General features: G+C 45.5%; 1 protein-coding gene and 1 long non-coding RNA gene across 2 annotated transcripts in view; one reads left to right on the top strand and one right to left on the bottom strand.

Moving 5' to 3' along the window:
* LOC140219319 (uncharacterized) overlaps nt 1-12,042 on the top strand; it is a 12,667-nt gene extending 625 nt beyond the window's left edge. The window contains exon 2 of the long non-coding RNA XR_011895509.1: nt 11,801-12,042. This is a non-coding gene — a long non-coding RNA (uncharacterized lncRNA). The remainder of the gene's footprint in view (nt 1-11,800) is intronic.
* Nucleotides 12,043-20,483: 8,441 nt separating this feature from the next.
* On the bottom strand, nt 20,484-54,919 carry LOC129385650 (uncharacterized). The gene is made up of 11 exons (XM_072289506.1): nt 54,846-54,919; nt 54,269-54,366; nt 53,381-53,616; nt 52,045-52,216; nt 45,451-45,670; nt 44,146-44,305; nt 39,317-39,438; nt 35,925-36,042; nt 32,138-32,311; nt 25,845-25,955; nt 20,484-21,353 (listed from the first exon to the last, which is right to left on the bottom strand). The coding sequence occupies exons 1-11, from the start codon at nt 54,917-54,919 to the stop codon at nt 21,210-21,212; spliced, it is 1,629 nt and encodes a 542-aa protein (XP_072145607.1). The 3' UTR covers nt 20,484-21,209.
* Nucleotides 54,920-72,089: the final 17,170 nt, after the last annotated feature.

The following is a 72,089-nucleotide window of genomic DNA, read 5'->3' as shown; positions in this document are numbered from 1 at the left end:
GGTTGGGAAAGGCGTCTTAGACCTGCTGCAACTGATCCCTTCCCTCATTCAAATGGGAGCACTAGGAAATTGCAAACAAACTGGTCATTAACTCTTCTTCTAAAGAGTCGGTCATTCTAACCCCGTCCTATATTTTGCCTGTTTGACGTCTCCTGTCTACAGCTGAGGCGGCATATCAAAAGAGGATAAATATGCTGAACTTCTCAGTTTTCAGTTCCAAATGTAGCTTGTAGCGGAACAATCGTGGAAGCAATGGCTTCGTGAATATTTTCTCTCACTTGGAAGCGTTCATTCACGAAAAATATTAAAAAATCGGAGAAGAAGCAAAGGCGACGTTGTGATTATTAAAGAAGAATACGCTTCCAAAGAAAATAGAAAATTGGTGCGGTGAGCAACCGCACGAACTGTAGAGATATCATTGTACGTGCATGTAAAGTTATAATACCCAGTGGCTTAGAGCTGGCCCGTCCTTTGCAGAAAAAGTACCTTTTACAACCCTCCTCCTCCGGCACCGCGGAGTGTGTTAAATAACAGATGAGGAAGACAAGAACAGGGAGTAAGCAGTAGGCGCCAGCGGCCCGCTGGTGACTAGTTCTAACGGCCAGTGTGGATGCTTATGCAGTATTGTCTGGGCAATAAATTACGTTTTGCGCCCTTCTAACGCGAAGCTGTGTGAGGTTGTACGGACTTCAATTTTGAAGCAAATTGGGCCCGACGCAAAAATCAGGACATCTGGCGACTATTTCAGTGACGCTCTCTACCCGTGCGAATCTCTCGGCAATCAAGGTGGCGTTAGCTGACCATAAGCTGAGGCACTCTCTGCGCCTCTCTTCTAGGCGCTTCGTCGCTCAGAAAACGTGCTTTGCGCCATTTCTTTTCCGAAATCTATTTACGCTATACAACGGGGAGCTTACGCATGATGCAATTGCTTGTGGTACACAGTCAAAACATCATGCGCCCAGATGCAAGCGGGAAAACGCCGAATATCTAGCAGCTGGAGAAACGATCCAGAGAAGAGAAGCAAGAGTAAACGCTGCATTTTTATTCTTTAAAACAGAGAAAAGACACATGACGTAGATACAAGGTGGGTCACCGCTTTGAATACTTGACTAGATTCCCATCTGTGGCAATGACTTGCGCCACACGGAGTGGCATCGGTTCGTACAGTGCGTTTACGATCTATGGCCGTGCACAAAGCACTTACCACTCCTCACACACGGCTGATCACAGGGTGCCCTTTGTCACCCTTCCCAGGTTCCGAGACGCAAGTCGGCGTTTGGCGAAATCCCTGAAATTTATGATGCATATAAGGTCCCCTCCGACAGGTGGCTGCTCCGGCGTGCGAACTGCCTGGTCGTCAAGCTGGAACTTTAAACTGCGATCAGGATGAAAAGGGCTCCTGTTACGTTGAAACAGGTAGCATCCATCGTTGAACGGGCCATTATGAAGATATGGAAGCAATTCCTGCTCTATAATGCAACAGCATGCCGACGCCGTGAACTTCCCGTCGATAAGGACCAGCGGAACGAGTTCTCAGTTCATGGCGGCCCACCCAACGACGTGCGTCCTCCGCTGTCCCAGATCCTCTGCGTAATCAGTGGTGAAAACCTGACGAGGGAAGAAAGTGACAAAACGATCAAGGACAGCGTTTATAAAGGAACCGGTTCAAGAGGATGCTGCTTCACTTGAAGCTCGATATAGTAATGTTTGAGTGAAGCGAGGCCGCCACGGAGGTCCTGAAAAGTGCTAGATCTCTATAATACGTATTCTATTCAATATATAAGAAACCTAGCGAAATCAACTGTTATTCCTCTAGAGTAATGAAGTAGGATATACGAAAATAACATGAAAACAGGGGCTTGGGTGCTCAACCTTTCACGGGAGGCGCTCAAAATTTCACGTTGCACAAATATAAAGGAGGTACAGGTAATGCACGCCCTATAACAGTTAAAATAATTGAATTATCGTGTTTTACGCACCGACGGCCACGATACGATCAAGAGTCACACCGTAGTGGGCAAATCCGGATAAATTTTGAGTACCTGGAGTTCTTTAACGTGCACCTTAATCTACGTACACATTTAGAGCAAAAATTGCAATAATAATAGCATTCTATGAAAAGAAAGCTGGAAATTATCTTACCTATATTGTTAATTTGGCGCGAAACGCGTCGTTTTTGGTACCAGTGGCTTAAGCATGTAAACTCATCGCTGAACGCGACATCTTCTCATTCAGCTAAGGTTCATGTTTTCATAGCCTGCGCAAAATTTAGTCTCAGGGTACTCTTCCAATCCGCGTGGTGGTGCTTCTGGGCTGCGACGCAGTTCATAAGCCCTGCTTCCACCAATCTTCTCCGGATGATCAAACGTATATCTTCAGCTGCAGAATGACTCTCGTGCATCTTGCTGGTGTACATGGATGAACAACTACGGTGCCAATAATGCGTCTGTCGACCTTGTCTACCATACACTTAGGCCTTCCGCTAGGTTTTCTGCGATTCACCTTTCTGTTGGGTATGCTTGGATACCACGGCTCACCGCATTTCTTGACCTTTCTGAGAGCCCGCAGATGACCCTTTGCGAAACGCCTTGGATGCTTACATCAGCTATGAGCCTCCTTTCTTTTATTCGAACGCGTGGCAACATTCTTGAAGAAGACAACACGGCGTCTTCAAGCACTCATTCTTTTGCCGTTTCCACAAACGAGATCGTCCAATAGCTACAGCTAACCTGTGCAGGTGATAAGATCTGCCGTGGTCACATCGCTTCAGAGCGATCGCTTATCACTACTGCGCACAAAATACAACAAAACCAAGCAAATAATTGACCCAAATCAAGTGCAACTGTGCCTGCGTTGACAGCAGACGACCTTCTACCATTTGTCCGGTTCACCGGGAAGACTTCAATGCAATGCATCGTTTATTTGCAAGAATTAAGAGCCACCGTCCGACTCCGCTACCACGCTGTGCAACGCCAGACACGCTCTGTGCCGGAACACGGAAGGTCGCAGTGTATTGACTAGAACGAAGGAGTCCTAAACTGTATTTTCTTTCCCGTAGGACTTCAAATTGTTTAAACATTTTTAATTTAATTGGGTGTATACAGAATTCGGTAGACTATTTAAGATAACAACGTAGGCGAAAAACACCCTTATGCTCAGAAAGGTCTCTCAAGGGCCACTTTTCCAATTCAATGCGAGAAGGTAGGCCATTTCGTGTGGCTTAGGTAATTGCGGCAGGTGGGAATCTGATCAAGTATTGAAAAATTTCACCCGCATCTCATTTTCGTCATGTTTCTTCTTTTACGAAGAGAACATACATTGCGTTTATTATCCGTTCTCTCCTTGGCTCTTCACTCCAGCTACTCCGTAATCGGTGGTGTGACGCATTTGTTTGGGCGCATGATATTTGGATTGAGTACCACAAATAATTGCATGATGCGTGAGTTCTACACGTAGCATCCCATAATTCCATTTAAAAGAAAGTGACACAAAGCACGTTTTTCGCCCCGCAGAGCGTCGAGGAGCAAAGCGCGGAGAGCAGAGCCATCCGAGGCCTGCCAGTACACGTGAAGTCGTTTCGTCGCGAAATCCTCGCTCGGGCACTTTCACAGCGACTGCATAAGCGGCACCTCGCGCTCTCTCCCGCGTTCGGGTGCGCAGAAGCTTGAAGAGAGTGAATGAGAAGGCTGGCAGGTAAAACAGGACGCGCGTGCGCAGTACGCGCTCTCGAACTTCGACGCGCAGCCACCAGAAGGCGCGGCGATGCAGTTTAGTCGCCGCTGCCGTGGTCTCTATAATTTTGCACGCGACTGTGCTTTGAAACCAAATACATAAGTTATGCCATCACCGATGCGGCGAACCTTGTCTTTTGCTTTTCCACACATTCTTACAACGAGTACAGGGGGGAGGGTTTGTAAGCGTAATTTTTAAAGTGATCTCGCGAAGCCGCCATTTCTGTGAAAAAAAAAAAAAGAAACCACTACATCGCCTTAGAAACTCGTCAGAGTGCTGTTACTTCCACTGTTGCCAAGACTAATGTGCAGATATCACATTCAATTCAATTGTCCGGTTTAAGGCTAAGGTATAAATCATACGACATAAAATAGACTAATCGGTATTTCTCACACTGTACGGCCAGCGAGGAGTGATTCTTACTTACAGTACAGTCGTGCAACCAGATAAGGCAAATATTTCGGCTTGAATTTGTCACATTTGTGTTCCTAACGCAGGACAATATGAACATGTGTGAACGGAATGCCACGCACACGCGACACCCACTTGGGTCCAATCCTAGCCTTCCATCGAGTGATACAACCGAATGACTGAAATATGCAATGCAAACTCGTCACAACGGTATTCCTCGCGCAAGTGGCGTCTGACGATCCCAGATCATAAAATACGTCCAGGGTTGCAATTGCATGAGGTAAACAGAAAAACGTCAATTAATCTAAATGTTGCTCTTGGTATATTTTCCGTCCAATCAGGGCGATCAAAGTATCATTTGAAGCAGGAACGTCTCTTCAACGTCTATAATTGATCCAAACATCCACGTCTTAAAGTCACGTACATGTTACGTCTCCCGTACGTGGTGTTTTTATGAGAAAAGGCGTGGCTGTTTATTATCATCATCAGCATCATCATCATCCTGGCTACACCCACTGCAGGACAAAGGCCTCTCCCATGTTTCTCCAACTACCCCAGTCATGTGCTAATTGTGGCCAGGTTCTCCCTGCAAACTTCTTAATCTCATCCGTCCTCCCTAACTTTCTGCCGCCCCCTGCAACGCTTCCATTCTTTTGGAATCCAGTCCGTAACCCTTAACGACCACCGGTTATCTTCTCTCCTCATTGCATGCTCTGCCCATTACTTTTTCTTAATTTCAACTAAGATGTCATTACCTCGCGTTTGTTCCCTCAACCTCTCTTCTTATCCCCTTAAGGTTACACCCATAACTCTTCCTTCCAGAGCTCGTTGTGTCGTCCTCAATTTCAGAAGAAGCCTTTTCGTAAGCCTCCAGGTTTCCGCCCCGTAGGTGAGTACTGGCCAGACACAGCTGTTGCACACATTTCTCTTGAAGGATAATGTAAACCTGCTGTTCATGATCTGAGAATGCTTGCCAAACGCACCCCAGCATATTCTTATTATTTCAGTTTTATGATCAGGTTCCGCGGTCACTACCTTCCCTAAGCAGATGTACTATCTTCCCGCTTCCAGTGCCTCGCTACCTATCGTAAACAGCTGTTGTCTTCCGAGACTGCTAAACATTACCTTAGTTTTCTGCAGATTAATTTTTAGACCCCCCCCCCCTGATTTGCCTCTCCAGGTCAGTGACCATGCATTGCAATCGGTCCCCTGAGTTACTAAGCAAGGCAATATCATCAGCGAATCGCAAGTTACTAAGGTATTCTCCATCAACGCTTATCTCCAATTCTTCCCGCTCCAGGTCTCTGAATACCTCCTGTAAACACGCTGTGAATAGCATTGGAGAGATCGCATCTCCCTGCCTGACTGCCTTTCTTTTGGATTTTGCCGCTTTCTTTGTGGAGGACTACGGTGGCTGTGGAGCCGCTATAGATATCTTTCAGTATTTTTATGTACGGCTCGTCTACACCCTGATTCAGTAATGCCTGCATGCCTGCTGAGGTTTTGACTGAATTAAAGGCTTTCTCGTAATCAATGAAAGCTATATATAAGGGTTGGTTATATTTCGCAAATTTCTCTATCACCTAATTGATAGCCTGAATATCGTGTATTGTTGAGTAGCCTTTACGAAGTCCTGCCTGGTCCTTTTGTTGACAAAAGTCTAAGATGTTCCTGATGCTATCTGCGATTGCATTAGTAAATACTTTGTAGACAGCGGGCAGTAAGCTGATCGGTCTATAATTTTTGAAGAATTTTTTTTTATTCTACATGACATGGCTTTTTCATATTTTTTTTTCTTGTCGATCGTGGCTGTTTCTGCCAGGCATTGCTGGTATTAAAGACGCTGGTCAACTTGACCAGCGTCTGTCATCAAAAGTAAACTTTTAGTTGAGCTTGGGCTCGTGTGGGCTCCTACCTATTTCGTCGTTCGTCTTCCACCTCTGTTCGCGATGCTGTTTCGAGTACGCACGTATCACTTGGTTAGGCTGGTAAACATTCTCGCAAGCAAAAGGAAATACCTCCCCTCAAAAGGTAGCCCATACTTTACTACTAAACGCCAGAGCAAATCGAAAGTAAGCCTTCACAGCGTCCATGCGGCAGCTAGTACACCACAGAGCCGCACAATAAATAGTTAAAATCCCACTTGATGGAGAGTGCCAACAGAGATGCGAGCTTGCTAGTGAATCACTCACATATCAATGGGTGTCTCTTGCACGACGCCAAGCTGCTCTTGACGTAGAACACTTTAGCATCTGGGCATTTGCTGTATGCGTAACCTGCGAGAAGGGAATGCGGACAGAAAATGAGATTGCACGGATTCAGAACCTGCCACACACTGCACATAACTACGCACAATGTAGAAGCACACACTACAGGCAAGTAAAGATTTGAGACTCTTTACGAGTGCTGTCTAGAAAAGAAAGAAATGGGTTGCTACGGTAAATGTTAGCTAAGACACGCACAGCGATGTTTCACAGCGGGGAGAAATATTCCCGGCTCTCTCGCAGAACCAAAGATCACGCGACAGTGCATAGCCGATACAAAGCAGATATCGAATCTTTGGGTAGAAGTCCAGCAGCAGGAATGACCTAAAGATACGCCGAGAGCGATGCGAGCGTGAGCGTGCCTGTACGAGTGAGAACATGCACTGCTTCTTTGAAGCTAGCCGCTCTGGCGTGTCTCCGATCACACGTGATATGTGTGCAGAACGTCGCGTACACGCCCTTGCGCGTTTTACGCGGTAGCGTCTGCGCAGTGAGCTAGCTTCACGCACACGTCAATCTTCACGGCGCAAACGGTGCTCGAGGCGACAACGTGCCGAGTGGCGCTCCTTTCGCTTCTGCAAGCAACGCACATTCGGATCGGTCCAGCTCAAAGAGGCAGCAGAGAACGGGGGCATGTTTCGGTTATCGCCAATTAAAATTGTACAGTACGCCTTCAACGGAAACGCGCCGCGCTACATAAAGATGCTTACTGCGGTAGTTTTGGCGGTGATAGGCGATAAGGCGAGCCCGTCGGCGTCTGTGTTCTTTGGCGACGTCGTCACCACACCTCTGTTCATTTGCGCTGTGTATCCGTGTACAGTCACCGCGCGGAAGCTGCGACTTATCGGTTGGCCGTTCTCCGCAAATGCCAAAGAGGCGAAATATATTTTGCGGTGCGCCCCATCATTAGGCGCAACCTAAATCTAGGCGCGCTTAACCGCTACGGCACAAAAGGTGATCACACTAACCGTATGGTATCATGAAAAATAATCATGATGTCCTACGTGCGAAACCAACGATCTGATTATGAGGCAGGTCGTAGTTGGGGACTCCGTAATAATTTTGACTTCCTGAAAATTTTTACGTGCCTACAATGCACAATGGACGAGCGTTTTTGCATTCCGCTCCTGTGGAATGCGCCCGCTGCAGGGGTCGTATTCACGACCTCGAGGCCCAAACTGCCACGGCGGCCGCCATAGTTACGAAATGCGCAAGCGTGACGTGCAACGCCGCCTTCCGGTACGAGTGTGGTACAAAAGTAGCACAGCTGCACACCTGCTGCACAATTATTTGTCGCGGTTCTCATAAGCTCGTAGTGTCTGCCTAAATACCTTGAAAGGCAGCGCCCCTCTTACGTATCGGAACGCGATAACAAGCGCTTAGACGGCCCACGTGAGCCGCTATGAAAGATGGCGTGGCCACTGTACAAAATTATCACTGCTCAGAGAAGTTGATCCTTATGTTCCACATGTGTTCTCTCATACAAATTAAGGAAACGTCATTAGACAGGAACAAACGAAGCAATGCAATTTTACGCACGTGGGGCGCCGCTGCCTCTTCGCCTACCATTGTTTCAAACGAAGTGACGGCGGCAGCGGGCGTTAGTATCGCGCGCTTTCGCTCCGGGGAATGCGGTTTGCTTGAAGAAAGTGAACGGTGTGCTTGACATCTCACGCTTGTCAATGTCAAAATAGAAATAAAAGGCTACGTGCCCAAGAAACTGAGATTGCTTACCTATCTGCAGAAGTTCGGTTGCGACTGTTTCGGGTTGCCTTCTCTCCAACAGCCATAATGACCTCTGCCGCGCAACTCATCAAAACAGCCAGGCTCGCACATCAGTCGAAGACTAGTAGCTGGGTCAGCCAACGACTTCAATGGATAAACGTTCCACTTATCGTCGTTAAAGCATTTCACTAAAACGTGCGTCACAATGTCCGAAAAGAAAAAATACTTTCATCAAAAAACGTGAGGCGTGAACCACCGCACAACGGCAACCAACTGAGTCCGAAAGCCGTTCGCAGCTTCACTATCGTATGGAGTTATAAAAAGCTTTCAAACACAAAATAACCGCCCGGAAACACCACTAATTTATTAAGAATAATTTTTCATCCACTAACCTTCATACAGTTTTAAGAACAACCTAATTTGTAGCGTAAACAATAAATACTAGGACCAAAATATGCGACTACGAAACTAGCGGTAACGATGGGTACTGTTGCAAAAGTGTGCTGAAAACGAAGCTACAGCGGTTGCAACCGCGTGCGCACACACACACACACACACCCGAACGCTACCTTGACGTTGGTAGCACCACCTAGCAATAAAAATTACTACTAATTTTATTATTTTTACAAAAGTAACGCTACTAGAATAGTTTATAGCACCGTTGCAGATGACGAGGTGACAAGTAAGGTATGATAAGAGTCCGTTACCTGTATTTCTTTCATTTCCCTTTCATGTTCTTCTATTTAGCTGAACGTACGGGACCTGTCCTGCAGGCTTGGGAGACGAGAGGACGACAGTTCGGCGACGCACAAATAAATCGAATGCTTCTTGCAAGGCGAGAGTCGGGAGCAGCCGCAGATGCAGCGATTAGCTGCGATACTGTTGCGGCTGTTTCTGAATCAGAAGCTCTTTGAAGTCAATGGTTATGGGCGTCTTGCGCTGGAGTTTGAGGTATAGTAGCGGCGCCTGGTGGCGGCTCGGGAAACGACATCTGGGTCGTACCAGCTTGGGTCGTATTGAGCCCTGGCTGTGGCGAAGCACGTTTCTAGGCCGAGTTTTGCGTCCATTCACACTTTTTTCTGCCCTGTTGCGAGTGCGAAAAAGCTCGCCACTTCTCACAGACCATGCCGACCACGCTGCGAGCTCGCCGCAGCCTATAGTTTAACAAAAACGGACTCTCCGTGTGCCGTGGGACGTAATGCTGGGAGCAGAAGGAATCGGTGACGCCGATCCGGAGAGACCTAGCCCAGCCTCGAAAAGGCGTCACCGTCATTACTTCTGCGTCGTGGGCTGCCATGAACAAGAAGGCCTGAATCCCAACATCAGATTCTACCGTTTTCCTTCAAGGCCTCACGAAGTGGAGCGTCGGGCGCGCTGCATAGCTGCAGTTCGTCGCGCTGAGTAAGCGAAACTTCGCGCCATGCTGACTGCTTCGCCTGTCTTGAAGCTTGCTTGATTATCTGCGTTCTAAATTTCAGTCTTTTGCACCTACAGTCCCGGCAGCAGACCGACATAGCAGCAGGCATGGCTGGTAATTCACGATTCGAGACCCGGCCACAGCGACAATTAACAATTCGACCGATGCGAAGTGGTGAAGTGAGGTGTGTGCAAATGACCACAAATGGCCGGGCTGATTCGGGGACAATTCACTACCCCACTACGAGCAGCACAGGTTAGAGAGTTAAATGTGCTCATACTTGACCTCAAGCCAGCATGTTGAGGCAGCGCAGCAAGGTAGTATTGATTACAGCAGATCGGTGTTCGAGCGCTGTCATTAAAAGCTACATCAAGCGAGCAGCGCACGAGCTCGCGCTGCAGCTCGATTCGCACGTTCGTGCGAGCTCATATGCATTGCATCAGTTATTACCAGTTACTAAAAGGGACAGATGGCCGCTACGACAACGCAGGCATAACTACTTGTTTAGCGGCATGCAGTCAACAAAGATTGCGGGAGGCCTGCCGTTTCGCGGCATGTCGAAAGACCGCTGCCGTCGCGGCGCGTACGATCGTGCGCTCGAGCAGTTCGTACATTGCGGCGCGTACCGTCGTGTGCTCGAGCAGTTCCGTACACATGATATCTGCTTATCGCTGCTGTGAATTCATTTATAGCAAGCATTTCCTCGCGTTTGTGCGCCTGAATCTAGCAGCGTGCAAACCTTACCTGAAGTTCCACTTCGTACGCGACTCGCTTCACTTGCGATTGACACCGCGCTAAAACTTCGCCGCTTAATTCTTGAACGGCGTACAGGTATTCGGCACTGCATAATTTCTTGCCTTTATGCAGCGTGCCACCCCCGGCAAATATCTTCGGCGCCCGATATTCGCTGCAGGCCGTGATACAACACAACCGAAAGTGGCGGGTCCATATTGTAAACGTGCTTTCCGAAGCAGACGACCGAGCTTGGTACGACCCATTTTAGGACAGAGGGCGCTTTTTAGCACCTTTTTCGCAGCGCCCCCTGGGCAATGCAAGAGCCCCATAGCGGCTGCGCGCTGCGATCTCAAAGCGTGTTCGTTGTCTGATCTCTAGTACCACGGCCGTTGGATAAAAAAAGCTATATTTGCTTTCCGGACAGAGGGTGCGTCGCAGGAAATTCGAAGATCTCTCGCGTGAATATTTGCAGCGACTGCGCCGCTTGCATCCTACGGTTCCCACAGTGCGTCCGATGCTCGAAGGTAGCGTCGTCGCGTGTCGGCGCCTGTCTTATCGCCGGCCGCGTTGCCGCCGTGTCTACTTTTGGCGAACTCCACATGCGCATAGTCACCGTGCTTGCGAGTGAACTTGCATTCTTCTGCTCCCCGAAACGTGCTCATTTTGGATCGTACCAATTGCTATGTCATCTAGTGTATGTTAAAACGACGATGGCATTTGTACACCGGCGAAGAAATAAATCGTTATGAACTTGGGCGGTCATGAAGCTAGTCTAACGCTGCAGTATTTGCAGAGCGAAAACGGCTGCGAAAGTGGGGCGGTCCCGGAGATAGACACTTGAAAGCGCCAGCTGCAGCGACAGCACGAGGAAGTGGCACGCTGCGCACGCGCCAAACATTTCAGAACTTACTGGCTTTCGAACGAGAGAAGCACGCCCGCGTTCGTAGCTTAATGGTTAGAGCACCGGGCTCGACCGCCGACGTTCAATGCCACGCCATCGGTCACAGAATATTTTCTTTTTATGAAAACGAGGCGAAACAAGAACCTACCTGCCGCAGAGTGACAAGAATGAGGTTGGAACGCTTCGCATTAAATTTTTGGAATGTCTTCATATGCGAGTCCTAATTATTGTATACGGGACTTAACTGGTACCCAACAAAAAAGCAACTACAAAAATCAATACAAATTACCCAATATATTGTTTATTGAGAACTCTCAACGGTAATATTGCTGTGCAAGTATTGAGCGAACTCAATTGCTTTTGAAATTTGTTGAAGTCCGTTGTTTCAACAATTCCCCAACGATATATCAATGGTTAATCAACAGTCATTTTTGTACGGGCTATAGCTTGAGATATGTTTACCTTCAACATTTTATTGTTTTCTACATCTGACACAAATTAAAATATTCCTTAAACAAAAATACATTGCCAGTATCAACTGATAGGATTTTGAGACAACGTTTTCTTTAAATTGGTATTGTGCGTAATTTTCGCTGTCTTGTACGCTATTTGCAGACAGACATGGATATTCCCCAGACTTTGTGCTCCGGACGACGTTGTATCAGTTCAATCCTACAACTTCACCTTGCTTGCCGGTAATGCTACACAAAACCAAAGAAGTGGGAAAGAATATAACATATTGTGAAGAGGAATATCCAACAAGACATTGGACTCCCAATCCCGTTCCCCTGTGTAGTACCCTTACTGCGGGATCTTTAAGAAAGAAGAATGAAATGAAATTCTGTTATAGTCTTTTATCTCCGCAAAATATTTTGCGTGCTTGTCCTGACCCTGTTTGTTAATTACAGAAGATTACTTACTCAAGATTGATGACTGCATACGAAATATGAAAGCAGTTTAGTAACGTGGTATTAGACTAAAAAGAAACTCGAACAGTAATCAGCAAAGAAAGAAGTCCTCATGTTCTGTTGTTCAAATGCTAATTTTCTAAAAATCAGCCAAGAAACCATTTGGCCACACATGTTGCAGAAATAGTATCGGTTGGGCAAAGGAAAAGATATATTCCACAACCCACCAATATGAATGAAATACTTTATGGTGATTCCAGACCATGTATGGACAACCTTCTATATTATTCTGAGCATTCTAGGTGATCATACAAGTTTGTATACAGGCGATTTTCAAACACAAATAGTACGCTTAATACATTCAACAGCCCTTCGACTTGGCATCTAGTCTAGTCGAGTCATTGGTAGCAGAGGTGGCGCTAAAATGTAATCAATTACGTTAGTCTGCTCTTTTGTCCTGCTCTACCTGCAATATTTTTTCTTTACCAGTTACCATAAAACATCGTAGTGAGAACTCTCCGCCATCTGTGGCGTGCTTAATTAGAGTTCTTCGGTTGTTTATCCAGGTATTTCTTTATTATTTAACGATTAGAACAGTAAACCCGCTCCACGAACGCAGTAAACTCTGGAATCACTTCAGTCTTTTTTGTAGGTAAGGGCTTTAGAAATAGGTAAGGACTTTATGTAAGGACTTTAGAAATAGCGCACACAAAACAGGGCGAAGCAGCGTGTGTGTTTATGTGTATCGCTGTGTCCCCCTTTTATGCAGTGTACGTCAGGGTGCGCCTAGAACATTTAGCAGAAGAAATTGTGAAACAACGAAAATATTAAATATCTTTTTCCGTGACATGCAAACACAACACTTTTATCATATGCATCGGCTCTGATGCGTTGATGAACCATTTAATTTCTCCAATGCTTGATCTTTTCAGAGAACCTATCAACTCTCTGATGACTGCACAGTTACAGCCATAGTGTTGACGTAATATTTGCTATAGCTCCCGGTATCCTTTCCTGGGTAAAAGAGCATATTGACGACCATGATAGCCCACACCTAAACTCCGCAGTTCATTCAGTGTTTCTGAATTTGATATGATTTAGAGTATCAAGAGCATTATTTAGAATCGCATTAGCATCTATGCTTCTTTCTTTAATTGCGCATATATATATATATATATATATATGTGTGTGTGTGTGTGTGTGTGTGTGTGTGTGTGTGTGTGTGTGTGTGTGTGTGTGTGTGTGTGTGTCTGTGTTTGTGTGTGAAGGTTGTGGGTTCGGTTCCCACCTGCGGCAAGTTGTTTCTTCATCCACTTTAATGTCCATGAATTTACCGTTTCTTTATTTCATTTATTAAGCACAAGTAATTTCCCCTATGTTGTCCTTGGTGTCAGTGTTTGTTGGCTTCTTATGATATGACTAATAAAAATCGGGCCCGTCGGTTAACCCCCTTTCTTCTCGTTTATTACATAACGAGGGTCTCGAATCCGGCAACATTGATGCCTTCAGGTAGCATATGTGGGTTTATTGACCAGTTGCCTTCACCCTAAAAAGATCACGTTCTCGTGACGCCTGCGGCAAAAAAGACGTTCCACGTCCGCCGCCAAGGTTTGTGAGTGGTGGCGCTGGCTAACACTCCCAGGGTTCTACGAGGACACATAAATACCCAAGAAAGTGGGTGGGAAAACGACGCCGCGGTAGCTCAATTGGTAGAGCATCGCACGCGAAATGCGAAGGTTGTGGGTTCGGTTCCCACCTGCGGCAAGTTGTTTTTTCATCCACATTAATTTGCATGAATTTATCGTTTCTTTATTTCATTTATTGAGCACAAGTAATTTCCCCTATGTTGACCTTGGTGTCAGTGTTTGTTGGCGTCTTATGGTATCACTAATAAAAATCGCGCCCCTCGGTTAACCCCCTTTCTTCTCGTTTATATACATATATATATATATATATAAGGAATCCAGCGAACACAGACACCAGGACAGCATAGGAATAATTACTTCTACATATTAGTTGAATTAAAGAAATGCTAAATTAATGGAAATCACACTTGATGAAATGATAACTGGCCCCACGTGGGTTACGAACCCGCGTCTTCGCATTACGAGTGCGATGCTCTTACCGATTGAGCTACCACGGCAGTGTTTTGTAATCCATTTTCTGGGGTATTTATGCTTCACTACAACAAATAACCCTTAAAGTGTTAGCCAGCGCCACCACTCACTAGCTTTGGAGGCGGATGTGGACCTCCTTTCGCCGCATGCGTCACGTGTACTTGAACTTCTTCAGAAAAGGCAACTGGCCAACTAACCCGAAAATGCTAACTGAAGCGATCAATGCTACCGGGTTCGAGACCCTTGGTATGTAAGGAACAAGTTGGGAAATATATATATATATGTACTGATAGTACGCGTTCAGGGTTAGACGCGCTCCGCGCTTTATATGAATGCACAGCAGCAGGCAACGGCCAAGCGTAGAGAGCGCGATTGCAAGACATGCTTTCTCATTGACCGAACATTTCGTTTCCGTTTTGTTGAGAGTGCGGCTGGCGTAAGATACGACGTACTCTCTGTAGCCAGACTTACGGTGGGCAATGATAGCGCCGAGGCCTGCTCCACTAAAGCTGGTGTAGCTTTATTTAATAGCGTCCGAGCCCTGTGGCATAGAATAGTTGGGTGTATCAGAAGATGGCACAATGTGGCAAACGCGTCTTCGCTAGCGGTAGGTCATGCCTAGATGTCTTGGCTGTTGGCAAGCCGCTGCATTGAGCAGCTTCGTTAATTACGGAAACAAAATTACGCACGAATCAGCAAAAGTACCAGCGCAGGTCTATAAAGTTACGGAGTTCTTTCAGCGTAGACGGCCTGCGGAAGTCAGAGACGGTGTGAAACTTTGCAGAGCTGGGAATAACACCATCTGTGCAAGTAAAATGGCTTAAGATGGCAAACCGGCGCGCGGCAATGTGGGACTTTTTCAAATTGAGCTCCAGTCCAGCCTCTGAAAGGCAAGTCAGGACGCTTGTAAGGTAGCTCAGATAGGAGCGAAAGTCCTTGGAAAAGACTACGACCTAGTCCATGTAGCAAAGACACGTGCGCCATTTGAGTCCTCTACGAATGTTGTCCATGAGACATTCGAAGGTAGCAGGTGCGTTACAAAGGCCGAAAGGCATTACGTTAAACTCATATAGACCGTCTGGCGGGATAAACGTACTTAACCTTCCATTGCACGCAGCCGTAGCAGCACAGCAGAGGGAAGCAAGCCAATCGCCAGACGCCGGCACAATCCTCGTAATTCTACTTTACTACAATATCTGGGACCCACGGAAACCCTCTGAACTTCTGCATGTTCTCCGCCTCTAGTCAGCAAATTGGATAACAAGAACCTGTCGTGGTAGGTAATGCTATTCGCTTTGAAAGAAAACAAATGTACATGCAAAAAACAAGTACAGCGTTTGATTTGGCTGCAGAAACGAGGTTGTGACTCACCGCTCGATGCTTGCGTCGGCGGCTACGAAGATATGACGGCGGGAGGTTAAAATACAGTCATAATCTAATAGTTTTACCTTCGTTTACCCATGTGAACGAAAGTAAAACTATTATATTATTAGTTGTTGACAATGACATTCATGTTGCCTTCGACGTTTCTCGTATTCACGCTGTTCCTCGGGAGCCCTAACTATGCGTGGCCTAGCCATAGTACTGCTGCAGTGTCACCGTCTACGAAAGCTGCACTCGGGGCCGTTCAGCCAGCATGCAAATTATGGAATTTGCCTAAACATCATCCTTCTGGCTTCAAACGGTTTTGTGACTTTGTGAACTCTTCATTTTCAACAGAGTGCTGCGTAATACATAAATAAACATTATTGAAACTGTCTGATAGTAGGATTCGAGTACATGGCCTCTATTACAGAGGCCCGATATTGGAACCATTACGCCACGGACGCATGCATCGGGAAGCGGCACAGAACGCCGTTATGAATTTCTCGAGGGCTAGTCATCAAAAGAGTTAACAATAACTTTGGCATGCGCTAAGTAGGATGAAAGCAAAAGCCTGTTCGCTCACGCGACATTCTTTAAATTACTTGGCATCCTGAATCCAACGGGTTGTTACTTCATATTACTTTTCTCTCACTATAGGTCGAGGGTTCTGGTGCCCTAACCAACAATATATCCTAATTAACTATGCCTTAAGGCCAACTGCAGCGATTTTTTTATGTTCACTGATCTTCGTAAAATTTTGAACGTACGTTTTCTTTTGCACTCGGAATATCTGTGCCAAGCAACATGGTTGCAAGTCTGTTAGTTTCCCTGAAAATAAATTTTTAATATAGGTTGCATTCCCGACACATGAATTTTTACTGGCCCCCTTGTCGTTGTTACGTTTCACCGCAACTGTCGTAGAAATCGCAGTTGAACTCACCGCTGTCTAGTTCGAAAAACCTGTAAAAGCTCCCTCTTCCGTAATGAGCCATCACCAGCTTCACTTCTTTGGCGTTAGCGCAACTTGTGCTGCGTATTTAGCACGCGTTCTGCGTGTTCACGTTATGGTAGTGTAGGATCTGACGTTCTTGGCTCGTTGTGACGTCACACGAAGCAGCTAACCGTTTCTGTTTCGGTATCTCGTTTATTGGTTATTCTAAATTGTTGCTAAATTTCTAGGCAAATTGGACCACCCTAATAGTGACAGAACTGTCAATGCCATTTCAAGATGACAATAGACTAATTGTTAAAGAATCGCCAAAGTTACCCTTTCGATTCGCCTTAATTAACAACAAAGCTTGAGGCTTTGTCTCTAACCAATAGTCGAGAGTTCAACTCCCGCCAAAGGTCATGGCTTCGAGTGCCTTAAATAACAGCAAATGTCGTGGGTTCGACTCTCACCAATGGTCCCGGGTTCGACTCGTTCCAAAAGCCATGGGCTCGAGCGCCTTAATTAACACCAAAGGTCGTGGGTTCGACTCTCGCCAATGTTTGTGAACTCGACTACCACAAAAGGTCATGGGTTCGAGTGACTTAATTAACGCTAAGGTCAACAGCCTGACAATTTGAGTTGCACGAGTCCCGGCTCCAAGGCGGCACATGTACATCATATACTGCGTCTTATGAACTGGGTGCGACGCAGAGCAAACGATGGGCGATGTGAGCCATACAGACACTCAAAAGCGATCTCCTACATTCCTATCCTCCTATTGCCCTCCTAGCAGCACCGACTTGGAGCATCAGTGAAGGCATAGCACCGCACAATGGGGGAGAGCCCTCTTTGCGTTTATCAACGAGCCATTCGGCTAGTCCGTTGCTCATTGGCTGGTACGATGCCTAGCCTTCGCTGCAGCTGCACTTCGAGAGGACTTAGACGGAGTGTAAAGTGCATTCGCGGTGGCCTCGGACATGGCTTTAACGTCACCATTATCTCTCGGATCAGCTACTCACCGCGAAGTACTATAATCAAAAACTGGAGAGTGATTTTGCAGCATTTCAAATAAAGGTTTCAGGGGAACCACTTGCTACCTACCCATTCTTCTATTTTTTTGCATGCCCTTCGTAAACGCCATGAACGAAGTGGGGCCACCATTGGCGCCGATGTCTAGGCAGACGAGAACGCAAAATCAAGCACGTTGCGACAAAATACCCGGTCATGGCCCGCGTTCGGAATATCCCTTTACATCTTGACGCACGAGTCACACGCATAACGTGCTTAAGGCGCTATTACAAGAGGTTTGATTACGCAGTACGGCTAACAAGTATATATTGTCATTCCTAGCGGAACACCTTTCCGTGCAGTTGTATCAATTTTCTTCGACCGGCTGACAGTCATTGTAGCTTTACCATTGGCATGTGTCGAACAGTTGTGGTCGGTGGTCTGAAGGTATATCTTTTACCGCATGGCATGTGAATGCTTGCGTACTTGTGCCTGTGCGAGCTTGCGCACGAAGTGCTTTCTTCTAGTGAACACCATGATAGTCGACAACACTATTTCTCGTGAGTATTACATTCGACTCAACATGCACATTTTCTTAGTAGACGCGTAGGTGGAAGCGCCACCTCCGAAATATTGGAACATCGCTGACTTGTAATTCTCTCTTCAATATTATCACCCATTTTGTTCGCCGTTCCCAGTAGCCAGATAAATTTTGAGAGGCACTGGCAGCTAGCTCATCGCTCCGTTTTTATCTCCCTGCGAAGAAGGTGCCTGTCTCCTTCTTTTGGTAATTTTATTGCGTTTAATTTACATTCACACTTCAGAAAGTTCCAAGCAGCGCAAGAAGTCGCAGACAAAGGGCAGAGAACACAAATAGGACCACAGTTGCATTATCAACTCCAACAAACGTTAGCTTTATTTGTGAAGCTGTGTATATTGTACAAACAGGGATATTTGTTAATAGGAGAATGACGGAACACAAATGTTGGCGAGAATCCTCGTATGGCCATTTGCCATTATAGTGCAAAATACGTATGTGGTTGCACCACTGTTTTCTCTGATAGGAACCATTTATTTTATCATTGCAGTAAGCTGACTAGGGAAGCCATGAATGCTTGTCATATTGCCGCTCATGACAGCATGTGTATCAGACAGGCATCGGTTATAGCGCAAGGCAATGCAGTTTCTCAAGCAAGCTGGGTAATCTTTATGTATGATGCCGGGGTTTTATTGCCTTGTTTACGTAGTTCTTAATCTCTCGGCTTTCACGGAGTTTGCGCAGTGCACACTATGATTTGAACCCCTGCCCGTCTTATTTTATATTTATTACGTGTTGTTTCAATAAAATTCCTTTGATAGTGCAGTGGTTGTTCGATTTGCTTTTTCTGTCCTCTGTCTGCGCCTTTTCGAAATGCTTGAAGTTATCCTAAATCTGAACATATATAACTCGGCCCCAAGTTTCAGTATACGTACTGGTATCTGTTTTCTTTGGCCCACAGACACATTGGAAACGTGGTTCTAATGTTTATGGCACACTTCTTAAAACCTCACCACGTGGGTCGAAGGTAGGTTTTAGTGAAGGTTCATGTGGTAGATGTTAATTTGTTTTAGCGAAGGTACGTCCTAATTCTACTGCATTCTACTGTATTCTACTAATTCACGTACAGGACAGTTCTGGTCGTGTCTTTCCACAGTGGTCTTTATCGCATCCCTCTTTCCTGAACAGTGACCCACGCCAGATCACGCATTTCACAATTTCATTGGTTTAAGTGCCGATCAAATAATTCTGATATGGTCTAGCGGTACCAGCATGCTGGAGGAGTTAGTTCCGCACCATTTTTTTTATGCCAATATTATATATGAGTACAGACGATATTGGAGCAGAAGTCATACGTATGTTCTGTAATATTGCAGTAGCACTGAATACGCGGACTCAGTTCATTCACGTTATGTACCACATTCCCCAAGTGTCTCACGCGATAGAGCAACTACCGTGTATTCGGTAGCAGCAGGTCCAACACACAAACCACGATCTTTTAGAGCGCAGCTGTTGGGCGCCCGTTCCTTTGTTGAACGTCGGCGTGCCTGGGCGTCGCGCCTTGTAACTGAACAAACGAGCACAGCGAAAGATGAAAGCGAGCGCGGAACGTAACGAGAGCTGAAAAAAGTAACCTCTCGCTCCCGCGAGAGCGAAGGCAAAACGAGGAGGAAGGCGAAGGAGGAGGCTATGTTGAAAGCATGAGTCGGAAAGCGGAAGAGGCGCGGAGGAGAAGCAACCAGCGCATGCGCCGACTTACCGACGGCCACGGCATCCGCAGCTGCGTGGGCGTTCTCACCTGTTCTTCCGAGAGGGGACCACGGTGGCGTGAAGTGGGGAGAGCTACGGTCGTACGCGGCTTCAGCTGCAGAGGTTAGTCAGCGGTACTAGCATGTGTGACGAGCTAACTTCTGCAAGTGGCGATGACGAGCGGCTACGAGTAAGGCTCGATGTGACACTCCCTCGGGTGTTGTCCCCGCTCACACTGGTGGCACGATTTCCCCACGAGCAAGGGTTCCTCTCTCGTTGATGGAACGAACGCGTGAGAAGAAAAGCGTAGTGGTGTGCAAGACCCGCTGTGCGGCGACGATGGTTACGATACGACGCCAGAGTAGCGCGCGTCGTCTGTATGGGAACACAGCGCTGCATGAGCGGAGGTCTGTCGGCGGTAGCTGCTGTGAATCGCGACCACGCACCACCCACGGTCCGCCTTTCACGATCTCCTGATTAGCGAAGCACTCGCGGCCAACTTGGCTCCGTTTGCAATGTGCCGCACGAGACAGATTGTCCTTGCTAGCTACGCTATTGACAGTGTTCACTTCCTAATATTATCTCATTGTAGTCACCGTCAAGAACACAGTAGAAAAACTGTGAATGGCGAAGCTAACCTTTATTGGGCGAACTTCTGCCCACAAAAAAGAACAGGCTACACTCAAAGAAAACGGCAGCAGCGAACAGCGGCGAAGGAGACGTTCATATACCTCCGTGAAATTCCCTTGTCGGATATTTCTGTGCGCGCAATGCTGTCAGAATAAATTAAATAGTTAATTAATTATATAATTAATTAACTAATAATCGATTACATAGTTTTCAACTACGTCTTTTGCCATCACACATCTAATTAGAGCTCGCTTGTCGGCCTCTATAAATGTTTTTAATGTCCTAACGGTAAAGGGGTTACCGATGCGACAAGAAAACACCTTGAAGGGGGAAAACATTTTTAGTGTAGGTGGTGGGCAATCTTTATTTAGGCCGTTCGGAGAATTTGTTAAATAGAGGTAAGATTATCGCATACTTGCCGACGTAGCATTTTAACAGTCACAATATGGCGAGGAAATTTATATCACCAATGCGTATTTTGATATTTGTAAATTCAAATTTATAAAAATTAATCAGATGTCCTATAATGTGTCTCTTCCATCCAAGGAGTATTCCCCACTACTGTAAAAAATGCTGCTAAAATGCTGCCCTTGCATTCTGAATAGCAATGTAAGCAACAACGCTGCTGTGAATGATGCATCATCTGTCTTTTTGAAACGTCAGCTGCAGTGATGCTTGTAATCGCAGTAGAATCAGGCAGTTGCTACGAAATTGGTTTCCTTTGTTATTTACGCAAGGTTGTGCGTGCACTTGTGCAGCATGGATTGCCACAGTGGCATCAGGCAAACGTGGCCAGGTACTCTTGTAGCTTCTGCTCGCGTTCCCAGCTTGCGCTGCATTCCCAAGTGACGTCAGAGAGGTGCGTGTCGAACAGGAGCCAAGCAATCTTGTTGCGCACGGGGAGACTCAGCACTCGGTCCACCTGCCGCCAGAGGTTACGCAAACATTTGTTGGTCCGCATATTTACATGCAGTCCATTGCCATCGAACTCCTAGGTAAGCACCAAATCCACAAAAAAAAACGCTACAATTACGAAAATGTACGTAGACCTCATTGCACGATCACTGTCGACTGTAATGTGAATAGCCATCGAGCACTATTGTGACAGGCCATATTAATGAAGTTGCGCTTATTTAACACCTGTAGTGGGAATTCGGAGTCTCGTTGCTTCGATTATATGGCTCGTACTTCGATATTGTCTCGCTTTGCTGGGGCACTCACCTTTCAAGCTCGCCGATGAGCTTGAAGGCATGACGGCGACTTTATGATGCCGACGCAGTGACGATAGAACGACAACGTAAGAATGACGCTGATTGAACGACAAGCGCGTATAACGACGACGAAATGATCACAATTATATTTTTATTCCTAAATTAGGATGATGGCATAACAACGACGACATCAAAACAACGGGATGACGACCATACAACGACAATGAGGTGACGACTGCACGACAACGATGGTGCGACGATGACGGTATGATGAGAACTGAATAAAGAAGCGGGAATTCTGACGGTCGCAGGAGCGAGGTGGCACGAGGACGCAGACGCTATCATACATCCGCTGTCATACCGTCAGCGGATGTATGACAGTGTTGGCGTGAGGACGATGCAATGATATTGATAGCGTAATAACGGCGCCATAATCACGACTGAATGACCACAGCATGATTACGATAGAATGAAGAACAAGGAATAACGTCGACGACTTGATGAAGGTGGTATGACCATGATGGTATGACGATAATGGGAGGAGGATAGTGAATTGAGGGCCATGGCTAAAGGACAGATTCACGACGATGACATGACGACAACGGTTTGACAACGACCGCATGACGAGAGACGGATGCCGAAGTTGCAGTCACAATGATGGATCGACCGCAACGGAACCTCGACGACAGTATGACAGCGAATGCATGACGACGATGCAGAGAAGAGGATGGCATGGTAACGGCATGAAGCCAATGGGATGAAGAGTATGATTACAATGACTTGATGATTACCCGAACACGAAACCTGTATAATACAATGGCGTGACGACGGCTGCATGATGAGAATCTGATGAATCTGTAGTAACGATTACGGCAACACTACGAGAACATTACGACGGTGGTCTAACAGTGGAGACATGATGGCAACTGTCTGACGATGACCTATCACCTATCATTTTGTGACGACAACATGATGACAATACAATGAAAAAGAAAGACTGACGTCGATGGAACAAGACGGTGGCATGACGGGAATAGCATAACGTTACTGAAGGGATGACAATGATAAACGGACACCGTCACGATCATTTAGATCAATATAGGCAAAATGGGCCACTGGGTCAGCGTAAGAAGACAGAAAGACAGAAAGAAAGCAAGAAAGAAAGAAAGAAAGAGAGAAAGAGAGGATGAAAGAACTCTATTCGCTTTTAAATGCACCTAAGGTGAGATCAATATGAAAAAGGGGTATGTAAGTTGCAAAAAGCTGAAGAATGCTGATGTTATAACTCTGATGGAGAAATAACTTGACTTGGTCAAGCATCCAACTCGCATTTATTTCCACCTACCTCCTAAAATTCTACGCACCTGTACTGCAATGCACTGCAGTGCGAGTCCCCCCCACCCTCTTGCTATTGTGACCTGCCGGCCCTGCCCTCGTCTTCGCTGCCTTGCCTCACTCTGTACTGACCTTACGTATGTATTTTTGATGCTGTACATTTCATAAGCAAAAGCGGCCGGCAAATGGCAAACTGCACTTACGAAAGATGTGTTTGCAAATTTCGCGTCAGCGCTCACCTTCATGAAAACAAAAAGCTCTTCCACCAGAATTGTTCATAAGGGCAAACTGCAGCCAATCTTGATCACAGATATGTGTAAGCGAAGATGGTCGGAAGAAAACGCTTACCAATTCGGTCCCAGGGCCCATATTCATAGAAAACCCTTGCGCTAGAATTGTTCTGGAGAGCAAATACGGGCCGTCCTTATCCTGGACATAATATTAGCGAAGGACGCCAGCCAATTGCAAACAGCACTGACGCAAGAATCGTTTTCAGAATTCTGCCACAGGACATTCGTATTCAGAAAAAAACTTGTCATGCTAAAGTTATTCGTAAGATCGAATGCTAGCCAGTAATAATTTGGGACACTATTTTAGTGAATGAGGGTGACCAATTGCAATTAGCACACACGCACAAACAGTTTTGGGAATGCAACCGAATCCACAACGCTCTTCTTTCATAAATGCTGTTTGGTTTTGGCCAGCCACCTTCATTGATGCTATGTCTAGCATCAAGATCCATTCAATTTTCGCTTTCGAACCACACCAGCAGGAGAGGTTTTGTGGACACGGACCTACGGCATGTAACCACATAAAGCTCTAGTGCTATTTACGTTCGAGCCAGAAGGTTTTACGGGCCCATCAACGCAAGCTGTTGCAACCATGGCGCTCATCCATCTGCGATTTCTTTCTGTATGTTACGCATTTTTATAACAACAAAATGCACTGTCTTAAATATTTTACCGAAAAACAAAACCTTTTTCTCCAGCTCAGTCTCCGCCGGTGCTTTTTTCCTAGGACACAGAATCATATATTTCATAAAGTGTATTGCCAAATACTGTGTCTTTGTTCCGAAATAAAGACATTTCTCTCGAAAATGAAAACAGTATTTGCAAACAAACTTCCATGCACACATGTATATGGTTATTTCGTCTATCGTCATGGCCCGTTAAATATTGGTGAAATGACCCAAATTGGCATGTTTCAATTGACTTCTAAAATGACATAAATTTGATGTTAGATAAGTGCAGCAGCGCGTACAGGTGGGATAAATATGCAAAAAACTCACTTGTTACCTATGATTAGCCACCGATTCAACACGCAATGGGTCCAAGTAAAATAACGCGAAATCGCACATCTGAATTGCATATTGCGTTGCTTCTGATCAAAGAAAGCGGAGGGGAGCGGCTTTGCGAAACTATTTTTACTTTTAAGCGAGGAAAAAATGGTGTTGGCCTCTCTGGTCTCAAAATTTGCATCATGTTTTTTTCTTCGCCGCTGAGCCTCTTGGAGGCAGCTATGCAACACCTACGACAACGAGTTAAGGACCGCGCAAGCAGGGACGGAACGAAAAACGTTAAGCGTTACTTTAGGTGTCAGAAAAAGAGCGATGCGCGTAATAGAGCAATTGTTGATAGTTGATATTCTAGTTGACACTAAAAAAAATGAAATTGGGCAGGCCACCTAATGCGCAGGGTAGATAACTGGTGGACCATTAGAGTTACAGAATGGGTGTCAAGATAAAGTAAGCGCATTGCAAATTACGAAATCCTCAGGCGCACGTTGGAACCACCTAGCGCAAGGCACGGGTAATGGAGATCGCAGGGAGAGGCCTTCGTCCTGTAGTGGACCACAATTAGGCTGCTGCTGCTGCTGCTGCTGCTGATGATGATGATGATGATGATGATGACGACGATGATGATGATGATGATGGTCTGACGCATAGATAAAAGCGTTCAGGTGTCTATACAGAGACGTGCATAGGGGGCCTCCACTGCTTCTAAGTTGTTTTCAGCACCAATGCGAAAAGTTTCGCTGAAGCACAACTACAACCACGAGATCGCAGGGAGAGGCCTTCGTCCTGTAGTGGACCTAAAATTAGGCTGCTACTGCTGCTGCTGCTGCTGCTGCTGCTGCTGCTGCTGCTGCTGCTGCTGCTGCTGCTGCTGCTGCTGATGATGATGATGATGATGATGATGATGCTGATGATGATGATGATGGTCTGACGCATAGGTAAAAGCGTTCAGGCGTCTATACAGAGACGTGCATAGGGTGCCTCCACTGCTTCTAAGTTGTTTTCAGCACCAATGCGAAAAGTTTCGCTGAAGCACAACTACAACCACGAGATCGCAGGGAGAGGCCTTCGTCCTGTAGTGGACCTAAAATTAGGCTGCTAATGCTGCTGCTGCTGCTGCTGATGATGATGATGATGATGGTCTGACGCATATGTAAAAGCGTTCAGGTGTCTATACAGAGACGTGCATAGGGTGCCTCCACTGCTTCTAAGTTGTTTTCAGCACTACTGCGAAAAGTTTCGCTGAAGCACAACTACAACCACGTGTCGCTGTCTGTTGTCGACCTGCGCGGCGACTTCACACGGCACCTCAACTAAAGATGCATTATGTGCAGTAATGCGCTCAGTTGACAGGCCATCTTTGCTTCTTCGTCGTTTATACTGAGCTTTTGATTCCTCTTCCCTGCGATACGACGACGCAAATAAAGTGCGCTGTCGCTTTAGTTGCAATCTTAACGTAGCCTACGGACGTTTTAGCTTACAAATTGCTTACGAAGGGCGGAGCTTAGTGAGTTCTGTCCGATGTTCTTAGACGTAATGCGAAACAATAATAACTAATAATTCCAGGACTTACCTTTCTCTTCATTGTCTCCCAGCTATCGTAGAAGAAGACGGAGGTTGAAGTGGCTCCGAATTCCACGGGAAGGTCGTCCATTCTCGTGAGCTTCACGTGTGGGTCACACACCTGCGTCCAAAGGGAGTGGTCATGACAATTGAGGCAGCGCGGAACAGAAAAGCTTGGAGAAGGTGTTCCATCCGCAGGGCCTACACCACTTTTAAACATAAAACGCGGTGTGTATCCAAACGTCTCACTACGGAACAGTGCCCAGAAAACAACCACTATTTTACTAACTAGTAGCTGCCCCCACAATTCAATCTCGTGAAATAGGCACGGCCAGAAATGTCCTGACGGAGTGTGAACAGATAAATGGTTAAATTATGTTTAATTTATCAGCGTCCCGTCTGCAGGACCAAGTAGTAGGCTGGAAAAAACTTTGTTTTCTAGATTTGTTCTTCACGCGAATTATAGAAGTATCTTGGGGCCCTCAACCTTCGACACATGCACATTTTCTTTGAAATTTCAATTTTTAGTTGTTTTTACACCACTTATACTCCAGCCCTATTTGGCTAGCCTCCCCTGCAGATTCATTCATGAAGTGTGGACCCCATCAGTGGAGGAGATCAACACTGATGTGCTTGTGCTAAGGCATCTAGCGTTCTTCAGCTCTAGGCACTCATCTCGAAGGCTGTGTCATTATGCGGTTTGACTAAGTTCGCAAGTTGTGGGCACGGTAACGATGGCACCATCTCGCGTCGGTACAGCGCTGCAAGTTCTAACGCAGTAATACCATAATTCAATAATATCGCAACAATCAGATCGAGAAGGCTCTGAAGACGTTGCAAGGGCTGCGTTTGACCGCGGATAACTTAAACGAGGCTTTCTCAATGGTCTCATTATTGAAGCATTGTAATAAAATTTACTTGCGTACCTTTCGCAGAGGCGCAATACAAAAAGGTGCTATGTTTTGCCAATTTCAGTGCAGAAGACCATAACGGTATAGATTTCACTGGTCACGCGATGTGCATGTGATAGCTTTCGTATAAAAAGATATCACTTAGGTGCATTTTTCTGATAGTACCATTCCCATCACCCATCTTCGTAAAATATATTGCAGTGGTCCCTTTTTATACAACCCTAACATTGCCCATATCCGCCAGCATCTGCGAAAACTTTATGCTGTTTGTGGAGAACAACGTGAAATTTGGCTGTGTGACGCCTCCGCCGCCCACAGCTCTGGCGGAGAAATTTTTCATAGATTATACTGACCGCGGACGCGTTTGCTTGCATCGCGTGCTTCTAGCCGCTCTTTTCATGCGAAAACATTAAATGGAACCGATAATACGGCGTTGGCGGCGTGATCAAAACATGGTGCAAAAAGGCTACGAACCCACGGCCTTTAGTGGGAAACGAACCCATAAACATTGGCGTTACTGAAAGCGAAATTAATTCAGGTACAGTTAAGTAAGATAGAGCTAATTGCGGCACACAATCCCATGACCTATAGTGGGAGTCTAACCCATGACCTTGCGTTCCGCCCACCTTGCGACAAACACCGCTGGTCACGTCGCCGTGCTTCTGCTGACGTGGCCGCAATGCTTTCGCCTTCATCCGCGTAAGGATAACTAAGTGCCGCGTGAACTTTGTTTTTTCGTCTCACCAGCATGGCTCTTTTGTCACCGTTGAAAGCAGGCACACAGTTGCGCTGTGTCGTGTCACTACAGTGTCCAAGAAACTGAAGAGCTCAGAACCACTTACGAAAGTATATTGATTTCAGTGTAAGTGCCAGTAACAGTTGAGGTGTCAAAAGTGAACACAGCAGTTCGCAGAGAACTATAGATGCTGGTCACGCTATCTTTTCTATCCATTGCAATGCTATACGGAATCATAATAACCATTTTGAGGGCAATGGCTGCCCTTAGTTTTCCTGCGACAATGTGTAGCAAGGCAGGTATTCTATAAGAGTTCACTAGTGGACATGTTCATTTCGTCTACTACTGAAGTGCTGATTCGCTGTGCCGCCTGGTTGCTGCGGATACCCAGCCCAGCCCAGCCAATGAGAGCTTCAACAGCAGAGGAAATGGACCTGTCCACTAGGCGGACCACTAAGGAATACCTCCCCAAATGCGACCAGCAGAGCAGTACACAAATTGGATATTTGTGCCGATCTCACGGGTACACGTGTCATGGCGATCAGATAAGTGCAACGTCGAGTCTGTCGTCCAATCTCAGGGGCTATCTTGATAAACAAGTTCGGTTTGTCGAAGAGACCTTCCCTGACATACCCTAGGTTTTGTAAAGTGCTTCAAAAGTATTTATACAGCTTTCAAAAGCAAGCTCTATTATTTTAAATAATAACTTCACTTTTGTAAACCCAAAGCATCCTTTACATCTGACCTATTATTAAACTATGTTGCATACAAAATAGTAATTTCTAAGCACTATTGTTGCATATTGCGCCTCCGGGCAAATGTATTGCAGGAAGCACACAATGTCCATAAAAATAACATTTGACAAAATCTGCGCAATTCCAGGTTTTATGGTGAAGGTGTTTTCAAGATGTGCATGTATCTGTGAATTGCAGGGGAATATCCATGCGGTAAGAACACATTGTGCATGTCGTGGGATCTATAATTCTTATATGTACAACAGAAAAGTAAAAATGTAGTATGTTTTGTATTTTAAAGGCACAGTTCACATAAGGGGAGCGCTGACCGAAAAAAAAAGTTCTTTCTTCATTCCTCTAGATTCGCACATACAGGTTACACTGACGAAACGCTGCGCCATGAAAATTAGCGCGGTTTGTGCAATATATTCCGCTAGATGATACAACGTTATCATTTGATACGAATCGCGACGTCACTATGAATGCTGGCATAGAAGGCAACGCAGAGCTCAACACTGCGTTTTATGACGAGCAAATGCGGCCCGCAAATCAACAAACTGCGCAGCCGTGCATACGACGACAAATGAGAAATTCTTTGCCCTTATTTTCTTAGCCAAATTGCGGCTTATGCGAAGTCAACATATCCCTTCCTAGCACTGGACCTTCGTTGGACCAGCCCTGTAATATCTGCCGGTAGCTCCGCCTCACGGCGATGCTGTCAGTTGGTAAAGATGGTGGTTGTGCTTCACATGTCCACGGCGAAGTGTGATTTGTTTTTTTTAGAGCAGGGGCGAATGCTCATAGAAATCAACAGGAAAATGCAGCCCACGTATGGGGAAAGTGTCTCGCTTTGAGAAGTGTGACATGCTCGCGTTGCGAGTTTTCAAAAGGCCATGAAGTCTTGCATGACAAAGGTCGATCGAGGAGGCATGGGGGCATCGTTGACTGACAATATTTCACGCGTGAATAATGCAATGACGAAAGCGGATCGACATGTGCACTTCAAGGAGATTTCCCGGGAGCTTAGGATTTCGTATGGGAGTGTTTACAGCACCGTTCACGGACCCTTAGGGAACGGGAAGGTCTCTTTAGGTGGGAGCCTAAGCAGCTGGATGACATGATGAATGGCAAGCGAATGATTGCTTCACTAGAACATCTACTACGGTATCCCGAGGAACGTGAAAGTTTCCTGAACTGCATTATTACTGGCAATAAAACGCGGATACTGCATTTCATGCCGGAATGGAAGCCGCAGAGCGTGGCGTGGAAACATCTGGGTTCGCCTGTGACCAAACATCCGTACAGTGCCATTTGCTGAGAAGGGGATGTTAACGGTCTTTCTGGATCGCCGAGGACCGCTCCTGCTGGATTTCATGCCACGAGGTGCAACCATCAGTGTCGACAGTTATTGCTCCACACTCCCACGTCTGCCGGCTACCATAAGGCCAAAACTCCGAGGGATTCTTGATGTGCACAACGCGGTTATTTTCCACAGCAATGCGAGGCCACATCTGGCAATCAGAACCGCCGACATGCTCCAGTCATTTCACTGGGAGAGTCTGGACCACCCATAATACAGTCCCAGCCTCGCTCCTAGTGATTTTAATGTTTTGGGTACGCCAAAAAAGTACCGGGCAGGACAGCAGTTCACGCGCAACCATGAAGCCAAGACAGCAGTCCGACGGTGGTTCCACACTCAGCCGGCCGAATTCTACCACAGGGGCATCTCAAACTTAGTGCTGTGGTGGGACAAATGTCTGAACCAGTGTGGGGACAATGTGGAAAAAAAAGTGCAAGGAAAGTAGAATAGTACGTTATTTGTAAGTACCTGTATGTACCTTATTCTGACTAATAAAAATAGGGGCAAGGACTTTCTGATTCGCCCTGGTGTAAGCCCTAATCTCGACAACGTAAGGCATTAAAACTCTTGCAACAGAGAGATGAAGCAATATAAGAACAAGTTCTTGCGCTAAAGGCAAACAGCTATATCTAAGCGTGCTTTTTTCGCTACGACTACGATGAGACCTCACTCAGGCGACAAAGGTACGTTTACTCAATCAAATAAGTTCAACAGTCACGCACTGCGCGATTCAGGTCACACATAATGAGTAAATTACTTCTGATAAACACTTAGCTTTTATGTACACATCTGCGTCCAAAGCATTCTCAGCACAGAACATATTCAACCCCCCATTCTACAGAAGCTTGTCATCTCTCAAATGCTTTACAGCTGATGTTTATGTTCTTAAATCTACACTGTACGCCATAAAAAAATTGCTAGCTCTCCCCTAATCAAGAGTAGACGTAAGCATAAAATGGCAACCGGCAAAGCAGATTGGTTGTAGATGATACTAGCCACAATCTTAAAGTGGGCGCAGTGTATGTTTGCAACGGCACACCACACGACATCACACCGCAGAACGCCATACTGTGCATTGGTTTATATGGACGCTGCGCAGCTAGAAGAAAAACGCCGTCTGAAGGCCGCACGACCGACAGCGAAAGATGCCAGGGTGACAGAGCGTACTGCCCAGCTAGAAGAAAAAAAGCACCTCAAGGAGGAGTCACGATGCGTTGCGCCATCTCTCGAGGTGACGCGAAACCCGCGCCATGGAACTCATCGACCGCTGACGTTCAAAAAAGCACAGGCAACCCTGTATCAGCACCAAAAGATGAAGTAAAGCCTATGGTGCCTTGTATCTGCCTTTTCAACGTCGCTACTGGAAATCACAAATAAAATTTCAGCATACTAGAAACTACAGCTTGAGTGATAATGTGAACAACCATTAGGAAGAACTCAGAAGCAATATGGTTTGTAACTTGTTTGGACCGTAACTAGAAGTACGTAATGTGATGCTATGCAAAGGGTTGGCGGCCCGCGACACATCTCTTAAAGTTTGGTTGGTTGCCCAGGTGATCTCGTTTTGTTTTCGAAACTTTACTACAGCGTTAGATACATTTTCTGGTGCTTCCGCAACATTTCAGAATGATCTCCGCAGTCAAATAGAGCAATGTACCCCAGTATGCAAAAAGTACTGGTGAGAGTATGGGGTCATCTTGAAGAACAGTGGTTCAGACTCGGTGAAGCCGAGTTTCTTCGCCGCTGATTTACGCAGTACCTAACCGTCTCCCGAGGCAAAGTCTTTCTACAGCCACAATAATGAATGGCCCTGAATGGCGGAGCTAGGGTTCCCTATATGGGCTATTACATCCTCTATATATTCCACGCGACACCAGTGCTCACTCATAGCAAGCAACGTTCCTATCAGCTAGTCATAGGTTAAGGAAATGGTTAGGGTCATGTCAGCTGTCATTGCATTTCATGCAAAAGCAACAACCTGATCACGGAGTCGCAGCAGCACCCGACGAACATGGTTAATACTTTAGCAACGACGTGTATATAATAACTGAGAACGTGGCACCGCGGGCTCCCGCATATTCCCGCCGGACTGAGCAGCCATTGCAAGAATACCGGGCGCTATGTGTATATCCTGCAGTACACGTCACCTGCTCTTCAACAGCCTTCTCTTGTCTACTAGCAAGACCCCGTGTTGGTCTAGTTGGTGTCCTGCTGTCATTGTTAGCGGCGAAAAGGGAATGTGGAAAAACTAACAAGCAGTCACAAAGAGCTTGGTACCTTGCGTATATTTCGTCGTCTTTGGCGTCAAGTCCAAGCGTAACTCAGACAAGACTAAGTCACGACATAACTGACACGGAGACACAGTGGCTGCTTTGGCCATTAGGAATCTTCCTGTGGCCCGTGTTGTGCTACATCCTTCACCTTGCTTAATCGCCCACTGGCTCAGCTATCAAAGATCCTCGAAGACATGCTGTGTTCACCGCTCCGAGCCTCCGCGCTTCTTATACAACAGTGGCTGGGCCTCCAGTGTAACATTGAAAAAAGGGAAGACTTTACACCTACCTGCTCGTACCCAACGAGAGTGAAGTCAGTGCACGGTGCGTACAGCGCCTTCTCTGGGACTGTAGATACATTCTTGAGCTGGTACATGGTGACTCCCATCTCAAACGAGAGGCCCACGTAGAGCTCCTTGCGTAGGTAGGACTCCGAAGTGAGCAGCAGTGTGGAGTGTTTCTCCTGTAGAAGTGGCAAGGGAGCTCAATCTATATGGGCGCATTCGAATAGCCGTTTGGTTGGCGATGGCATCCGCCGCCACTGCCGCCTCCGCCACCGATGTCCGTAGCAGCTATCACCGGGAATGAGTAAAAAAATTACCCAGTTCCCTCTGGGATTTAACACGGGCCCGCTCCTTGAGAGCCGGCTACTCTGTCACTGAGCTGCGCCAGCGCATACTATCATTCCGCGGGAAAATGCCCTATAAACGCGTCCTAGTGCGCGTGGAGACAGCCCATGTCATATGCGCGCCGCAGCATCGATGCATGCATGTATGTTTTGCATTACAGTTGCATATTATTGCATCAGGTAGAATGCCATGTAGAAGATGCACAGTATAGCGGTACAAGGCAGCTAGGAAGGTTTGGGGAAGACAAAGAAGTTTAAGGAGAGGTAAACAAGAATGGAAGAAAATCGTGCTTAAATGAAGCTGGCTAGGTGACTATGTCACCACTGCATTTCAAGGGGGATGATAATAAATCGTCGTTATCATTACCATCGTATCGTGCACCCTGCCTTACGATGTGAGATGCGCTCCTCGTAGCGCCTATACGTGCGCCCTTTGCATCGCAGTTGCATATTATTGCACGAGGAGGCACCTCATGTAGCAGTTGCATATAGCAGCGGCATGCACCACGTAGCTTGACCTGGTTAAGTTAAGCAGGCTGGGTGGCTATTTATCACCACTCCGTTTCTAAGGGGATGCCAATGAACACTCATTATCATCGTCATCAACATTAACTTACTTTGCCACAGGTCAAGAGATGCGATATGTGCGCCACGTAGTCTGCATACCTGTGTTTACTCTTCGGTACACGTTACGGTGCCTCCTCGCCAGGTACGAACCGCTGCTGAAGAAGCGAATTGTAGAGCTACGCACACTGCTGTAACCAGGTGACATCGAGCTCAGCAAATTGCTGTGCAGAGAGCAGGATAAGCCGCAGCTTGCCGCCGATGCTGGGCTGAGATCTCAGATCCTTCTCGTGAAAACGACACGAAGTGACTTCGCCGCGAAGAAGCTGTAGTGCGTGGTGCAGAAAAAGGAGCCCCAATGGTGCAGCTCCTCCAGCTTACGCGGCGACTGTGGTGCGTGTACCGCGCAGGCATGTGACTTTTTATTTCACAACCGACTCGGAGCAGCGACACATGTTGTCACAGTACTTTTGTGACGTGCCTGAGGCGACGTGATTCGTGGGCAGTGTGCGCGATTGGAGCGCACGACCTCAGGGCAACTTTCTCAGCATTTCGCAAGGGAATGCCGACTGCCAAGAATGAATATTCCCTGCTCAATTACCAGCTTCCCACGGCCCTAATGCTGAAAGTTTGTTCCCATAGTAGCCATTTGCTATTCTTTGGCCATCATTCTTTTATACGCGAAAAATGACGTTGGGCGTCGCAAAGTTTACCGGCGGTACCTCTGCGCCGACGCGAGATTAATATAGAAACGTTTGAGAAGAGGAAAATCACAGCTATATAAAACGCACTCAAGGATTAGTTCCGTAAGTTGTTCATGATTTGTGACACACAAGCCAGAAATGTCAAAGCCAAGTTCACAAGCAAGAACAGGTATGTGGGCAGCGTAAAAAAAAAGTGAAAAGAAAATCGTAGACACGACTGAAATGCAACATACAGCAGAACATGCGCACTGGCTTTGATCACCTTGACCACTTTGATCATACACCTCTCGAATGACTTCTTTATGTAGACGAAAGTGCATCAAATATCATTTCACACATCTGACGCCTAGTTTATGAAGAAAATAGCCTCAAAGTAACTTAAAATCATGCCTTAATAAGACACCGTTGATACATTCGTATTACTTGTTACTTATTAATACTTATTATTACTTATTATTACTTACTTATTACTTATTATTCGTATACATTCGTAACTGCTCTAACGAAGAATGGTAGCTGAAAAACACGTTTGTGAATATATTTAGGCACATATTCCTGCATTCTTTTCTTACCGCTACCTTAACATCGGGGGTAAATCCACACTATTTCTTTAATCTCAAGGGCTGCTTGCTTCTGTCAAAACGCCTGTCTTTCTTTTGCTAGCTGGTGTGAACAATTCTACCGGAAGAATATTTTTGCGAGCACAGCGAAAACCCCGTGCAAAATTATTGTGCAGCAGCTGTCTGCAAGAAATTTCAGTACAGCCAGGAGTTAGCCGATCCACGTTGTACACTACCAATAGGTGGCGAACAACCACTTTGTAAAAGTTTGTGTTGCACATTTAAAATAGTCGTGCCGAGCTCGTATGCACGCGGAACGTCTCCCGACAGTCCGAATCTCAGGCGTCTGCGCGAATCAATATATTAGGCAAATATGAAGTTTTACACGCCAAATCAACTTTCGAATTACAAGGCACGCCGTAGTCAAGGACTCCGGCAATTTGGACCACCTGGGTTTCTTTAACGTGCACCTAAGTCCAAGTACACGGGTGTTTTCGCATTTCGCCGCCATCGAAATGCGGCCGCCGCAGCCGGAATTCCAGCCCGCGACCTCCTGTTTAGCAGCCCAACACCATATCCGCTAAGCAAACACGGCGGGTGGGAATCAATAATGATGCTGATCTCTAAGTATGGAGCCGTACTACCAGATTAGGTACAGTCTACTGAGCCTTCCCGAGCCGGTTTCAACAATAACACATTCCCTTTCTTCTCGTGCAGCTTGCACCTCACTGCGTGTGCAGAAGTTCTTCTATAGTGCTGATGAATGCATTGTGCCTAGAATTACAAAACATATAATCTAATCCCACGAACCGTGCGAATGATTATCAGTACACGTAAACTCCCCCGCGGCCACTGACAGCGCACTGGTGCATGACGCTCCCCTGTCTCGCCTTATGTCGTGGCCTAATGGCGTCATCTCTGTTTATCTTATTACTACTTTAGGAATACACATACAGCGTATTTACACGATTGTGGCAATGTAGCTTCGGTAATTAGTTTTGCTGAAAAAGAACCAAAATGTTGGGCCTGGCTAAGTTGACACCGCGCTTCTTCTCGAGAAAGGTAGATGCTTGAGTGAGTTGACTGTTGAAAAGTCGAAATAGCGCGAGACACAAGGCTTGAGAGATTTAATGAATTGAACTTTGGAATTTGCGTGCCAAAACCACGACCTCGTTGTGAAGCATCACCGGGGCAGTCTTTAATAGTGCCCCAATGCATGGGACCAGGCGTTCTCGCAATTTTTCCTCCATCCAAATACGGCCGCCTCGGCCGGGATCTCATCCCGCGACCTCGTGCACCATAGACGCTAAGCCTAGGCGGCGGGTAACACCGAAAGAATACAGCAAAACATGCGGTTGCTAATTGACAACTAGGGTGAGTTTTCCGTTTTACGCGTACTTATGGATTCGACGCTCATTCACTCTGTGCCTCTTAGGCGCACTGCTCTGCCTGCGGACGTAGTGGTTTTGTGGTTTCTCCTTCCAGTTCTAAAGCAACATGTGGTGGTGCGCCCCTGTAATGCAATATCGGCGCGCGCATACCGCCGAGCAGCACAGCCATCTACACGGGCTTACACTATCTTGTACGGGCGCGCGACGTGGATCATTCACGCGTACTCACGAAGCCGAGGAAGACAGCGTTTGTCGAGTTCCAGACGGTCGGTGGCGCCGCAAAGCAGATCTTGTCCGATTCCATAGTGCCCACGCTGCTTATGCTTATCAGGATGTCTACGTCAAGCCTGTTTGGTTGGCCATGAGCCGAGAGGTACGGGAGAAAAGAAAGAACCGTCTCTGAGTAAAATCATAGTAGACATCTATTGTCGTCGTGCTGCGTCACAATTTATAACCAGCTCGCCAAGCAATCCGATCGCATGAACTGTGGTGAAGAAGCGCTCGCTATACCACATTTTGAAGCAGAAGCAGCGCTAAATGCTCATTCACTTTTGTGTGTGTCTCCCATGATACTCTGCTCACATTTTCGCTGATTTGATTGCCACTTGCGCCCATGCAGTCCATCCTTAAGGTAGCTGAAGCAGGTACAAAGATGCGTTTCTTCTGCACTTTGACTGCTTTAAGATGTGTTGCTATTTAGCTCAGATACAGATTCTGCTTTAGGAAGCTGCAGTCTCTCACATTTTCTTTCTGTTTAAAAGATTCCACAGAAAGTTGCTGTTTTTAGGCTGTAAATCAACTACGGAGGGTGAATACTGATGTTTTTTTTTTTTTTTTTTTTGCACTAGACACTTCACTTAAACACTACGGCTTCGTTTACGGAGACGTACTACCGAGAAGCTATATCGCATATTTTACTGTCGCGATGTCTCTAAATATTCCCCCCCTTCCGAAAGCGACAGAAGAGTTAAGAGATAAAGCCGAACGAGTTTAGTACAATTCCATGCAAAATCGAACTTTCGTGGAAGGAAGAGTTGGTTGGCTTCTTTCTCACAACGACTGCTTCGGAAAGGTGGTCGAGTCTGATTGAAGAGCTCCAATCAGGCCAACTTTCCCACAACTAAGACGCTTTCACTGTGCGGAAGTGGCAATATATGCCGAGTTTGTCGTTATATTTATAACGAAGGTTCCTTTAGCTGAAATCGCTTTAAATCGGTACGAACTGTTTGTACGAAAAAACCAATGTAATAGCGGCGTTCTCTTCTTCTTCTTTTTCTTTTTTGAAACGCAGCTCATTCGGAATTCTCAGTTGGTCTGCTTTCCGAGGACTTCTGAATCAATGCTTCCTCGATAAATTGACAAGAAATTGCATATTGAGCATGATATGGCTGATGAAAATTAAAATTATGGCGAAACGTGTTATTAAGGAAATTCGGGGGGAAATATGGCTTCTGAGACACTGCACGCGCTGAGGGGGAAACCCTCCTCATAAAAACACAGCAGAGACGGCATCGCACGACAGATGGTCCAGTCACTTTTTTGAGTGGCTTCACTGGTCTAGCAGTCTCCATTAAAGGAATCTGAAGTGCGAATACTGGCACAGCCGTTATGTTTCGTGATGTTTCATTTCATTGGACCGCGTAATAAACTAAATTCAGGCGGATTCAGTCATCACGGAAGACTTTGGCAATACATGTCATCATTGGCAAAGACAGCTGCGTTTCGTGACCAGAAGAGTCAAATAGAAGCCGAAGAGGAATGTTGGTCGCTTTTTTCCCGTACATGAGTGTTACGATGAATATCAATTTAAACCAATCAACTCGCTCCCAATGCCACTGAGCGAGACTCTTATTGTGGTGGCGGCGAGGCATGCCTCTTCCCCCAGCAAGACATCCACCGACGCCCATCTCCCCTGATGCCTCCACTGCTGCTGTTATCCGACTGTGCAGTGTGGTCCAGTGTTAAAGGCAGCACATGATTGTACTGCGTATGCGTATTTTTCTCACCAGGCAAGTGTGCAGTTTCCTGGCTTTGCAGCACATGATGTGTGTTTAGTGGCATTAGAACCTCTCTAAACGCGTGCACAAGCGGCTGACACAGGTTCAGCAGGCACTTGCAACTACAGAGCGCCAGCAGTTTGAAAGCCGCACGTTAGAGTGTTCCCGTCAACAGTGGGCCGCCCTGTACCTACCGCATTCCAGGATCCGCTTTTGAAACATGCACATTAAGCGTTATCTAAACCAGGGCTGTGCCTATTTCGGAAATAGCAAATACTACACGGCGAGATTAATAAGGGAGACATGGTCTTGAAAGATGAACTTTCAGAGAATATTAACTGGTTGGAGCAAGAGCGGGCATACCATAGACGCCACCGTCAGAGTATTGTTCTGAATAAAGATGCAGTTAGCATATCAATGGGAATTTCCTTAGAGATATACAAGTAAACAATCGGTGCGATCGGTGGAGCTGAAACGTGCAGGATATTAAAGGAGCTTCAAAAGAATTTTCGAACTGCACAAGCATGCAAAGAATAAAAATAATTTTTGTGTGTAATTTTCTTCGACAGGAAAACAGCGGCAGGAATTAAAGAGGAAGTAGGTGTCGATAATACTCTTGTTTATTAGGAGGCCACAGTATAGCGGGGCATATCATATGAAGTGTAGACCAGATGAGAACTCGCCTATTGAAGTATCTCGACAGACACCATGGGAAGGCAAATATCAGTCAAATGCAGGCGAGAATTAAGAGGCGTGACGGAATTACAAACACGACGGCAAATGGTACACTTGGTTGACACAATAATTGAGTAAATAGAGATCGCTGGGACTGATGTCTGCGTATTGGATTGGACATAAGGCTGGCGACCCCGAATGTTGGTAATGTCTTTTTTTCTTGGCGTGAAATGAACAAACAGGAAGAAGCCGAAAATAGGACCAAAATCTAGTTCCGGAGAGCATTTCGAAATGCCACTTTTGTTTATCCATAATCCGTTTTATACATCGCGAGGAGCGCGGTGGAAGCCAGGAAGATGTTCAGTGATAATATTGTACGAATCCTCACAATTTGTGGTCCAGTGGTTTAGGCAGACAAAGCTCCTAATTAAAAGGAAACTATCCTGCAGATTGCTTTCTAAATTTTGTATGGCCAAATTAATATTTCCACCCCGTGAACCTCGCGTAGTCTCTGCATGTCATGAAAAAAATTAACAAATGCAGCTATCGGCCACACATGATTCGCTGCGCGCCAATAGCGCCTTCGCGCGCATAGGCTGATGTGAGGCTGCACTGGAGGGCTCAAAAGTAACTTAAAATAAGCTTCAGGTACCCAAACAACGATTTTTTTTTCTTATACAGGCTAAATAAAGATAACCTTTACGTCATTGCTGGTGTAAAAAAAGCATTCTTGGCTGATAAATTTACTATAAACTGTTTGTCTAGTCTCCAAAGTGATACACGCATTCTATAAAAGCGAATATAGCTAACTAGAATCAGGTACTATGTTCATACCTTCTAAGCCTATACAGCAGAATGCAACTACAAGAGCACGAACTACCAAGCGTGCTTTTTCCACGCGTCTGCACAGCGTTCAAAGCATAAAAGCGCACATGTGCGCTCCCCTCACCCGGCAAGCACGTGGAACTGGGCCTGATAGGTGGTCCAGGCAGAAAGCTCATTGTAGGTATATAGGCCCGCTGCCACCACGATGTGCCGGCTCCGGTCTCCTTCCTGCAGCTGCCTCAGTTTCTGCGTACGGAATGCACGACAAGGAGCACTCAGATCATCCATGGCTTCCAAGCAGTTGACTGTGAGTTGTGCGAGTTCCGCGTGGCAGATAAAGCAGAACGTGATGCGAGATTACACGCCACTGATCGCGGTTACCTGACGTCATCGTGCTATACTGTTTTGTTTTTGCGCGTGAAGGTGATGGCCAATAACGAAGAACATATGCGATCCTTCAAAAACCAATGTTGACCAATTCAAAATGCCCCATTGCCTTTCTTTAGATAATCTTATTGCTTCTATTACGGTAGGCGTCCTGCCGCCTTGACGTCGTGTGGAAGCTGCACCCTGATGTAGTCCACGTCACCTGTTGTGACGGAACACTCACCCCCAAACACTGCAGGAAGATGCATAGCCTTTGTCTGTACACAGATTCAGCTTCTGACTCCGGTTCAGCCTATTTCAGGAATTCGTCATACGTGGAGGGTATGAAAAATTGATATTGTTACGGGCCCTACGAAGTCCTGCCTCAACTAGGCAACGTCAATTACGAGATTGTACCCCTCGGCACTGCTTCATTGACCTCCTCGCTAGCACCGGATTTTGTCCATGTTTCCCGGCTGAAGCCATATTGCCCTTCTGTCTAGTCCCCTTTATAGCAAGCGCCAGAACGGAGCTTCCGCCGCCGGAGGAATATGTTGCGGAGCGATTCATAGATGGATAAACGCGAGGTTTGGCAGAGCGATGAAGATGACGAGGAGCACGCTTGCACGTGAGCCGGATCAGACATCTTCTCTTGCTCTAGATTTCTTTGTAGATATTCTATAGAAATATCCTTCGCCCACATCTCACCTCCGTCACAGTACCGTATGTGGTAGTTTACCCTTATGAAATTTTAAAGAATCCAAAATGCTTTAGTTTCGTTCTCTAGGTAGCCTTATGACTTTTATTACGAATTTCGCATGAGCTACAGTGCCCATGCAAACTTTTTTGTAAGGCTATTCTGGCCCAAGAGTAAAGAAACTTCGTTATATATGTGTGTATATATATATATATATATATATATATATATATATATATATATATATATATATATATATATATATATCGTGTTCGTCGAACAGGCCCTCCAAACTCAGGAATCCCGCCACAAGCCCGCACCACTACGTTCCTGCATTCATTCTTCGTCCGAACTGCCCGAGACTCGAATGGCCTTCCCAGACAAACTGCACTCGTACGCGATACAGCGCGCTTTAGATCTTCCATCCAGTGTTCTGACTCATGTCTAATTTCATCATCGTTATTCCAGCCTTTTACGTGTCCACCCTTCATGTAATGCCCTGTTTGCACCCTTCAGGTATTAAAATATAATATATATATATATATATATATATATATATATATATATATATATATATATATATATGTATATATATCTCACTTTCTGGAAAGCAATGCAGCTTTGATGTGTTTGTGTTGGCGCTGCTACAAAGGATAAACATTGCTCGCTATTCGACTTTGCGCAGTACAACTGCGTGCCATCGATCCCTGCTTTGAGAACTGGTCATCGCATCAACACAGCATCTGCCCAACCGATTCGACAAAAAGCCTTTCCTGTATCTTCCTCAAAGCGCAAGATAATCAGCGATCAAGTTGAAGAAATGCTAAGCAAAAGAGTCGTTCCAGAATCACTCAGCCCTTGGGCAGCACCAGCGATGTTGGCAAAAAAGATAGATAGTAGGTGGTGATTCTGTGTTGATCACCACTCCATAAACGCCATTACAAAACAAGACGTTTACCCACTTCTGCGAACTGAAAACGCAATCGCTTGCCTTTTTGCCACCCCTAGCTTGTCCTCTGCTGTTCTGCGGTCAGATTACTGGGAAATTCTATGCACATTACCGATAGGAAAAAAAAAACAATTTGCAACGCACCGCAGGTTATTTTAATCCAATGTCATGCCTTTCGGGGTGTGTAACGCGCCCGCAACGTTCGAAAAGTTCATAGACACTATGCTGCGCGGCTCGAAATGGGAAGTTTGCACGTGCTACCTGGACAACGCTGTGATCTTTGGGCAAACATTTAATGAGCGTAACAAGCATATGGAGTTGGTGCTGAACTGCTTGAAGAAAGCTGGCCTTGTCCTCAATTCTAAGAGCTGCTATTTTAGTGAACGACAAGCTCTTGTGCCGGGACATCAGGTCGATGAAAGAGACATGCGACCAGATCCGCGAAGGACTGCGGCTGTAAAGGCATTTAAGCAACCTCGTGGTAGCAAGTAGTTAAGAAATTTGTTAGACTTATGCTCATACTTTCGCCGATTCATTCCAAGATTTGCTAATGCGACCCATCCTCTTACGCGCCTTCTCCAGAAAGGCGCTATATTTTAGTGCACCACAGAGTGTGACTCCTTGTTTCGCCTATTAAAGTTCCTCTTGATGTCCCAGCCAATTCTTCGCCGCTTCGATACATCAGCCCTAACAGAAGTTCACACCGACGCGAATGGTGTTGGCATCGGCGCGGTGCTTGTTCAACATATCCGCGAAAGTGAGCACGTCATATCGCACGCCAGCCGCTACGTGAGTGGCTCTGAGCGCAGTTCCAGTGGCCCTCGGCCAGAGAGCTTGGCGGTCATCGCCGCTGCAACGATTTCCTTCGTACCTCTACGGGTGCCCCTGCACGGTGGTCACGCACTATCATTCACTGTGCCGGCTCGAGAATCTTCGGGATCCTCCTGGTGAACTCGCCCATTGCCCCCCCCTCTCCCCCCGTCTGCAGGAGTACTATTATGTTTCCTACACGAGCGGTCGACGACAGGCTGATACTGATTCTCTTACTCGGATGCCACTTCCGACGACTGAACGTGAAACTCATAACTTCGATCCATACATCGCTTCTTTATCGGCAGGATTTCCTGATATTTATATTTATATCTGATATTTAATATTTGGGCAACAGAAGGACGACAATTACCAGCCACTGTTCGCGACCGCTCACAAGCCTTTAAAATATAGCAGTTTTCGCCTACGTGGTGGCGTCGAATAAAAGAGAGCTACTCGACCGCGCGCTACCTTTTAGTTGTCTCTAAGAGCCTCCGTTTTCATTACTGTGCGCCACGCACGACGGTCCAAATTCAGGCCATCTGGAGTCCACGCGAACACTCTAAAGTGAACAAGGCCGCTTTTACTGATCCGAGATACGTCACGACACTGAGCGTTACGTCGCCAGCTGCACCGAATTCCAGCGTTGCAAGCAACCTCCAAACACACCGCATGGTCTTCTTCAGCCTAGTTCCGCCTTCTTGCACCCCTTTTGAAAAAGTTGGTACAGATTTGCGTGGCCCCTTCCCACGATCTTCGCGCGGGAATCGTTGGATTACTGCGTGTGTAGATCACCTGGCCCCTTATTGTGAGACGGCCGTGCTGCCATCGGCCACAGCAATAGGAGTAGCCCTTTTCTTAGTAAATTCCGTCATTATCCGACATAGGCCTCCTCGAATAATAATCAGCGATCTTGAGCGACAATTTACCACAAATGTTGCAGAAGAGACCCTTTGTTCATGTTCATCTAGCTTCCGCCCGTTGACGCCATTTCATAGACAAACTAATGGTCTGGTCGAACGTACAAACAAAACACCCGCCAGCATGCTGTACACATATGTCAATTCCGTACGTAAGAACTGGGGCAGCATCCTGCCGTTTGTCAACTGCGCATTCAACACTGCGAGATATGACACCACCGCTCACTCGCCGTTCTTCCTTCTTTATGCTCATCTGGCTCGCTAAACGCTCAACACCATGTTTCCTTACTTCGCTCATGACAATGACTTTGTTACGAAGATGTTCTGTGGAGCAGACGAAGGGCGACGCCTTGCTCGGCTACCCCGCCTGCCTTCGCAGGACCACTCAAAGGTCGGCTACGCCGGCCGTCGCCTACATGTTTACTTCGGTCCTGGTGACCTTGTGTGACTCTGGATTCGTTTACGGAAGCGCGAATTGTGCCAGAAGTTTCTTGCCCATTATGTTGGACCCTAAGTTGTACTCGAACGCCTCATAGAGGTAAACTATCGCATTGAACGCCTCACAAAGAGTGTACGACACTCGCCAAAACCGAGGTGACGCCCGTTGCCCGCCTGAAGCCTCACAATCCATGAACGACTGACTGACTTGCCCGGCGCGCTTTCTATGCCAAAAAGGAAATATCACGAGCTCCCGCAACAGGGTGCAAAAACAGTGCGAATGACCATGGGGGCATAGAGTAAAGAAGGAAGATGACGTTTGGCTCGCTGCCATTGTGCCAATCCTGAAAAACGACAGCCATCCCGATTGATCTGCCTAGTACATTTAGGTAAACGCTTTGCGCTTATGTGTATCTCTAAAAGAATTAATTTCGAATGCATTCCATTACATTGCCCAATTCAGTAGATAGTTCAGCGCACGCGTTTCCGCATATTTAGTTTACCACCACAAGGTATAAACACCTGAAGCCGTAATAGGTTGTAAAAAGTTTACAACATAACTCTATAGTTGTGTCGTAATAAAGTTGTATCGATGGGGCAAAACCTTGCACTGCAATCGGAACGACGCTTCCTGACCGCTCACCGACATTGTTAGATTCACCAAAGATTCTGTTGACTGCCCGCTTTAGAATCTGACACCCTAGAAACCGGCTTAAAGCACTAAAATATCGAAGTTCTTTCCGGGCCCGGTGATGCATAGTCGTTATCCTCACCGTAATTAGAGTTCCTGCCGCTGCCACCAGGTAGGTCAATTGGGCGGCACGTGTAACGACATTAAGGATGCCGTAGTGTTTGATGTTGGTGCCAGTGGCCAGCTCTTTGAGTTCCTTGCGTATCATAGGATTGTCCAGGAAGGTCGACGTCATGGAGTACCTGAACCGGTAATAAAAATAAAGTTCACATTCAAATATTCAAAGCTTGAGGTGAGGGCCTGCTGCGACTTCCCTATTGATATAGGCGTAGAACATCGAAATACTCTTCCTATACGCCATCATCCCGTAACAGATCTCGATTAAGTTTGTATATAGCGCAAGTCATACAACAGGAAGCTTCGTGGGAGTGTTTCACCTGACGCAGACACAATTTGCGCGGGTTGGCCCCGGGCATAGCAGGTGCTGCGGCATAGTTTTGCTTGCCTTTGCATGTCACAAACGGCGTGCCGTCAACTGGTTCGAGATCTGGTGCGGTAATTTTTAGTTATTCTAGGCGTCTTCATGCAGTAACATTTCCTAAAGCCAATGAATAAGATTCTCCCCAAAGTTTGAGTGTATTGTGGAAAGTACGCAGGAAACCTTTTACTCATCATACGCAAGCGTGATAGTGGTGCTATGATAATCCTATATGATTCATTCATTCATTGAATCATTTACTCGTTCGTTAGGTTTTATGTCTAAAGCGACACTACAGCTACAAGGAAAACTCCGGTGGATGGGTCGTGCCTAATTTAGGTCATTTTGCCCTAACCTTCACGGAACTATACCAATACGACTGTTTCCGAATTTCGTTCTGGCCTAAATACGGGAATCTCAGCCTACAATAAAGCAGTTAACATCGAATTCTGCATCATGATGTCACAGTCACTTCACCAAAGCGGCACGTGCTCTTGTTTATAAAATGAAGGACGTGGTTATCTGTACAGAGCAATACGTATGCACGTATGTGCCGCATTACCATGCGGCAATGATACGCGGACAGTGTGACACTCAGCGGAGATTTTTTACCATACAATGGGCGGCCCACTTAGCATGGGACTAAAACTGACTCCGAGCTTCGTATGCTGTACTGCGCCCCCTTTTCCATTTCTTGCCTCCAAAACACAGGGGAACCTAAGGGGTCGTGTCCTTCCTAACAAAGTTCGGTTCCCTGTAAAGTGAACCAGGATACCCACCGGGTAGTCCAGCGTTACTGCTGATAACGCCGAGTCGCGGGTACTCATTGAGTGAGGCAACACACTCAACGACCGAAAGGTAAAGTAGGACTCTCTGGTCAGTGTCTAAATGTAGAGAGTGGCGACTAACCGCATGTCGAAGGAGATGCCAGCCGGGTAGTCCGCGAACTCCTCCGCCTGCATGGTGCGTACAAAGTCTTCCCAGGCGCCACCGTCGCCCGAGGCGTGCAGGGCACCGTCCGAGACCAGGACGTGCGTGAAGAACACGTGGCTGCACATCCCCGCAGGAGGGAACATGCTGAACGCGGCGCCCTTGCTGCCCACGGTGCACACCAGGGGCATCCTAGTCGCTGCACGGGGAAGCAGAGGCGGAGTAACTCAGTTCCCCAATGTCCACCTCCAACTATTGGCGTCTCCTGTGGATCGACAAGTTGGCTGATTATTGAGTAAATAAAGGATCGACCGAGTGAGTGTCTCATTTATTCCCTACTACCGAATGATCACGTTTACCGTACCAGATCAACACTGTTACTCGGAAAGGTACTTAAGCAGAGGGCTCTGAAAAAACTCCAACCACAAGGAGGGCAGAGTAACGTGTAGCCGAAGGTACTGCGTTCAGCGAACATTGGAATGCGGTAGCCGATGCCTGCAGCTGAACCCAGTGCCTCTTGTTGAACGGTACAATGCCACCGCCACGCGGAGCTTTTTTCGGAGCTTAACGAATAAACACACTCTAATTATCCAAAAAATATAAACCTGCATAAATCTCCGCGCTATGCGCTTTCTTTCAGGCGGAGTAGTTACGTCGCTACGGTACCTTAGCCATACAAAATTAGTGCACCTGTTATTAAAAACCACTATTGCCTTATAGCTACAGCGAGTCTGGGAAATTTAACGCGGTTAATCGCTTGCCAAATCTAGTATATAGGTCGTTGGATACGAGTACGTTAAACTCTAAAAGACTTACTCTGCGTTTCTGTTTGCAATAAGCACTTCATATATAATACTCGACTTTTACAATCGTTGTTTTCATGCGCATGCGCGTACGCATGCATTTCTTATCTTTTTTGTTTCTTGTTTTTCTTTTTTTTTTTCTTGATTTTGCTAATGTTCACAGCCGTGGAAAACTTGATCGTCATGTATGAGTATGGCTATGACTGAACTTGCCGAAAATTTGCAACACGGAGAGCTGTCCCCAAGCTTCCCAACTTTCACCAGGCCGACGAGATTTGACTGTTGGACAACGCAAACACAAGGTCTTTAATTATTCTTACAGTAGTCTAGGGCAATTTCGCCAACCCCTGGTAAAATATCGCCATAAGCAAAATTTATACTACGAACTTATCTAACTGTCTTTAAGGTAACGCAATAACGGTTTCTCTAAAGGCTTACAACAAAAGTCTCTGCTTCGATCTCTCATCTCAGCAGCCTCGATATTGTGCTACGTCACAGGAGTGCGTGTCAGGGATGCGCATGAGCAGGACAGCCACTATGACGTGCTGCGAAGCGAGTTCTTAAAGACGCTAAGTCTGGGCGCGCAAGAAATTGTTTCATATTACACGAAAAGTACATGATACTGAATCACTAACTATCCCAGTCAGCCGCCCTACTACACGGTGGCCTTACAATTACAATTCACGGTGGCCTTAAGTTAAATATTGCTCAGAATGAAATAACACTCGATCGTTTTATAATATCGTCTTGATTCAGACACAGTTTCTGGACCAGTTTAGGAGATACCGGTAATAATTTGTTACAGCTTCACGAGTACGAGACCTGGTAGTACTAGTATTGCGGCTGACGCATTCACAAACTTAATCTTTTTTTTAATTATGGGGTTTTACGTGCCAAAACTACTTACTGATTATGAGGCACGCCGTAGTGGAGGACTCCGGAAATTTCGACCACCTGGGGTTCTTTAACATGCACCTAAATCTAAGTACACGGGTGTTTTCGCATTTCGCCTCCATCGAAATGCGGCCGCCGTGGCCGGGATTCGATCCCGCGACCTCGTGCTCAGCAGCCCAACACCATAGCCACTGAGCAACCACGGCGGTAATCACAAACTTGGAATGTTAATGGGTGAATTACCGCATTTGCAGATAAATACTGAATGCTTGTTTCTGCCGAGAGTCTACCGTTATCGCAATCTGGTAGAAGGTTTTCACAGTGCCTACGCTTTAAAAAAAAAAAACATAGCACCAAGTGCACGTTTGGCGAAAATAAAATCGGGGAGGGGGGTGAAGCGGGGGGTGGGAGGCGGGGCACGAGAAGAAAAATTGGAGCATACGAGCTACGTGGGATAGGCCGTTTAAAGCTTGTTCGCTGAAACCTAACCGCTATACCCGAACGTGCCATAGCGCTTGTTTTCGTGCTTTTTTTCATGCTGCAAGTCTCCATCACACTACGAACGTCTGCACTGTTTTATCTACTTGTTAACGTAAGAAAAGTACAACTACAGCTGCTCGAAAGAAGCAGCTTCACGGCAAATTGAAGTGTGATTCTGCAAGGTCGTACGTGTGTGGGGGCCGTGCTCTTCCTTTCTTTTCTAAAACGAATAGCTTTGCCCGTTTCGCCTCTTCTCGTGATTGATAGTTGTTCGATGCATGATGCTCAGATTTACCAAGGAAAACGTTCGTTCGTTCGTTCGTTCGTTCGTTCGCTCGTTCGTTCGTTCGTTCGTTCGTTCGTTCGTCCGTCCGTCCGTCCGTCCGTTCGTTCGTTCGTTCGTTCGTTCGTTCGTTCGTTCGTTCGTTCGTTCGTTCGTTCGTCCGTCCGTCCGTCCGTCCGTCCGTCCATCCGTTCGTTCGTTCGTTCGTTCGTTCGTTCGTTCGTTCGTTCGTTCGTTCGTTCGTTCGTTCGCTCGCTCGCTCGCTCGCTCGTTCGTTCGTTCGTTATTTATTTATTTATTTATTTATTTATTTAGATATTTATTTATGGTTTGCACCTTAATGCGCAATGATCAGAGCTGAAAATGCATCAAACTTAGTGTTAGCATATTTGGCAGAATATTTCACTTATTATTCATTCAAAGGCTATCTCCCTGAATGTAGCAATTCCGTAAAAATCAGATGTAATTGTGATTCTTGAAAGAAACATATTTTTTTTGCACACGCTGTCATTAAGTGTAGGCACATTGCGTTGGAAAATCGCTGAGGGATCGAATGCGGTTAGGTGCGAAACTCTAGACTGGGCCCCACACAGGTTGCTTCTTATACCGGGTGCAAATACTTACTGCGTTATGCGTAAATTAGGAAGTTCATTAGGAAATCACGTGAAAAAGAGAACATTTTAGAAAGTTGAATTTACATCTGGCACAAGCCGCATATAATGGGCGTGCTTTGTTGAACATAAGTAACTGGAACGCCAATGCATTTCGGCCGACACTATCAAAATTATTATTTCAAATCTGGTGCAGTCGAGAAAATTCGTTCCAAATGAATACGCCCTGCAAACTTACCGGCTGTAATTCGTACATATTATATGCGCGTGATGTACTTAGCTTAAAAGGTAATTGTGTTAATTATTTAAATAATCCTTTAAGTATTCACTTAACCGATGTCTCGTAGACGTAATGGCAGCCTCACCGAGTAATTTAGATCAAGAGTTACGATTGCTCTATCTGTTACAGGCAAGTTTTGTTTTTAATTTTGGGCCTTCTAAACAAAAGCACCCGGTATACTAAAAAAACATGTTGCTGCCATTTGAAATCGCACACTGTCCTTTGTTTAGGTAGGCGCGTTCATAAATAAGTGATTTACGCTTAAGCCTAATTTCGTTTGGTTAGTTTTGTTTTCTGCCCAGCATTAGTCTTACTAATGCCTCAAGCAGCCAGAATATTCCCACTAATATGCTTTTGTCCGCATGCACTGGTAGCAGGAACGGTAGCTCTGAAGGTTTCAAGCTAACCGTGATAGATCTTATGCCGCGAGTAAAGTGGCTGTTTGGGCTTCTTGGCACAGTTTTCGTGAATTGCAGCGCAGATAGATACAGGGACAGAAGGAGTGAGACGAGAGACGTCAGCGCTGCAACCATTATGACGCGAGGCCGCATATCGTTTTGATAGCAATACTTCCGTTTAACGTCGCAAGCAGAAGATTCTCATTCAGAGCGCTGAGATTTCAGTTTGTTCACTCACAAGATATTTAGAAGCAACTAAAAACAGCTGTCGTTCCAGATTTGGGGCAATAGGTCTGGGGCCCTATAACGTAAAACTATTCCAATATGTTTCTATTCCAATTTCCTGACGACAAATTTGCGTAACCACCGACGCAAGCACCGGGCGGTCACCCGCAGGGTTGTCTGAACAGACCAATCAAACGCTCTCCTCGTTCATAGGAGGTCACTTTTGTTTGCTTGAAAAGCGAATAACATTGCCCACACTGAGCGGCTTGTCTTATCTAATTGGCTGACAAGAGGCGAGGAGAACGCTCAAGTGGAGAGGGATTCACTGGGGCAGAGCCAGTGAACTGAAAATCGATAACCGGATGAAGAGGGTGGTGCCGGCGTCTGCGATTGGTCGGCTTTCCCTTACTTAGCTTGTGGTGGCTGGTCGAAAATCGCGGCGGCATGCAACGGAAGCTTAAGAATGACGCTAAAGCTGACCTTCAGCAAAGAAGAGTTGGCAGAATGATTTAGTAAACGTGCCGAAAGTGCTTGAAAACGTTACACGGTCACGCAAGAAGTTTTATTAAACGCAAATACACCCATGCTCTCCGGCAGGTGCGAGTAGCCAGCGTCTCAGCGATCGGCGGCAGCCATCTTTTATTCCTTTCGGAACGGGGCAGCCTGAGGCTATTCCGAAAAAAATTCTGTTTTGTTCGGCATATTAATGCATCTTTATCGCGTACACGTCACTTTGACGTGGTGAATTTGTGCGGTTTTGTGACGCCGCGTGACAGGCAGGTGAAGTGGGTGCAGCCCGAAAACTTTTTACCAATAGCCGAGGGCTAATGGCGAAAAGGGGTCGAATCAGAAATAACTGCTTTTCTTTTTTCTGTCAAATCATGCATAATCAGTGTGTACACATCATATCAGATGGGGAGGTATTGCAGTTTTCGTGACGTCGCGTGACAGACAGGTGAAGTGGGGGTGGCCCAAAAAAGTATTGACCAGTCGTGGAGGGCTGATAGCAGAATTGGAATAGAAAAGTTTGGAATAGTTTTACGTTATAGTGCCCCTGGCCACAGCACCACTAGTTTTCTATTGGACATTGCGCGTACAGCTAAATTCCACTAGAACACGTTTGATTCGTTTCCTAGTCATGCGTTCAGACTAATACAAGGGACACTGCTCGAAATGAAACCCTCGCAAAATATTGGAAACCTACGGCAATAAACGTAACTTGGTCCGATTGGTTATTGTTTACTTCTCAGGTTTCACCGTAGTTTCAGAATCCCTACGGGCGGCTGGCGTCTGTCGTGTTCCCGTGCCTGTATGCCCTACCTCGCAAACTGCGTACTGCGAGCATGAGCAAGTGCCAATGATAAGGTGCAGACTACTTTATCACCCGGGTCAGCTTCCCACAAAGAGAAAGATGCACCCCGACTCACAAGCGGAACTCGCATTTGTTTTTTTATTAGAAGACACACTGACCCGGTGATTGAATAGTTTTTAGACTTGTTCGATCCTTGCACAATATGCGCATTTACCTTCTGAAAGCATGACCGACGTTACTGCCTGCATATTGTGAGACGCTATATGTGACACACTACCACACGAGCCGCAGTGCGAAGTCGCCCATAAAGGTCGAAAACAGTCAGGTATCGTACATGTAGCAGTGGAATAAAGCCGCGAACAAGTGTTTGCAACTTTCAGAGAAGCCCGCTATACGCACAATCACTTCCCTTTCTTAACCTCCGGCTCGTCTGAAAGTGTCTTTGTCTTTAGCAAACAGTGAAGCGGTTGGCTAGATAGGCCGCACGTTTGGAAGCACAGCGCAAAGATTTCCGCCTTTTCGTCACTGGAATCTTTGAGGCCAATCGATACAGGCTAACAGGCCACAAGGACCTTTGAGGCCTCGACGAACCATCTAGATTCTGCGTCACGAACGAGAACACTGCTCAAGCAAAAGAGCCGCCGTAAATCTCGATGTCGTAGCCATCTTTGTTTGATTGGACAGTGTTGGCAGCCCAAGTAGCAGATTCTGGAGTTGCGAATACTACCTCGACAGACAGTGCGTCAAGAATTCTTACTACGGAGTTATTAGCAGTTGCAAAAACGTTTACTTATTCATTTTCATTTTTTAGCCTACTCGGCATCCAGTAGAGTCGCGTGTTTATTATTTCTAGCGCAATGGTTTCAAGGAGAGCTATAGTTAGTTAGGCCTCATGGTAAAAGGGGACCCCACCGAAGGCAGGAACTGTCAAGGATATGTTCACGCCGAAAAAGCGCTAAATGCGCTGTGCGTGCATTGCTCCATGCCAGCCCCCTCATATAGCGCTGTTCGCTTTATTATGAAGAGTCCATATTTCTTACTTAGCTTTACTTTGAAAGTGTCCATGATTTCTCTTGTTTCCAGCCCGAAGTGAACGGAAGTGCGCGGTTTTCTTTTTTTTATGTTTTTCTCACCTAGCAACCCGGATTTTTGAATTTAGTTTTTATACTAATCTTTGTTCTCTACGCAAATAATATGCGGCATTCTTTCTTTCCCCTTACTACGTTGTCCATCTCTCCTGTCCGAAGCAGAACACTACAATTTCAAAGACCAAAGGAAGGCGCTCACTGGTAGTAGCGTGGCTGGTGCTTCTTCCACCGCCAGTCGCGTCGGAAACATCCCGTGTGGGCCTCGTCCGGGGCATCACTGGTTCTGGGCGCTTGCTCTTCTCGGAACTCGGTTCTGCCGTCGCAGTCGTCGTCATCGCAGCCGCAGACGACGTCACAGAATGAGTAGGGGTCTGCACGCCGGGTTAAAGTAGATTGGTTGTTGGTGTTTTACTAGACAAAGCTATCCCATCTGGTCTTCGAGAGACCATTGTTGATGGCTCTGAGTTCATTCAAACATGCGTGGTAAAAAGGCGATAAAGAATATTATGGCCGGCAGATTCCCGTTATTGTCGTGCAAGCTATAAGGAAAAATAGGGAACAGAGAAGAGCAACTAAGGACAGGCGACTAAAGGACAATGTGGGCTTTGTCCTTTAAGTACTTGTGCTTGTGTCACTCTGTCGCTTTCGCACGCTCTTGTGTGCTTAACAAGCAACACGTGGTTCCTACCAGTGATGTCCACATAAGTAGGCGCAGACGCTGTCACCTATTAAAGCAGTAATATTCTGTCTCCGCGGCGCAATGGAGAGTCAATAAACTAAGTTGCGCTTAGGCAGCATAATGCAGTAGGAACCGGTAAATACGTCCTGTTTCACAGAAGTGGAGGAAACAAATTAATCGCGCTGCGCGAAATGACTGCATGCGCGATACCAGCTCCTTTCCCGGTTAATGCCCTCGGTTCGCTACATGTGAATTTATTTAGGGCGCTCTGATGGTTGCGAATATGTTTTCACCTATTTAGAGATCACGGGCTTATATTTACTGCACATATGATTCACTGCAACATGATTCCAGGAGGCCTTTATTAGGTTTAGGGTAAACTAAGGCCCACGAAAGCAATCGTCGTGGGCCATCGTCTATAGCTCTCGCACACACCGAACCGGTTTTAAGAACTACGGTCGAGCGCGTCTATAGTGAACGCCTTTATAAGGAAATTACCTGTACAACGAATCAATGATTGCCACGGCTCCATTGTGAAGTCCGCGGCGTGCGTTCTTTCCAACGAAGTGACCGATATAACGAGTGGGGCCCCAAGCGTTTCCTTATAAAGGAGTTCAACTGTAGCACGTAACCGACATATTGATTTCCCACACATAAAAAAAAAACGTTTTCAATCAACCTTAAAAAGGCCTAATAACGAACCAAGAACGATCCCCTATATTGGCGTAATAATACTTTGTAGCCCCCTTGAACTTACAGTGAAAGCGCACATTTCTGCTTTACTGCGTGCCTTCAATTGTGTTCGCATCAGGCGACGAAGCTTCAAGGTTTAGCGCATACGCGGCAGCGGTTATACCGTCATCGGTTGCGTGCTGCGTGTGGGCCTGGTTCGGCAGCGCCTCCGGAGGGTCGAGCGGCGTTGGACTTCGTCGCACCAGGGGGTGGCCCGGACCGACGTGCGCGACACGCGCTTAGTGCGGGGCTTCCTTCTGCCCGATGTCGTGTGCACGAAACGTGCTGGTCGGGTGGTGGTACCGCATGGATCATCATTGACGTCGGCGCCCGCCACCAAAGCTCCCGCGCTGGCACGACCTGCGAAGCGACGCGCGTTTGACAAGTTGGCGTCCCATTCTAACGCACAAGCTAAAGGGGACGCAGTAGTGGCAGATACCGAGTTAATTTCAGCCATCCGAGTCTCTTCTCTCCACGCACTCAACGCAAGAAACAAAAAAGGCTAGCGCACGCAAATTTCGCTCGAAGTTCGATGCATTGACTGCATCCTGGAATAGAGCACGCGAAATCGTGCAGAACGCCCTACTCACTGAGCCGTCGGTGTTGAGGATTAGTCATGTCTGGAGTTTCGTATATTTGTGGCGCGCAAACGCAACACACCGCAAAGAAGATAACTTTTGCTCTGGCGGCTACTTTTTTAGCAACTCACAAATTTCTAAATGTGAACCGACTGGCTTTGCAGTGTGCTCTGCGGGTCTCGACTTTATTCCGGGAAGTTGTCGGCACTGGGATACTTATTCGCGTTAACCTTCCTGTCGATCATCTCCTTCTATTCCTCTTTTCATAAGCAAAACGAGCAGCATGGCGAGTCCGATAAAGATGAAAGGCAGAGCATTCATAGGACGCAGGGCTATCTTGTCACCTGCAATTCGCCTTGCAGGCAATATCAGCAACAGTGACTACTCAACCATGCACTTTAACCTCGCGTGCGCGGCCACAGTGCTGCACTCACCGCGGTTAACTAGAAGAACCACAATGACGCCGAGGAGCATGACAATGATCAAGATGGCGGTCACCGTCCAGAAGTAGCTCTGCGGCCTCTCAGCAACCCTGCAAAGTGCGCGTACAGCTCAAGCCGTGTCCGAAATGGCACAATTGCTGCGGTGTATTCTCCCATTGGTGCGCATACCTACCCAACGTACAAGCTAGGGCGTAGTATTAAATTTGCCAGATTGGCAATTTTGTCAATATTCTGGAGCAGCAAATAATTTCGCGACTCAGCTGTTCTTATCGCAGAACAAAACACACGGCACAAGCTCAGAACTATTCTCGTTGCCGGTTTCCAGTCTATTTTATGCTCCTGCAAGTGCGCAACTGTCATGAACACAGATGAGAACCCGTGTTCTGGGTCTCTCTTTCTTGTTTCCTCTTTCGTATTGATGCGCAGCCTTCCAGAAGAACACTCCGAATGATAAATTTTGCTAGCATTGTGCGGCAACAGTAGCTTAAGATTTCTGCGTACGATTCGGAGCAATCAGAATCACCTGCACTGCGTATGGTGTCAATTAAAGCAAATACATTTTCCGCACCACCCAGTTCCCCTTGCTGCCGCGGCCACCAGGCGGTACTTGCTGCCGCGGCCACCAGGCGGTTCGCGCCACATCGCGAAGTACCGCTATTTGGTTAACCTGTGCCGTGCCTGACTTCGCAGTCAATACTAGCAACTTTCGGCTGCCTCTGCACAGTCCCTGTAAAAAGTTTTTTATTTAACTGGCACCAAAATATGTCAGTGTAACTGTGGTTAAAATGCCCCTCACTAGGTACCATTGCGAATTTTGCTTATGCACTGCAATTTGTACTGGACTGTTTAAGGAATGCCTAACCACAAGAATTTGTGAAATTCGTTCGTTATTGAAGAGATAGGAGAAATTGATGCGTCGCGTTGTCATGCAGCCAGGAAGCGAGCTTCGCTATTAGCGCAGAATCTCTCTTCTACTCTCTCGACTAGCGTCCAATGAGGTACATTTCTCCTTAGCTTTCTGACGTGCTGGAGAGGGGAGTGACAAAGCTATGCCTACGTCACGAGCCCTGCCTCCTTTATTATTTTTTTTTTGGTTCTGCGCTTTCCACTCCGCAGCGAGCATCCAAAGGCGGTACTGCGCGTCCTTGATTAGACAATTTATCGAGATCACAATGGTGGCGTTGAAGGCACTGTACCTTACACAGAAGCATCTTTTTGCGTGTGACGTTGGCGCTGGAATGAACAGGGGCTCCCTCGAGAAAAAGGGCACGCGGCCTTCTGTTTGAGAATTCCGGTGTTTTCACGCTATGCAGCCGTTTCACACTTTTCGCAGCGCAATTGACACCGCGTGATTTACGCCTATACTAGCGTGTTTCCAATGGCAAAACCTGGCGTGGGGCCATTTTACTTTCGCAGATGTTATTATCAGGGCTAAATGTGGAGAATAAATAAATATTCCAAAGTGCCTTCTCAATGAGCTGACCATTGAACGGTTTAATTAAATGCGAAATTATGCTGGAAGAAACCAATTTATATCAACGCTTTCGAATTCACTTATACATGCATGCGAAATATTGCAAGCCCACTTTCCCATACGGTTTAACATCAACTTTAAGACGGTAAGATGTACATTCTGGCAGTAGATCGATGTTATTGTTGGATTTTTTGAAGACCGATGGCAACTACATGAGGGTAGAATACATAAAGGAAAAATGAACGATTCAATGGATGAAACGCTAGCTTTGTTTTATTTGCGTGCTATGATGCCCTCTAATGGCATTTCTTGGAGGTTCGAAAAATTTCAACAAATTCAAAGCTCCTGCATGGGTGTTCCCAGCGAGCAGGAAAAGAGCCAAACACACAGCGAATTACACTGAGGCGTTTCAAAGCCTGGCGATTACTATTTAGTTTACCTGGTATTTTCTGGTATTGACATGAGAATTTCAGGTTTTCTTTTGGAGTGGAATTTACTTTGGTAAACGATTTTTCGATTTTGTTGGTTTGTGCGAACGTGCACCAATCATACCGAAATCCCGTTCGCGGTGGCAGTTATATCATCATTATCAACCTATTTGATGTCCACTGCAAACGAAGGCCTCACTCTGCGATCTCCAATTACCCTCTTCTGCGCCAAGCAATTTCAGTTCATGCCTGCGAATTCATTATTTCATCACCCCACCTAGTCTTCTGCCGTCATCGACTTCGCTTTCCTTTTCTTGGCACCCATTCTGTAACCCTAATGGTCCACCGGTTGTCTAACCTACGCATTACGGGACCTGCGCAGCTCCATTTCTTTCTCTTAATGCCAATTAGAATATCGACTATCCCTGTTTTCTCTCTGATCCACACCGCTCTCTACCTGTCTCTTAAAGTTATGCCTAACATTCTTCGTTCCATCGCTCTTCGCACGGTCCTGAACTTGTTTTCAAGCTTCTTTGTCAGTCACCAAGTTTCTGCCTCATATGTCAGCACCGGCAGAATGAATCGATCGTACACCTCCCCTTTCAGTGATAATGGTAAGCTTCCAATCAGGATCTGACAATGTCTGCCGAATGCGCTTCATATAATTTTTATTCTTCAGTGAATTTCCTTCTTATGAACATTACACTACTCCACAAAAAGGAAGACGTTAATGAATTGAAAAATTATAAACCCGTTAGCTTGCGTTCAGTATTATATAAAATATTCAGCAAGATAATATCTGTAATAAAAACAGGGCAACACAGGATTTTATTCAACCAAGGGAACATGCATGTTTCAGAAAGGAATACTCTACAACGGATCGCATTCATGTAGGTAGTCATGCAATCGAGAAATTTGCGGAGTACAATCAGCCTCTCTATATGGCTTTCATAGATTACGAAAATGCATTTGATTCATTAGCGATACAAGCAGGCATAGAGGCATTACGTAATCAAGGAGTACAGGACGCTTACGTAAATATCTCGGAAAGTATCTACAGAAGTTTCACAGCTACCTTAATTTTACAGAAGTAGGAAGATACTTACAAAAAGGGGGGTCAGACAAGGAAACACAATCTTTCGAATACTATTCACTCCGTGCTTGCAAGAAATATTCAAACTATTAAACTGGGAAGGCTTAGGAGTAAGGATCAATGGCGAACATCTCAGCAATGGTAAATTTGCAGATGACATTGTCTTGTTCAGCAACAGTGGGGACGAGTTGCAACAAATGATTGAGGACCTTAGCAGAGATAGTATAAGAGTAGGGTTGAAGATTAATATGCAGAACAAAAATATAATGGTCAATAGCCGGGCAAGGGAACAAGAGCTCAAGATCACCAGTCAGCCTCTAGAGTCTGTGAAGGAGTACGTTTACCTAGTTCAATTACTCACAGGGGGCCCTGATCATGAGATGGAAATTTACAAAATAAAAATTAGTTGCACCGCATTTCCCAGATAGTGTCAGATCGTAACATAAAGCTTACCATTATCATTAAAAAGAAAGGTGTACAATCGATGCATTCTACCGGTGCTAGCGCATGGGGCAGAAACTTGGAGACTGACAAAGAAGCTCGAAAACAAGTTAAACAACGCGCAAAGAGCGATGGAACGAAGAATGTTAGGCGTAATGTTAAGAGACTATATATATATATATCTATCTATATATATATATATATATATATATATATATATATATATATATATATATATATATATATATATATATATATATATATATATAGATATTTATATATATATATATATATATATATATATATATATATATATATACATATATATATAGATATATATATATATATATATAGATATATATATACATATATAGATATATGTATATATATATGTGTGTGTGTGTGTGTGTGTGTGTGTGTTCTTGTTTCGCATTGTGCTTATTTGTGCGAACCTATATGGCTGCAAGACATGTAGTTTTCATGAAAATGAACTTTAAAAATTGGTTGCGATTCGGACTCATGATTCTCTACTGGCCACCCTGTCTTTGCGACGTCGGAGTCTACACCCCACTCTCGCTGAAATCGTAGCTTAGATTGCCGTTGTCTAGTTCGGAAACTCTGTAAAAGCCCCTGTGTCGTCAGGAGACACCATCAGCTTCGCTTCTGTAGTGTTAGCTCCACGTGTACTGCGTGTTTAGCACGCCTTCTGCGTGTTTACATTTATGATAGTGCAGGACCTGACGTCATTCACTCATTGTGACGTTACGCGAAGCACCTGCTTGTTTCGGTTTCGGTATCTCGTTTATTGGTTATTTAAAATTATGAAGTTCTAAGCAAATTAAACCACCCAACAGGTGACAGGACCGTCAATACCATTTGAAAATCAAAGCACCCTAGTATGGTTAAAAAAAACGCCGGAGTTGCGCTTTAAAAGCAGGACAATAACTCCCAATACGTGGTGCATAACCCAAGCAAAAAAAAAAAAACAATTATGCTAAAATTTGTAAGTGAGCCAGTTACGACAATTTTATTAGTGTTGTCTGCTTCGCAGCTGTAGCAACGTGGGAACGTGAGTTCTCCATCCAATATGTAAGGGTCACAGTCGAACTCCCTTCGCCAAAGTCTCCAGTAAACTTTCTTGGTGCATGGGAGACCGTGTGATATGGAGAGCAACTCTCTTGACGTAATAAAGAAGGAATTAAATGGAGTTCGCAGGGCCCCGTGTGACAGCGGTATAAGACATGCTTATTCCATTCTCCTTTACTCGTATTATTATTCACTTGAGCGGGAATAGATTTGACCATTTTTATACCTCACTCATGCATTTAAAATTATTAGACAAAGAAAAGTGTAAGTCACGGCTATATTGCCAACTGCACTGAAATTTCCCCAATACGTCAATGCCATACAACGTGGTTCGTCGGGAGCGAACGTTTAGAGCCTGGACTTCGGCAGCCTCGAGAATGATTTGGGTAGTGCGGTGTTCCCAGAGCGCAAGGACGTTACAGCTCGATTTAAGAAAGTAAATGAGATATAACGATGGGACAGACGAAACAGTCATGTAATTAACGTTACAGATAATCAAGAGCGTACAAGTTATGCAAGTTTATTCTGCGTTCGCCATAATCATTCACATCAAGCTTGTTACGTGTGTTTTATGTTCTTTCGTGGGAGCAGCAACCCTTCTTACCCGTGTAATTGTGTCCAAGACCTAACAGGAGTTAGACGCATGTTAATGGTCTCCTGGAGGTCAAAATGTCCGGAGCCCACAATACGGCGTGTCCCGTAATAATATCCTTGTTTCTGCACGTAAGACCTCAAAATTTATCTTTTACCTCATCCAAATCCCAGCACACCCATATTTGTCCCTTATTTCTCCCCAAAACTAGCTCATGCGAGACGTTTCTTTCGCTTAGTTCCTTCAATTTTTTCAACGCGTTAGGCTCTATGGAGCTCTGCCTTGAGATCCGAAGCAATGCATTCAATCGTAAACATTGTAAACTCTAAGTTTGACTCTAGTACCACTAGGGCCACATTTGTGGCTTTAGTTAATATTTCGGCCTTGGCTACATTACGCATTTTGATGTCGTCTATAGCGGTTATTTTAGCTGGAACTATATATTCATTCTATATACACAATCTTAACCAGTACGCACGGTGACTACGACGACGTTGCACTACACCCCTCTTTGAGGTTACCCGCCCCGTGCGAGTACCTGCTTGATCAGATCCTGCAGAGTCCGCTTCACGGCACTTCTCTTATCTTGTCCAGTGTTGCATCTACCACTCACTGACTCTTTGCATGGTGCAGTACAAAAAAAAAGCAAGACATGGTAAAACAGAAAATGATAAAAAAGACTTGCACAAGCTTACCCCAGAGCGGACGTTTCTGAAATGGAGTGATAACGTTCACATTATTCATATGGTTGAGCGAATATTTGAATTTTCAAATGATAATCGAATCTTAGGAATGCCTGTTGGTATTCGTATTCGAAAAAGAACTATTTGATATTTTCTAATATCGAAACTAACCCATTATTTCGCAATAACCGACGGGTAAAGTGCCAACTAATCTAGGCACCGTAAATTCTCCATAGTGAAACAGCCGCAAAAGCGTTGAAAGCAATAAAGAATACACAGAAAAAAAGTTTTATCTGTTTGTGGTGGAAACCCTCCTGACAACCTGCGGCTTCTCCTCGTATGCAGTCATTTAGAGTGTTTTACAGTCTGATCATGCAGGATTGCTAGGTTTTAAGCTATGATCAATGACATTTTCGTTGAAACGGGCGCTTTCACATTTGTTTATGGCACAAAAGTCCGCCAGCAGCTTTTTTAACATGTTATTTTCAGTGCAACTTATTACTTTGCGCAATAATTTGTTTAGCCTTCTTGGGTATGGCCATTCCATACAGAATTCATTATTTAATGAAAAGCTTGAGCTCTATAGATACCCAAAAGCAATTAGGGCAATTTTTTTGCGACATTAAGTAGTATAAATTGTTACTTCGTCCATCATATTTAGCTCTCTTTTTTTCACTAGTCATTACGGATGTGGTAACTAATTTTGCCACATATTCCTTCTGTAATATGTTAGTCTGCATGTGACTATTCAATATTCTATTTGATACTTACTATTCGCATTCGAGAAAGCGGATATTCGCCCACCTATAGTTACAATACACAGGCGCACCCTTAAAACTCTTCACTGGCATTTAACACACCAAAAGTGCGTAGACGGCTATGATGGAGGTTATATCGGAGGTATATCCAATATTTACCTTACTGAGTTTCTCAACGTTCCCTCAAGGCCCAGCAAGTTCGCCTTCGTGCATTCCAGCCGCATCGTAATATGGCCGTCGTGACCGGGAATCCAACCATGGTCGCTTGCTGAACAGTCGAAGGCCATAGCCATTCATGTGTTTCACATTGCTCGAAGCAGGTCTCTTTAAGGCGATAGCATCAAGAAGCCCGTGTCGCAGAAAATCCGGCGCCGGCGGAGTCGTCCGTGAGCGAAAATTGTCGTATCTATTTAGGCACGCGTTGCGATGTGACATGCGGTGTATGCCAGTTATATTCCCACACAATTCGGTCACTAAACTTGCTCCCACCTTGTCTTACATTCTTGACAAAATTATTCCTCGGCATTTTGATAATTACAGCCCACAAACAGTGGTCATGCAACAAAACACCGAAAACGCATCTCTTCTATGTAAAAATTTCTCAGACCTAAATAACAAGTGCGAAACAATAACACAAACGTGACAAATGACGCAATTTTTTCGGTGCGCCTGTGCACTACCTCCGGGATAGGCCCATGCCAGACGCCGTGTTTCTACCAGAATGCTCATTACTGTTAAGTATGCCACAGTTACTGGGAAGCATGAGAAGCAGTCAGTGGTTTTTTAATGCTATCGCGTTCCAGTCTTACGGGCGACACTTAAGCGTCCTCCAAGTTTGTTTCTCAGTGCACTCGCTACATGCATATGTGTACCGAAAATAAAGTCGCATATCAAGGTACCTAGTGCAGATTGTTTCTCTTATACACACACTGTAGTGTACAAAAATTCTTAGTTAAGATAACTTTTAGGAACATAAACACTGGCTTCAGTATTTATTATTCTCGCAAATCAGCGTTGGTCTCTAAAACAATTACCCAGAATAAGTAAGAGCAAACAAGTAATGTCTAATCACAAGTGTTTAAAGTGTTGCGATGAACACTCTGTATATTAAGGCACACCTTGGACCTCGCAATACAAAAGGAGGGCAGATTCTAATAATAAACTGAGCACTCGTGTGAAACTTGCACAACGCTATATATGACACATATATTGGCCAGAACCATGTGACACATTAGCTTACCAGAATGTCCCCTTTTTTCTGTCACATGAAAGCAGAAAAAGAACAAAAGAGCAGTCATTCAAACTTTGTTTATCGCTTCGTGTTCGTATACTGCGTGGACAAACACGTGCACACTCGTCAACGGAAAAACATTTGCATATGTGACCGTTTATCGGAGCACCGAAAGACCGATACTAAGCGTAACAGCCGATTTGCACACATAATCATGCGTTAGGGATTATATCGGTTTCCGATGTCAGAAAGAAAGCACGTTATCTTCAAGTTTGTATTTAAGTAGACACTTAGGCTTGGAAACAGTTCTCGTTTTTCGCTTTTGATTCGCATCGACTGCTGGTGAGATTTAAAATGCGAGGTGGTAAACTTGTGACGTAGATTTACAGTCGCTCGAACGTTGTTTTATTTAATTGGGAGAAGGGGAACGAAGGGACAAAACATTTTCTTAGTCTCAGTCGCGTCAATCAAACGGATCATGAAGCCAAGAAATGCGTAGAGGGAATTAGTGATTAATTGAAATGTAGAAATGAGAAGCATGAAGCGTATTAAAGTGGACAAAGAATATACATTGCCTCAAGTGAACTTTAAGCGTGTGTTACGCTACCAAATTAGACCGGGTGTTTCCACATCAATATTCTTTGGTAATTTATTCATCATTGCGATATCTAAATCGGAGAATATGAGTCAGCACCGCTCAAGGTTATGCACTGGATGTGGAACATTCTTTTTACCTTTGGCATCACGTAGTTTGTCAACATTAGGAGGTGACAGCTGACCAACAAAGCTTCGTATGACCCGCCGTGCTTGCTCAATGGCTATGTTGTTGGGCTGCTGAGCACGAGGTCACGGAATCGAATCGCGACCACGGCGTCCGCATTTCGATGGGGGCGAAAACACCCGTGTCCATAGATTTCGGTGAACGTTAAAGAACCCCAGGTGGTCGAAATTACCGGAGTCCTTCGCCACGGCGTGCCTCATAATCAGAAAGCGGTTTTAGCACGTAAAACTCCATAATTTAATTTTAAAGCTGTGTAGTATGCTACCTAAAAACACCAAAGCTGTCGGAGTCAGGACCCTGGCTATGCGATGAGAACCGAGTATTTATTTTTGCCACCTCTATTTTCTTGTAGCTTACAATTTCAGCACTTAGCAACAAATGATTTCTCTTACGATTTCTCTGCCGTCATTATTTTCACTTGGATTCATATGGCTGGCTTAAATAACTGCCCACGGGCGAAAACAGCTCATTTTGCGCTGTTTGTGTACCAACTACCTCGCAATCATACCCTCTTAAATACCTCTGTTTGCAGTGCACAATGTTTTCACTTTATAGAAAGGCTAGTAATGCTTGAACAAACGTTCTGCTGGTGCAATTAGCTATCCGTTGAAATAAGGCACCGAAACAAATCATACATTGACTACTCGTGGCTTGTAACTTATGCTGGAGTAGACAAGAAAAATGTAATCTTGATTTTCTGCCATCCCAGTTTGTTTGGTCTGTTCAACGTCCTAAAATCAGCCACATGCTGCTCCACGCGAAAAACGTTTTGGGTGGTTGCAAGTGCCAAACCCATGATCTGATTATGAAGCCGGCAGCATTGGGAAACTGCGAAATAATATTGAACAACTGCGGTTTTTCATGTGCACCCAAAACATAGGACAAAGGCGTTTTTGTATTCCGCCACCATCGTAATGCGGCCGTGGCGGCCGGCATCTGAAGCTTCAGTCACTAGGCTACCGCACAGTGTATTCACAGCGAATTAAAATCAATAATGTAACGGTAAACCACCCCCCCCCCCCCATGAGCTGTCATTAGCACAGTTTCAAAAAGGGGGGCCTTTAGAATGGGTGCGTTAGTAGTGGCAAAATTATTCCGACATTTGTAGAGACGTAGTCATGAGAGCCCAGTGCTCGAGCTTCCTTTTTTATTCCTCTACAGAAGTGACACGTGTGTTAGCCGCTCCACCCACGTGTACGCCCACAGAAAGTACGCCCAGAATGTAATACCACCAGCCTGGCGGGCTGTTGAGATGACAAAAGTTTCTGCCGTAAGGTGAGAGCTTCCTTTTGCTATCAAACAGAATACTACAAAAACTGTCACTACAACAAAATTTACTTAGAGAGACCGCATAAGTTCCGCCGTGGTAAAGATATTGATGTTGAGGTGAAGACACTGTCTGACGTGAACATACGACTACGACATCAACAGCACAAAATGGTACATATATATATATATATATATATATATATATATATATATATATATATATATATATATATATACATATATGCTGTTATGATTCCGAGCTAATTCTTAGTGAAGTCCCAACCAGTATCTTGAATCAATGCATCCGGTTATATACGTCGTAAATTGTGCGGGAAAAACAATTGACACCGCCTATGCTATCTGGGATTCGGATAACTCTTGTTAAAGCCAGAATGCTAGCAAGCGCTTCTTGGCGCCGATATGCGTTATATGTACAGGCATTTCCTGTATTTGCTTAGCATGCAGTTGAAAATGCAACCCATAAGCCCTCTTGTGCACTTTTGAAACGCCCTCTTTGAACGAATGACGGCTCATCGCTTCAATTATGTGGCGGTATTTACATTCCAACTGCTGCATAGCTTTCTTAAAAATTTGTTTTTTTTTAATAGGGTACTTTCGTACAGACTATTATAGTCCACGTTTTCTCACGCGTATGTCCAAAATAATCTTGCGGAGCAGGAAGTGCTTGCTTCACGCGTAATGCGCTCTCTTAGGCATGTAGAATGTTTTTATATGTACTAACACCGGAAAGTTTATTGTCACTGTAAGTACAGGTATTCGAGAAAGACGGCTTTCCAGAGACTTCTTATGCTGGCTATTTGCTGATTGTTTCTCTTAAGTAAGTAGATTTCACACAGGTATTGTAGCCCTTGCATGTGGGCTGCCTATTCTTACGAATATAAAAAAGTCCATTGCGGCGTATATGTAAGAAACACGCGGAATCGAAACATTGATATTGGGGCACAAATCTTTTTTTTTAATATTCCGCAACTGGGGAACACGACTACAGTTCTCAGAAGCAGTTTATAAATGACAACAAAAGTGAAGCTTGGCGGCATCAGCCACCATCTCGCTTCAAAGGTCAAGCTCATAATATCCATAAATGCATGCTATTCAATCGAAGCTAATAAGTACATTTCCTTCACCTATCAGTTCATAATCCAACCAGTTATCTAATTCAGCTAATAAATCATGCATCTAAATTTTTACTATTGAGAAAAGAGCAACATATTACTAACTTTGACACGGTGCAGATAGGGATATACACGCAGGACAGGTGCCAGTCCAAACAAAATTTCACTTTGTGCAGAGATTTAAAGAAGCCGCCGAACTGCACAGATCGTATGTCATGCTGTCCACTATGTGTACAAACCATTCTGCGCCGTTTACAATATGGCTAAATGTTTGTGCTTCTTCTGAAGCAAATTTAGTGGCGTGTGGCACCTGTACTGAATCACTTTCGAATTCTGTCCTGAGGAACAAAAAAATGCTTTCTTTTTTCAGCGCGATGTCCTTTGGCATAGTTACCGGCTTCAGCGTCCGAATGACCTCTAGTAGAAGAGGCGGAGCTTTCCAGCCACGAAGATGCAGTAGGTCCTTTGGACGCTGCAATTAAAGGGGAGAGCAGAACAGTATGCTTGTTGAGGCATATAACTCGTGGAGAAACTTGAGGCGAAACAAAGGCTAGTGCTATTCCCAATAAAATAGAGTTCAAACGAAAACAAAACCTTGGAATCGAACTAAATGCTTGCGCAATCGAGAAACAAGTCAACCTGATATATATCATGAAAATAAAACTCTGGCGATAAAGCATCCAAGTTGAAGTCTATTCGTATTTCCCCCTCGAATATACATAAAACATAAGCAGGCTCGCTTCAGGCTGCCGCTGGATTGATTTAAAGTAAGTGCAGCACTTTGTGTATCAATTATCGCAATTTGAGATTATCGACGAAATATCTAAGCACTTAAGGCTTGTTAAGAAAAATTTTACAACACCGCAACAAACTGATCGTGCCAAATGTGCCTCATAGAGCTTGTGAAGCTAACAAGACCGCTATTTATAATTACAGTATTTTTTTTATTAAACAATCATTTAGAATGCGGAAACTCAACGCACCTCATCTTATCTCTACACTAGGCTAGTAGTGGTTCTTCATCTTTTTCGTCACAACTTTTTCATTTTTCTTCATGATTTCTTTATAAGCTTTTTTGTATGCTTTTTCTCCTAAAGATATCTAAACGTTTAATTTCATACCATGATAAAAATAGAATGCAACAATAAAACACAGCAGGAAAACGCCAAGTTCACTCTTATCTCTCTCCCTTGCGCGATTTATTTTTTTGCGTTTTACGTGCAGGTAGTGGCGTAGGCAGCAAGGGGGGGTCTAACCAGGCTTCAGCCCCTCCCCAAAAATTTTTCGCCCGGCCCGATGCTCCCTTTCAAGCCTGGTACGCCGCGTATAAACAAAGGCGCATATCCTTCGAATGCCCGCCCCAGACAGGTACAGGATGGTACTCGCCTTCATGCATACCAAGGGTCCGCTCAAGGTAATAGTAGTATTATGCACCAACAAAGGGAAACCTAACAGAGAATAATGGATCTATAATGTAATAATATCCTGGCTAAGTGCCTGTTTGCAGCATAGTGCCAGCTATAACCATTGACCTTACAAGCTCCGCTCACAGTACCACGCTGCGCCTTCTATTTTGTTCTTCTTGGCTCCAAAACCGATGTAACGAGTGACGCCGATCTACAAGAAAAAATGTTCCTCCATGGATGTCAGCTAAAATACGAATTTAATTTCCGGGCGGGTCTAACAAGTACTTTCAAGAGTCCAAGGGTGTTGTATTGTTGTCCACCACCTTCACAAGTTGTCAGAGTGTATAGCATAAAATCCCGGTAGGTGTGACAGTATTATTGGTGTTATGCGCTCTCACAATATATTGCTAACTTATATTTTCTTTTTTATATTGCGTAATTTTAGTGGTACATATTTCATGCTCATTCCTTTATTTCTCATGATATTCAGTGTTTTTGGGAGATTTTACAGGTAATTTGTCCTGCAACACTAAAATTCTCCACAAGGCCCAATCTTTGAAATTTGCTTTCGATATTAACAGATCTCGTGGAAGTTAGTTAGGCCCCTATTTAGTCTCACAAATTGTGTGTTTCGTGTGAACTGTAATAGGAAAATTCAAAGATGACAGCTGATAGAGCCAGGTTCAAACACTGGTTCACTAATAAAATGTAGTGTAGTGATTTTTTTCTGATATCCGGCGTACCTCTTTCATTGGAAAGGTGTCCTTATTGAGACCATAATGATAACTTCCAGTAGACAACTCCACGAGTACAAGCAATGTCGAAGTTCATGAAATGACAAATAAAGTGGATGTAATTGAAGCCCGAAACTTTCGTTGAACACTGTACTATGGAAGAATCGATCATTATTGCGCTAAAACAAAATTTAACCACCGACCTTCTATTTCTTGCAACTACCAGATACGGAACGCACAAGAAATGGTGGCTATATTCCAAATAAAAATGAAGGAGTGAGAGAAAACTTCACTGGTCATGAGGAATCGGTCTCTTTTTTTACTCTGTATATGAGTGACAGCACAAGTTCATTTGTCTTCGCCTCCCGTTAAACCCTTCAATTGGTGCATCTAGCAAATTCAACGTTTTCGTATGATCGCAACATGAGATGGCAGTCAAAAATACTTGCAGTACCCAGAGTATTAGTACCATCACTGTCGAACGGTGTCCTTGACAGTTGCACTTGCACATGTGGCACCGATGTCCTTTTGTTTTTCAGGGAGGGGGGGGGGGGGGGTTGGAGTGTGCAATGGGCTTTGCTTTCTCGCGTATGCAAGACGTGACAGAGACTGTGGCTGGAAATAAATCAGTGCGATTGCTCGCCTACTGCAGTTCCTCGTATAGTGAAATCAATTGTTGAGTGTCATTTTTGTAATGGCAGTTTATGTGTAGCCTTCTCTACAGGGTCTCTTGGCTAACTTCAGCTAAGGTTTAAAGGTATGCGGAAGCACCCTAGGAGGACAGGACTAAATGCATAGTTAGTTGCGGAGCAAGTAGAAGGCCGACTACAACTGCGAATAGGAGGTCCTATTTGCAGTTTTGACTTTTGGACGTCCTGCTAAAAATATACTATGCACCCCGTACTGTAATTACTAAATGAAAAGTTTAAAAACCTTGGAACCTATAAAAACTTTAGAAGTCGCACAACTTGTTTTCTGCATTCTGCCTAATGGCGTGGTTAGTTACAAATACTTAGTGAACATCACAAGTAAAAGCAGGCGCCGAATACTTCCAATGTGAAACTTGTAGAGCCCCCATTAGCAAACATCTAGTTCAGCATCTTCTAGCTTCCTAAAGTGACAGCGCTGTGACGCAACAGTTGGCTCCGCGGATTTACACCAGTGATGCGCTTATGAGCTTCCCTCGTGGCGGTTCATGATAGCAATTTGCAGGACAGGCGAAATGCCATGTTCACTCATACGTGGTACGTTTGAAGGCACTACGATCGCTGCGCCACAGTCGGCATATCAGTGTGTTCCTTTCTTCTTATATTTCGCGGGCTTGAGCACGCAGCAAATACATGACAGTCAGAGGTTAGACGCCCCTGAATTACATGTTTGCGAGAGCACTCAAGAAGTTTCTCGTTGAAAGTCATTTCTAAACACATTAATTGCAAAGTTGGTAAATTATTCGTCCTTAATTAGGCAACTACGCAGAGCACAAGAATTGTTAGACCTGCTCCATGTTGTAGCCAGCAACGTGCATTCGTTCGCCTGCAGCTAGACAGCTTCGCTATATTTATAAACCGTAGCTAATCATAGCTGGGACACCACGTATACGTGCATGATACTGTGCAAGAAGACAGTTCTACGTTAGACGGGTCTTACTCGCATTTTAGTGTCTATCTGGTCCGCTAGAGCTGACGTGGGTAAGTGTTGAAATGTGCTGTTGCGGCTAACTGGCCAGAAGCCCCAATAGACAGCCGACGATGGCGCGCGCTTCCATCATTGTGACGCATTGTGATTGGTCACTTCAAAGTGCACTGAAATGTTTCAGTCCGTAATTGCAATAGGCATGCGCTGCTGTTGAAGGCAGTAACACTAATGCTGTGCTGCAAATTCCTGCCTAATGTTTGATAAGCTGTGCATCTTTATGCGCGCAATGGCTTAGTTTTTCTTTTTCGCAATGACATTCCATTGAGTGAAGCGTCATGCTCATTTGACAACCTGCAAATCTTGTGCGGAATTTTACCGCAGTGTTGCTTTTGAGCCACAGTTCACTTCATACTGCCAGACCGCGTTCGCATGTTTACACAACGGCGCTGCCGCCGATTGGATCACCACCACCACCACTACCAATGTAGCCTCGCACCATACGTGCAGCGACGGCTCCGAAGGAAGTGCGTCAGTGTAGCAGACTGGGCGACTTCCATTTAATCCGAACCAAGCTTTAATGTTCAACCGTTATGACCATTGCGTGCGATGCTGCGCAGTTTTACGACGTGTACTTGAACATGTTTCCTTATGAAGCTGGTAAATTGATGCGAACCTTGGCACTGATCACGGTGGTGTGGTTGACCGATTAGCCTTGACTCTTGTGAGGTACCACTCGAGCTATGACAGGCACCGTAATTAGGGGCTCCAGGCCTTAATGTGACCAATACATGATTTATTATTGGGCTCCAAAATTGCAGTTAATGTTCCTTTGTGCATTTCGCCTCTATCTGAATGCGGCCGCTATAACCTTCAAGGCTAACTCTTGACATGATGCGATGCAACTTCGTGCTTTACCAGCTGAGAAGAAACTGAGGAAAAGCGATGACCGCTGATACAACGTCGAAGTGCGAGACGCAGCGAAGCGTGCACGTACAGATGTTGTGTAGCGAATGTTTCTGTAATAAATTTGGCAGCGTCGGAAGCGGGCGTTCCTTGCTGCATTTTTCTTTCATGGCTGCTCTCCTAGTTCCCCGTGCCCTCTACAGAGATCCTATGGAAAGGGAGCGGGCATTTTGCTGTCGCTGGCGCTCGACGATATTGTCGACCAGCTGATAAGACTGTGCCTGCTACCGAGGAAACAGATATTCAGCCTATGTGCGACATTCGAGCCACACCTGAAACCGTCTGCAGTGCGATTGCGTACCATCGCAATGGACGTCCTGGTGCTACTGGCCTCGCCTCCATGCCACAATGCCATAAAAACTATTTCTTATGAAGTTTTTTTTTACTTTGCTTGATTATTATCGATAGAAAGACATTCAGTCGCTGTGTAACCTTTTTAATATAGTGGTGGCAATGTTACTACAGCCGCGGCTAACCTGGCAGACTTTGCCGGCGATTGGTCATCCGCAGCGTCCTTTTCTCTGCCAAATATTTCACAATGTGCCCACCAGTCGTGTTTCTCTCAGAAATGGGAGCAAAATGCGTGACACTTGCACTAACACTTTTTTGACGACGGTGCTGTGAACAAGAGAGTGCCGTTGCGCTTGTCGCCGCTGTGGAAGCTGTCGAAAAGGGTTGTGTAGTAATATGCCGGGATAATATAGCCTCAACTACAGACGCACGATGTTCGATTACACTATCAGTTGGCCACGCTTCCTTCATTCCTTGTAGTTTACTCCGAACTTTGATTCATTCTCGCTCGCACACGACGCCGTAAGTTAAGCGCACTGCTACTTCGCTTGCACCCTCGTAATAGAGGAAGAACTTTCTAGCGAAGAAGTTGCGTACGGATGTCGTAGCTTAGAGGATTGCAACCGATGTTCTAGCAAAGTAACGTGAAAGCAGGCGCAATTCCTTTCGTTAGAATTTTAGAAAGTACGTTATTGTTGCTTTGTTTGCCTTTGTAGTTGAAAAAAAAATGAACAAGGCACTCACACGACTCACGGTGGTTTGAGCTCCCCGTCATCATCTTCTTAATGGCCCAGAGTCGGGAAATCCGATCACCACTGTGAACTCGTGTAGCCTTGGATCAGACGAAACAGCTGGACAAAGAGTTTCCAAGAGAAGGCGTAAGCCACAGCAGAACGCAGAAAAGAGTATATTTTGTCAAGCAGCCTAGATAGCTGTTGGCTATGGTTTTCCGCTGATGAACATGCGGTCCGGTTATGCGTTCCAATGGATTTAAATAAGGTGACTTTATAAACACATGAGTATTTTCACTACATACTAGTGACTCAACACGACATCATAGAAGTAATGCAAACAACACGATAGGTACATAAGCCTCCGAACTACGCCTGCTGCAATACATATCGAGAGGTTCTCTAAATGTGTTTGAAATTCCTAAAAAGTAGGCTAGATGAGATGTTTAAATTATTCACTCCTAATTGCCTGTAGTGATGCAAATTAGGCTAATTAGCTTCTTAACCAGAAGAGTCATGCAGATGCTCCTAATGGAGGATTTGAAGTATGCCATTTGAGGGGCCCATAACCGTTTCCAGAATTCAGAAAGCTAGACGCCGCAATTAGCTTTACAGTGTAATGAGTGCCGGCCAATGTCGCACAGAATAATGAAGGTGAACAGCCGAAGAGCGCCACTATCCACCCTTAGTAGATGCCCAAGAGTGACGTCACTGCTTGCAGCTGGCTGTACTGGTTAAAATTTAGTGTCCTTTGAATAAATAGTTCACTGCGTCACTTTCACATGCATGCACTCCTGATAAAATAAATCTAGGTGAAATAATTTAAACAATTCAACTTTCCTGTTACTAAAGGGTTTTAAGCGCTCTCCGTGAAACGCCTGGCACACGGGGGGGGGGGGTTGACAATTTGGTGGTGTTCCACCAGCACAAGTAGTTCTCCCCACAGGTTGCCGGATGCCTGTTGGGACATCGCACCATTACAACATTTGCCGGATGTTTGACATTCCCAACGTCGTAATAGGCACTGCCAGTGCTCTTTCAAGCACTCGTACACAGTCAACAGCGGAATTAACACACGCAAAA

The sequence above is a fragment of the Dermacentor andersoni genome, chromosome 7 (genome assembly GCF_023375885.2).
Source record: "Dermacentor andersoni chromosome 7, qqDerAnde1_hic_scaffold, whole genome shotgun sequence".
NCBI lineage: Eukaryota > Metazoa > Arthropoda > Arachnida > Ixodida > Ixodidae > Dermacentor > Dermacentor andersoni.
Note: the sequence above shows the minus strand (reverse complement) of the source record. Positions and strands in the feature narration are given on the sequence as shown.

Bases quoted from the DNA above. Each gene is read 5' to 3' on its own strand.
- LOC129385650 (XM_072289506.1), bottom strand. From the start codon at position 54,919: ATGTGGCGCGAACCGCCTGGTGGCCGCGGCAGCAAGTACCGCCTGGTG. The intron at 45,671-52,044 runs GTGAGCGCCTTC...TTCCCCGTGCAG, and splicing joins CACCAGCCACGCTACTACCA to CGACTAGGATGCCCCTGGTG. The intron at 44,306-45,450 runs GTTAGTCGCCAC...TTACCGGTTCAG, and splicing joins GGCATCTCCTTCGACATGCG to GTACTCCATGACGTCGACCT.